Source organism: Erpetoichthys calabaricus, chromosome 4 (genome assembly GCF_900747795.2).
Source record: "Erpetoichthys calabaricus chromosome 4, fErpCal1.3, whole genome shotgun sequence".
Lineage (NCBI taxonomy): Eukaryota > Metazoa > Chordata > Cladistia > Polypteriformes > Polypteridae > Erpetoichthys > Erpetoichthys calabaricus.
The window spans coordinates 190,338,055-190,410,143 of NC_041397.2; the positions used below are offsets into that span (position 1 = coordinate 190,338,055).

Consider the following 72,089-nt stretch of genomic DNA (forward strand, 5'->3'; position numbering starts at 1 on the left):
ATCTGGCGTAAAAGGAACACAGCATTTCAGAAAAAGAACATCATACCAACAGTAAAATATGGTGGTGGTAGTGTGATGGTCTGGGGTTGTTTTGCTGCTTCAGGACCTGGAAGGCTTGCTGTGATAGATGGAACCATGAATTCTACTGTCTACCAAAAAATCCTGAAGGAGAATGTCCGGCCATCTGTTCGTCAACTCAAGCTGAAGCGATCTTGGGTGCTGCAACAGGACAATGACCCAAAACACACCAGCAAATCCACCTCTGAATGGCTGAAGAAAAACAAAATGAAGACTTTGGAGTGGCCTAGTCAAAGTCCTGACCTGAATCTAATTGAGATGCTATGGCATGACCTTAAAAAGGCGGTTCATGCTAGAAAACCCTCAAATAAAGCTGAATTACAACAATTTTGCAAAGATGAGTGGGCCAAAATTCCTCCAAAGCGCTGTAAAAGACTCATTGCAAGTTATCGCAAACGCTTGATTGCAGTTATTGCTGCTAAGGGTGGCCCAACCAGTTATTAGGTTCAGGGGGCAATTACTTTTTCACACAGGGCCATGTAGGTTTGGATTTTTTTTTCTCCCTAAATAATAAAAACCACCATTTACAAACTGCATTTTGTGTTTACTTGTGTTATATTTGACTAATGGTTAAATGTGTTTGATGATCAGAAACATTTTGTGTGACAAACATGCAAAAGAATAAGAAATCAGGAAGGGGGCAAATAGTTTTTCACACCACTGTAGATAGATAGATAGATAGATAGATAGATAGATAGATAGATAGATAGATAGATAGATAATTAATCCCAAGGGGAAATTCACATACTTCAGCAGCAGCATACTGATACAAAAAAAAAAAAATTAAAGAGTAATAAAAATGTAGGTAAAAACAGACAATAATTTTGAATAATGTTAACGTTTACCCCCCTGAAGAGAATTGAAGAGTTGAATAGTTTGTCACATTGTCACACTTGCACTTGAACTAATTATTTCGGTTAACTGACATGTTCTCTCGATAAAGGTGTCTTCAATTTTGGTAATAATGTCTAATGCATACTATTAATGGTAATTATCTTAGTGTGAGGCCTGTCCATTTTGTCTATAAAATATGTGTGCTGTATGTCGTACGACAAAACTGGCAATGGCAGTGTTAGCTCTTTTGGAGGATATCACTAATGGCAGGCTGAGGTCATCATGATTTTTTGGCTCACGATGATGACCAGATTATAAGATGATTTACACTTACTCGAGCTGACAACTTAGGAGTTGTGTACTATATTGAAGTCTACATTACAAAGACCATAACACTGAAAACACCCGCTCACTGTTATTACAGGTTTAAACAACCATAGGGTTTATGGTGATGGGCACCTTTCAGCGTGAACTTGCACTCATCTCTGAGCCATGTAATGCCATATGTATAGTATGGTATAAATAAGAAGCCACTCAGATACATCTACTTTCCATATGGTCAGTAAAAGCAAGGTGAGATCAAAAGGCACATTTTGTCACACATGTTGTGATACAGTCACCATCACTGAACAAATTTGCTTTTGTAAACTGAAAACACTTTCATCCAAGTAATATACAACTAATATGTGATGCTCAAATGCATCTGACTAACATTGTTGTGTGGTGGCCCAGCTCAACCTGCGATTTCTTCATTTTATCAAACAGCAGTGTGGGAAGCAGACTTCAGGGTCTGTGTTGGCTTGGCCTCATGGTAAGTAAGCCTAATTGACAGGACTGCGATTAAGTTTTGAAAATTACAGACAGCTTGTATATACTAGGTGATTGTGAGTACACCACAAGAGAGGGGCAATTTGGGCGATAAATTGCTTATGATCATCTGCGAGGGTAAGAAAATGTTACACATGAAGCGCCAGATCTAGACGTAGTAAACCGTAACAGAAACATTCTCACATCCGAGGTACCAATGCCTATAAATAGATTATTTGATTTTTAAAACATCTTACTGTATGTAAACTATATGTATAATTTCCTTTAACTGCTCCAAATGCATTGACTATTTTACGCGCTTTATCATTATTACTAAATACAGACATAAAATATGCATCCTCAAGAACATGTGATCGAAACAATACCGATGTTACTACTTCTTCTTGTTTTACTGGCGATTGGCAAACAACAGTTTGGTACATCTGGTGTGGAGTGTGCATCAGCATGTTCTATTTATTATATCCTCTCACTGAACTTGGTATCCTTCAAAACTTGTAATACACACCGACAGCCTAAATCCCCTGACTACTTCTGCAAAATTTCTTGCAAAAAAGGATTCATTTCCAGTTCCCTGACGTTTTCTTCTAAAATTTTCCTGTCCTTGTTATAATTCTGACATTGTAATATCACACGTTCTGTTGTTCCTATCTTTCCACAATATTCACATAAGTCGGTGTTTCCGTATCCTATTAAAGTGTTTAGAGCAGTGTGTCCAAATCTGAGTCTTGTTATCAATCGTTCATCATTTCTGTTTCTCCGTGTACATTTTATTTCTCCCACTCGGTAATACCATCGTCCCTTCCTTTCTTCCTCCAATTCTTTTTGCCATCTTTCCTTCCTCATTTGCTTAACAATACCTCTCACTTTAGATTTACTCGGACCAACATCAAACTGTATTGGTTCTCATTTTGCAGATTCTTTTAGAGAAAAGCCAAGCAAAATGACACCGTTTATTGGCTAACTTTTGCTGTCATTTTGCTTAGCCAATAAAAGGTGTCATTTTGCTTGGCTTTTCTCTACATTCATAATGGCTAACACGGTACAACATCCTAGTACTGCAGATTCTTTTGCAATTTGATCTATTATTTCATTACCTTTAATACAAATTTGAGCTGCTATCCATAAAAATGTTACAGTGAGACCCATCATTTGAATTCTGTACAATGTTAGGTGTTGCTATTACAGCCACTGACGTACTCTTGTCATTTTTAATCAGGCAACACCGAGGGCGACTCAGCGATACAAAATAATGACGTCATGAGAGGCAACTACGGAAACTTTTAAGTGCCAAACCGCGTTTTTTTAAATGTTCCTTGTTCACTACAATTGTGTTCTTTTATCAATTAACGACACTCCTACAAAGCCGAAATTGGAGACAATAAACGAGCGTCGTTCAGTAATATACATCTGTCAGGTTTGTTATTCTAAAATCGTATGAACTCTGTTTCCTGGCATATTTTTGTTGGGCAGTTCTTTATTGGGGTCTGGAAGACAGCGGAATAATTTCAGAATCAGGTGAACAAAACCAAAATAAAACTAAACAATAAACAATCTGCTTATTTGGTTTTCCAGACAGACGATTGATTGCAAATTGCCTGGCATAAAAGTTGTTAAGTATTTTCTTTTGTTTTCTTCTCTGATAAAGAGTAATGAATGGAGTAAAGAGCACGTCAAAGAAAGCGAGAAGCAGGTAGCAGCAGTTCAGGCACACGTAAACTAACGTGCTTATAACTGAAAAGAATTATCATAATGAATTATCAGGAGTATTAATAATAATAAGCTGCTTTTTGAGGTAACAGAGCGTATGTTTTGCTCTTACGATAAATAACCATCTTGTCACTTTACATTTGAAAAATGGATGTTTGTATAACAGGAAAGCATTGTTGATTTGTTGAAATTAGACACGATGTTTAGTGGTACAGAAGTTAATTTTTTGTATTATATAGTGGCTTTTGCAGTTATATCAGTGATTACTTTATAATAGAATTTAAAAACCTGTAGAAATCACTCCAGTCTTTTTACCTTGAAATATCTTGATTTTTCGCTTTTATCTTGCATGTACTGAAGCTGTCGCTGCTTTGTTATAAACCTCGTTCCTCTCAAAGTGTTGCTCACTTTAAAGAGTATACGCAGTACACAGAGAGGGTAAGGTCCTAGGTATGAGTTAGGGCAGCACAGTTGTGCAGTGGTTCGGAGTTTCCAATTTCTCCTCATGTCTGCGTGGGGTTTCCTCCCACATCCCTGAAGATCTGCTTGAAGGATAACTAGCAATTCTAAATTGGATCAGTGAGAGTCTGAGGGATTGCACAAGGAGGTCCTGTGAGGGACGGGCACTCAAGTCATTTTGGCCTTGTGCTTGGTGGGTGATCGTAAATTGGATTAAGCCGATTTAAGAAGGCTGTTACTTTATGCTATAATTTAAAACAAGTTCAGAAATGACAAGAAATTACATAAATTGTGCCATGCGACCAAAATTTTGCACAAGTGATTTTTGAATGATAAAAATGTAAGAAGTGAACATTGTACATGTTGCCTATTGGTTCCCTTGCATATTGGTATGTTTTCTAGTCCTGCTTTTATTTTTGACATTGTTATGAGGAATTTGAGCAGTCCTCACCTAATGTAGTAAAGGAAGTAATTTTAAGCAGATAATTTGATTGGGGCATGCTTTGTATATACATGCTTTATGACAGAAATGTTAAACAAGCAAGATACTGAAGCATGCTACAGCTTTTTCCAGCTCTATAGTACTGAGGGGGAGGTTTGAGTCCACATACTGTAGGATGATTTTAGTCTTTGTATGTTATGCAGTCTCAGTGTTAAGGATATCTGAGTAACATCATGACATACTTTGACCTACAAATATATAACAATTCGCTGTCTAACATTTTGACAGTGAATATTACTTAACTTTGTGAAACAAATGTTCAAGTACTAAAATTGGCCATCCTAGAATGCTTTTATGATATTCAGCCATCTGAAGGAAAAAATGTCCAGAAATTGACTAATCAAAGTCATTGTAGAAGACAATATGCAGATGCTTTAATGTATTGCAAAGGCTCCTGAATAGGTTGGTGAAGTGGTAATGCTGCTGCCTTGCAGTAAGGAGATCATGGTTTAGTGTCCTGGGTCCTCCCTGCATGGAGAGTGCTTTCAGTATAATGAGAGAAGTGCTATATAAATGTAAGGAGTTATTATTATTATTATTACAATATTACAGATGTGATTTTAGCCATGTGTTATGTATTATTAAGAAATAATTTCCCCATTGACTTTTAAAAGTCTCTTTTCTGAAGCTAACTTTTACCATGATAAGGCCACAGGAAGCCAGAGGAGCCAATCTTGGTAGCCCTGGACACAATACAGAAACCAACTTGGACCGAGACATCAGCCTTTTAGTGATCCACACTCGCCCACACCATCTCATACAGGGCCTTAAACCCTGTATGACTTTGGAACATGGTAGGAAACATACCTCCAGGAAATTTCCCCATGACACTAAGAAGGCAGATTTCATATAGATGTAAATTAGACTGGGAATATAATCCATTTCCCTACAGCTGTGAAGCAGGAGTGCTAAACTTTGTTTTACTGTGTTGCCCTACAACAGTGTTACTAGTAATGATAATTATTAATAGTTCTAATGGTGGTAGCATACAATGTTTAGCTTTAAACCACCTTGCACTGGATTATATCAACAACCTCCTTCATCACTAAACATTAACATTATACAAAGTTAGTGTCTGTTATACTTGCATTTTTATCACTCTTTTAATTTAATATTGTTTCTTTATCAGTATGCTGCTGCTGGAGTATGTGAATTTCCCCTTGGGATTAATAAAGTATCTCTCTCTCTCTCTCTCTCTCTCTCTCTCTCTCTCTCTCTCTCTCAGGTCCATTGATTATAGCAATCTCGTTGTACCCCAAACTGACCTACGCTGTATGGGTGACAGAGCCTGCAGCTCTACAGTGCCCAGACTTTTGAATGACCTCCCTAAATTAATTAGATCACCTGACTCAATTCATTCATTCAAAAAACAGCTTAAAACCCATTTATTCAGAAAGCCATTTAAATTACCCTGACTTTTCTAACTCTCCTTTCAGTTTATCCTCTTTGTCTAGTTGTTTGGGATGATTTGCGTTTGTACCACAAAGTATTTTATTTGTTCATGGTTTTCTTATTGCATTCTAAATATTTTTTGGGGGGGTCTTGCTCTGTTTCAAAGCATTGTATGTCCTGCATTTATCTTTATTTAGTGTTTTATGCAGATATTATTTGTATTTTGTAATGTCTATGCTTTGTTGTTCATACTGAATTTCAGTGACACACTTTGAGCTTAGGAAAGGTGCTGTATAAATGTGTTATTATTTATTTGTGCAATCATTAGGATGCAAAATAAGTTGAAGTGGAGACAGACAGCAGCATTTTAGTGATCAATAAATAGTAATCTTGAATGGAGTTTTGCTCATACTGTGGGTTCAGCAGATAGACCTGTGTTTTATTTAACACATCTGTCTCTCAACTTCTTAAAAGATTTCATCATATGAGAGTCATTTAACACTTTTGGACATGCATGTTTAGCAAGAGATTGGGTACTTGTTTTAAATTGAGAAATCTCTGCAATGTGAAGTTGAATATTAGGCAGTGTTGCTCCAGCACAGTACTGATGAAGGCAACCACTTATTCTCTTTAGTCAAGAGCATTTTCTGATTTTAGTTCTTTGAAGGACTCTTTTTGATGTTATATTGATCCAAGGCAGGCTGACACTCTGGTCTTATCCATAATCTGGTCTGAGTACATGAAAAGCCCACAAAGATAATGAATGGGGCAGGAATCAAAACCAGGCCTTAATTCATGCTTCTTTTTGTGATCACTATTAGTAAATAATATTCAGTGAATGCTGTAATTAGTCAGATGCATTGAGGTACAATAAAGAGTGGTTATAGAGCAGGGGTAGGCAACGTCGGTCCTGGAGTGCCACAGTATGTGCAGGTTTTTGTTCCAGCCCAGTTCCTTAACAAGAACTCAATTTTTGCTGATGAAGCACATATTGCTTAAGTGACATTTTAATGCTTCATTTTAGTGGTCTCGCTTGTTAAGGTTCTCCAACCTTAATTGCTTATTTCAATCTTAAACTGCTGCATTCAGTGTTTTAATTGCTCCTTATTAGCAATAAGATGTAAAACAGGGGTAGGCAATGTCGGTCCTGGTGAGCCGCAGTGGCTACAGATTTTCATTCCAACCCAATTGCTTAATTAGAAACCAATCATTGCCAATCTCAGAACTTATTTAATTTTATGGCTTGTTAGTCTGTGCAATGTAAGGCTTTTATATCGTAGATTTTTTTTCCTTTCCAAGGATATCATCCAAATGATTTGAAGCCTAAAACAGATCATTTTCAGTCTGTCACATTTTTCTATTAAGTGTTTTATTAAATCAAACCGTGCATGATGAACACACACAGATGTAATTGGAAAAAAAGCTAGCTGGAGAACTGCTGGCTGCTTTGTCTTTTACATCTTATTGCTAATAAGGAGCAATTAAAACACTGAATGCAGCAGTTTAAGATTGAAATAAGCAATTAAGGTTGGAGAACCTCAACAAGCGAGACCACTAAAATGAAGCATTAAAATGTCACTTAAGCAATATGTGCTTCATCAGCAATAATTGAGTTCTCATTAAGGAACTGGGCTGGAACAAAAACTTGCACATACTGTGGCACTCCAGGACCGACGTTGCCTACCCCTGGTATAGAGCAACTCCGATCCTGGAGAGCAGCAGTGGCTACAGGTTTTTGGTCTAACCCAATTGCTTAATTAGAAGCCAATCCTCACCATAACAGATCTTATTTAATTTCATAGTTTGTTAATGTTTTAACTCTACCATGTCCCTTCATTCTTATATCATAGTTTTTTTACTTTCTTGTATACGAAGTATAGGGAAAATATTGTAATCATCCAAAGATTTGATGTTGAGATTTTGATGAATCTCGACGTTTTAGACCTCCCTGACTTTCTTGTATACAAAGTATAGGGAAAGTATTGGAATCCTCCAAAAACTCCATTTCGAGATTTTGATGAATCTCAAAGTTTTAAACCTCCCTCAGTCTGAAAATACCATTTTTGGAATTATGTCTGTGTATATGTGTGTGTGTGTATGTAAACACGATAACTTGAGTACGCTTTCACTAAGGTCAGCCAAATTCTGCATACAAGTATTAGGTACAAAACAGATTTCTGTCAACTTTTGGGCTTTTTCCGTTAGCTGGAAGTGGTAATTTACCTTTTTCTTCATGCAGCTGCAGAGTCAGATTTATTTAACTTTTATAATAATTGTTCAATATGTAACTGATTTGATTTGTTGTTGATGGTTCTTTAATGTACATAATATTAAAATATAATCATTGTTGTGCAGTTTACTCCTCAAATATTCATCCCCATATCTAAATATACGAGAAAGTCTAGGGTAAACTACTCCCATATCATCCAAGTGATTTGAAGTCTATAACAGATGAGTAACTGTCAGTTCTTCATTTTCTCTTCAGTTTCCTTATGAGTACGTAATTAAACCAAATAGTGAATGATGAATACACATGGGTGAAAATGGAGACAAGCTAGATGCTAGAAGCAATTAAAGGTTAAAAATCTTAACAAGCAAGACAACAAAAATGAACCAGAATAATGTCACTTGAGCAATAAGTGCTTCATCACTAATGAATGATTTCTCATGAAGCACTTTGGTTAGAACAAAAACCTGAAGCCACTGCAGCCCTCCAGGATCGACGTTGCTCAGCCCTGATTTAAAGAGTCTGAATCTTAAACAGAAAGTAAATGAAGTTAATTAGTATCAAAAACTAGTGACTAATTAAGACAATGGTTAGAATGAAAACCTGCAGCCACTGTGGTTGTCCAGGATTGGAGCTGGCCACCCCTGGTATAGAGATTTGCTTAATTCAAGGCCCAGCTTGCTTAAATTGGACACTTAAAAAACAAGCCTGCAATCTATTAATTATGAATTTACTGTTGAAATATGTTTTTTATCATCTGTTCTTGTGAATCTTTTCTTTTTATCCATAGCTTATTCCACATCTTGAATGATAATAAATGATTTAGTGATTTATAACAAATAAATCATATACAAATAGTTTTGTGGCTTTTGTTGTTGCAAAACTGCTTGGAGCATAATGTGAATGATTTTGTGCAATATTCTTTGTGAATATAAAACGGAAGTGTTACTGTACTTGTTTATGTCAGTAGGGCTAAATGATATGTTCTAAACATAACAGTTGAGTAATTTGGAATAGGAAGTATTAAACTGAATACAAATAGGCAGTGGCTTAAGTTTCAGTCAAGTTCTTTTTTGTTTAGCTTCACTTTAACGTTCTGCAAGCTAGTTAACAGTTTATGAGAAAAGAAAGCGGAATGAAAATATGATTGGATTTTTCAGTTTAGAAATTGTGTAATTTATATTTAGTTGCATATTGAAATTATTCACAGCAAATTGGACAAAAAAAAATAATCAGGCATGTTTGCTAAGTGGTTGCTAACATTTGTACAAATGTAGTACAGTACTTCCACCCTCAGTTAGGGGTGCTGAGTGATTTGTGTTGACTCAGACTGAATTGTACATGATTTTCTAAACATGCCAGCAGTCTGTAGATTTGAGAGCTGGCATGTATGTAGGGAAGTGCATATAGATAGACAGAACTTTACTTGTCCCCAGGGAAAAATTTGGCTCTGTACAGAAGCTCATTAAATAAACAAATAAGTAAATAAATAAATATACACAGACACTTTGGCCTGAACACACCCTGAAGTTACTATAGAGAAAGAAAAAGTTCTCAGTTGGCTGTCACAGTCCCAGTGAGGCATTATGCAGATGTATTGATGTTGGTATAAAGGAGCCCCAGTAGTATGTCTTAATATACTTCTTACTTCACACTTTGTGTGAACTCCATGACTGCGTTTTTAAACCTTTTTAAATGCAAGAAATTTTGTTTTCTAAATCAATTAAATTATTGAAAGTGTTTTTGGTATTTGCATTCGTACATAAAAAGTATTCAATATAATTGTATTTCAGAAGCAATTTAAGACTAGCTCTTCTGTATAGTATGAAATTGTAAACCTAGTGGTCATTATATTTATTGTTACTGTTTCTCTGTTTAAAATACTTTATTTAGTTTGACCATGTTTCTTATTTTTAGTTTCTTGATGATGTCTGTTAAGCAGAGATCACCCAGAAAAACCAATGACTGGAAAGCTTTAGGAAATGACTCCTACCTCCCAAATCTGCTCAGCATATCACCTCATGATACAGTAAGGCACAATTTGTTGTAACTATTAACATTTGTTTGTAATGTGCTCCTGTAGGGTCACATAAATGTTTAAAAATGTGATGAACCATGTTTGCTCATTGTTTCAGTAATTGTAAATTCAAAATGCAAATAAAAAGACTAAATGATTTTTATTTTTGTTATGCTCGTCATTTCAAATAATCATTAGGCTTTACATTTTTAGAGTTTTATGGATATAAATGTGGTCTTAGAAAGTATCTGTAACTAAAAATGGCCTAAATGAATGTGAATTTAAAAACACTTAGAAAACTACCAACTGCAGTCATTAGATTTTTCTTCTCTTATTACATTTTTTTCATAAGTAAAATAAAAAAAAAAAAACTACTTTTGTGGTATTTTTGTCAGAGGAGGAGGGTTTCTTTGATTGCAACCACTAAGGAAGAAGAATTGCGTGAAGAGATTCAAATTCAAATTGGTAAGTTTTACATTCTGTTCATTACATATATGGATATCCATGGTAACAAAAACAATTTCCAAACATACATTAAGGTCAATGTGTAAAACAGCATACATTGAAAAGACTTACTAAAACAGCTACGCAGTCAATTATGTTAACTTGGATATTTGTGTTGCCGAGTCCAAGCATCAGCGTATTGATGGGGAAGAAGAAGATATAACTCAAAAGGCAGTTAATTGTAACATAAGGCAGCATTGAAAATTCATCATCTTGGAGGTCTGGAGTTTTTGTACCCCAGAATGTTTTTAATCTAATTTATAGCCAGTGTTATGCTGTAACACAAATTCTTGCTTGAAGGAAGAATGTTGATTCATTGCAATTTACTGTAAAACTGTATTAGTCTATGAAGTAGGTACTGTATTTGTTGGATTTGATAGTGCAGTATTGGTATATATCCCTATCAGGGTTAGCATTATTCAGCAAAGTGTGGGCAACAAACTAATCCCAGAGTATCCTACATGTATCCTCACGCCTGGACAAACTGGTGAGTAAGGCAGGCTCTATTGCAGGCACGGAGTTGGACAGTTTCACATCCGTGGCAGAGCGATGGGCAATCTTGTTTAGCTGTCATAATTATATGGCAAGCTCTGTGCATGGCTGTCTAGTGTTATTTGTTAGTGTAGTAAATATGTAAACCAAGTCATGTAATGTAGGTTGAATTACTGCTTCTAGGTGTAACATTTTTAGCATAAAAGTTTATTTTAAATTTGTTCTCCGTGGTTTGTTTCTGTGTATAAACCAAGCTGACTTTGTAGATTAGAAAGAAGTATAACTTAATATTTTATCTTTTTAAAAATTGTTTTAGGTGAAGCAAAACATTTTTGGAAAATTCTTAAAAAAGATAATAAAGTTGAGTTAGCCTTTGGTAAGGTTGACCACATCTTGCAAGAGCTGGAGAAAAAAATAAAAGGTGATTCAGCTACAGATATTGGTGAGTAACCTACCCTATACTTTTTGTTAGTTTTTGCTTTTGGCTTCTATACAGAATTATAAACTGTTTCCATATTTTTTTTTTTCAGAATATCTGCAAGCTATGAATATTATGCTTGGAGCTGGAATTACAGCTAGTCATCTTAATGAAGGTAAGAATATACAACACAGTGTTTGGGGGGCGGGGGGATTCCCTTCATACCAAAGTTTTCCATAGCAAATTGTAACATAAAATTGGAGAAATAAATATGTTCTTTGATTATTTCAGGAATGTCAGTAGGTTTATTTTTTAATTTGAGAGTAAAGCCTGGTAAAAATTGTTATAAAATTTATAAAGTAAAAATTATTTTTGTTTAGAAAGAACAATTTCACAGTAAAATATATTTGTGTACTTTGTGTTTAGTAATGAGCCAAAGCCCGTGCCTTAGTCTCAGTGTTGAGTGATGTTGTATGTTATCTTTAACTAATTTCTAGTTGGTCCTGTTGTGTGTTAATATTTACTGTCTTTTAAGTATTCCTTTTTAATATAGTGTATTTGTTTATTAACATGTTAACATACGGTATTTTATTCATATTGTATCTTTCAGGTTTACAGGGACATATGGCAGTAAAAATTAAAGCAAGCCTATTTTTACTAATAATTTTCTTGCTAAAATGTACCAAACAACTACAGGCAGTTCCTGGGTTAAGAGCGGGATCTGTTTTTTTGCTGTCCTTAAATCAAATTTGTATGTAACTCGGAACACATACATACAGTTCTCATTAAATGTCAAGTCAAGTCAAATGTTTGCCTCAGTCTAGTATTTATTTTACCTCATTGTACATAGAAACACTTAAGAAACGCTTCCCCAAAAAAAAAAAAAAAAAAAAAACTTAAAACATAACATACAGAACTGTATGTAGTCAGGTCAAGTCATATTGGGAAGAATTCACTGGTACAATGTGTTGCCGCACCCACCGCTCAACAAAACTGCTCGGGATCTGTTTTAAACGGCTGCTCAAAGTAGCCAGCCCAGCGGGTCACAACTGCAGCATCATCCTTAGGATGATCACCTGCCCTGACTGCGAGCATTCACGAATCAGATTCGGATGTGTGTAATGCTTTGATTCCTTTTGTAAGCCTTGAATCTCCCCTTAGAACCCTCACGGCCATCTTGTTCAGTACCCAGTACAAACTGGAGTTGCCTTCAAGCTGTACGCTTCGACTCTTCTTAATAGTATTCAGGGTGCCCTGTGAGATGAAACACCTTGTATCTGGGAACACCGGCAACACCAACACAACACTCAGCAACCTTCAGGGTCTTGTGTCAGAAGGTCTCCCACATCACATTAGAATTGGCAGTCATACCCAGGTCTGCAAGTTCCTCACACAAATTGCATGCAAACTCATTAGAAACAGCCAGATCTTGGAGTCTGGCCAGATCCAGCCTCATTCTCTTAGTAGGTGGTAGCCTACTGGACCTAGGCTGGGTCTTCAGATTAGCAACAACAAGTCAGTGGTCAGAATTCACAAACTGGTCACTTCTGTAGACCCTGTAGTTCTGCAGGAGCCTCCAGTGTCTGCCCACAATGATGTGATTGATCTATTTCACTGCAGCACCAGTATTGGAGTACCAAGTCCAACGATGCAGCTGAGGGCATTGGAACCAGGATCCAGTGATCTGCAGCCCCCGACCTTTTGCAAAGTGAAAGAACATGGAGCAACTTTCACCACCATCATCGTTAGACCCATGGGTAGTGACACAATCCTCATAGCCAGCCCTGTCAGTGCCTTAGGTCGCATTGAAGTCACCCATGACCAGAGGAGTGTCACCTCACAGACACACATCAACCATTGAGTGAAGTTGCAAATAGAATGTCAACTTCACCGAGACATCACTCACTGCGGTCGGAGCATACACTGAAACAGCAAATGAGACAACCAGAGAGTGCCTTAATCTGAGCCTCATAATACGTTCATTGAAAGGAGTGTCATCGGACACCATTGCAAGGAGCTGATCTGGCACAGCAATAGCTACTCCCTGAGTATGACAGCCATCAGAGTGAACAGGTCAATAAAAGGTGTACCCACCTACAAAGATCTTACCAGCCCCAGGTCTGCGCACCTCAGAAAGTGCTACCACTGAAATGCAGAATTTACGAAGCTCCTCTGACAGCAGAGGAAGATAATCATCATGCCGGTGAGACAAGATGTTCAACACACCTGCCCGCTTCAATTTGAGTCCAAAGTGCTGCCATTTAGTGGGCGACGCCTCGGCACCACACCAGTTCTGATCCCAAACAATGACCTCATTGGCTCCCTAGCAGTTTTGACTCTTTCGGGGATGAAGCTCCCAAGGGCTTTCCCCAGCCCCTTAATAATGTGAGCAGCCTTCCTTAGAGTGGCTGCAGCAGAAGTACTCTCACACCGAACAGAAAGGAGCCCTGTCTGCCATTCTGGAATTGTGTGATGTTTTTTACGGTGGCTGGAGTGCCAGCCCTGCCACCAACCCCCAAGTTTTCCCTGCAAGTTGAAGGACCACTTGCAGGATCAGATGCAGTTTAACATCATACCTAGGACATACTGTACATAATACTATAGTAATAATAAAAGTAACTATGTTCATATAGTACTGTACTGTAAAAACATTAAAGAAACAGTTCTTAAAACAGTTTAGATAGGAAAAAAAAGGATAACAATTAAACATGAACACTCATTTTTGAGTTAACATTATAATTGTATTAATTAGATGATGCAGAAAATGATGGAGTTGTTGTTAGAGAGAATGGGCCTGGTGCTGCAGAGTCAGGGTTTGATTCTGTTGCTGGAGAGAGTGGGTTTACTACGCGAGTCAATTTCTTGAAGCAGGCATCAAGGGAGGTTTGCAGAGAGCTTTTCTTTCTTGTCATAAATGACCTCGTAGCTGAAGCCCTCAGTAACTATATGGTAACTTTGGGTGAACCTCTTCGTAGATCTTGCACCTCTAACTTTGCCATGTCTGTTTCAATGAGACAAACGGCTTCAGCTAACACTTTTGTTGAAAGAGTTTGGTTCTGGAGTTTCTAGCGCCTTGGTAATTGTTTTCCTTTTTGTTTTTTGTTTTTTTTTTTGATGCATTGCCTACACTTGTATTGGATTTACACTTTGCTGCCATTGTTCAAGAGTGTTGTAATAGAAAAACGTAACTGTGATCAGACTTAATGTCACAATGTTAGCAGCTCAATCCAAATTGATCGTTCTAAACTGCTTGAATAACTGTGATAGTTCGTGCTAGAAATGAAAGAGCAGAAAATAAGCTTTCAGATGATTTCAATGAAGGCTAAAAATAAATAAGCTTAACATATTATAATTTTTATAAAACATTCTGTTGTAATCGATTGCATTTTTATCCAGTACCTTGTGATTCATTGCTTTTTGTTTGTTTTTATGACAAGTAAAGTATTGTTCTGAATCAACTGAACTCAAATTTTAACTAGCTTTACTTATAAGTATTTACATATTTTAACCAATCAGACCACATAATCTACTCCCTCAAAGCTGCTGTCCAAGACATGACCCGCTTCATTCACGCAGAAAAGGGGAGCATTCATGTGTAAGGCAGGACTTATTACAGGTTGTTCGCATGTCGGATGCCCTCAACCCGGGGACTGCCTGTATTATTAACCAGCCTTTACACTGTATTATGAATTGCACCTATTTATACTTAGTTAGTTTTTAAATTAGATGTCAATACAGAATGACAGTTACTCGCCAATTTACAAAACCAATTACCCATAAATTTGTACCACATTATACAGAGCATAAAATGTGTATAAATTCTTTAGCAATTTTACATTTCACATGATAATTAATTTTCATTAATAACACTATACTAGCAAAAGTACCTGGTGTTGGCCCAGGTGTATTTTTATAATTGATTAAGGTAAGAAAGCAGATATTTATGTGCATTTTAAATGGTGACCCTTTTGTTTTTGCTCGCTGAAATGCAAGTGTACACATTATTTATTTCCTTATTTCCAAAAAGGTAGAGGTTCTGCCATTTATGTAAAGCAGAATTTGAATGCAAGCCTTGTTCAGTTAGATGGTGAAGAGGTTTGGTTACTACCTGACAACACTAGGGATTAAGGCCTCCTATTAAGAGTGTGTTATGGACCCCCTACTCCAGATAATAGTTTCAATTCAATAATATAATAATGAAATTGTAATAAGTTCAGGAATAGTATTAAAAGCGCAAGTTTAGAGTGGGATATGATAGTTATGGGGTCTTTAATTACCAAAAAAATAACTGGGTCATGCTTCTAAACAGCAGAGCACAAAAGCAGGTGATTTATGAGGTAACAAGTGACTGGTTGTAACACCGTATGTTAAAGTACCAACGTGGGGGGAAGGCTTTCTAGATTTAGTTTCTGTAATAATCAGGATGGGATTGAGGGGATAGATATGATTGAAACACTAAGATCTGGTGACTATAATATAATACATTTTACAGTGTTTTGAGAGAGTGCATATCCATTTTACTAACCCACACATCCAGGGCAGATTCACAGAGCAGCTGGAGCCTATCCCAGCATTCACTGAGCAGAAGGTAGGGACAACACCAGAACAGGACACTGGTCACCTAGAAGGCAAGCGTGCACACACAAAATGGTTAAATTTAACTACAGTGGTGCAAAATTTGAGTAGATGCGTGAAAGCTTAGTTAAGAAAAATTGGGCAAAGAGTAAATTTTAGGATGCTAAAAGTTAGTTGTTGAGAACTATTGTTGAAAAGGTGAAATATGTCCCAAAGAGATTCTTTTAACACATATTCTAGTAATAAAAGTACAAATAAGGAAGAAGTGAAGAGTAAAAGCAAGCTAGAATACACGGACTGTGAAATAGCAAATAGTCAGAACTTGCATTTTACTGAAGTTTATAGGTATGAATAAGTAACAAAGTAACAGGGAGTACTAAAGAGGTACTTAGTGATTTGGGAATTGTAAAGGGAGAAGTACTGCTTAGATTAAATGGCTGAAATCTAATAAATCACCATGGGCCTCATTTATCAAACTTTGCGTGGATTCAAGCATGAAAATAGGTGCACACTAAAAAAAAAACAGCAAAATAGATATACCAAAAAAAATCTGATTTGTAAAACCTGGCATGTACACACTTTTACACAACTTACCCTTTATAAATCACAGTCACCTTGTATACGTGTATATGCCTCCGACGCCACCCTGAAACATCCATATATGGAGCAGGCTTATCAACCTTATGAATATGCAGTCACAATGCTGCAAAACTTCACTGGCTGGTAGAGTAGCCTCCCACCTGATGCACTGAGACACCACCACCTGCATTTAAGAGCATCTGGCAGCACAACATTCTGGGGGGTCAGGGAAAGGTATAAAGCAGCAGCATCATGTAACTACATGATTGCAGTTACAATGAAAAATACAAGCCATATCAAACACTGAGGGATTACCTCACCCCCTACTCTTGGGTCCCAATCCAGGTGGTTTGTTGTGTGCTCATGCTCCCAACCTTACCAACAAGCAAGCTAGTTTTCTTTGTGACAACTGACATAGACACATGGAATAAATAACTAAGTAATGTGGTGGAGTGTAGGACTTTAGGGACCTTCAAATCTCAACTTGGTGTTGTTTTAGACAATGTAGGATGGACAGGCTTGTGAAGGTATTATGGCGTGTTGTTGACCTAATTTTTTTAATGTTCTAGCTCTGGAGAGTATGTGGAATTTCTAATGAGAGGGATGCTAATAGATGCAACTCCAGCAGGCCTTGATGCTTACTGACTTCTATGTGTCTGAATTCATATAGAAGTGAATCACAATGGGCTCACAGCAGAACTGTTAACTGATAAATTGTTATGCACTTTGAGAGATCAACAGTGTTGCAACATGAAGCCACTAGGTGTTTAGGTGCTTTCAGCGTAAGGTGCTTTCTCCCTGGTGACCCAGCAAGGGCATATCAAACTCCATCTTGTTCAAGTACCATGAATGCCCCATGGTTTATACCTTTTGATCCACAGACATCCCATGGCTATCTCTGCTGCCTCAGCAGTTGCCTTAATGGTCTTTTGTTGGATGCCTCTGTCTTTCGTCTCTTTGATTGTAAAAGTTCACTCTTTCACTTATTTTGTATCATGCATCAGTTGAACCTTGTGCTTGGCAACCTTAATACACTGAAGCAGAACCGGCAATCTCAGTGACCTAGTGAGGGATGTTTTTTATATGATGCAAGAAACACTTCTGCAAAACATGCAGAGACTCCTCTCCCAAAGCAACCAGCTACACATATTAAAATTCTTAAGCATGCATGCAATATATGGCATGAGATTTGTTGCTTAAATTTTACTGTCTCTTGTAGATTAGCTTATTTTTTAGGTTGAGCGCAAGAAAAAAAGTATACTTCTTGTACAATTATCCCAAATTGAGCACTAGATAGATAGATACTTTATTAATCCCAAGGGGAAATTCACATACTCCAGCAGCAGCATACTGATACAAAAACAATATTAAATTAAAGAGTAATAAAAATGCAGGTAAAAATATTCAATAACTTTGAATAATGTTAACTGTTTCCCAGACTCACCTATACAATCAATCCTCAATTTTCATGGGGGTACCTTTGATAGAAAACAGTATGAAAGTCAAAGACAAAAATGTCAGTACACTGAAACTTTGGGAAAGAGATCAGAGGTCTCATACACTGCAAAAGCAATGTGAAATTCTTATCCCACAGCTGTGGGGATATATAAATGAATAAGAGTAGCATTTTTTTATAAAAGCAACTTGCAGTACAATTACATATAAACCAGCAGATGGCTGTGGGGTGAGTTCAGTGACCTTATTGCCTTGGGGAGAGTGAGGGGGGGGGGGGGGGGGGAGCTGAAGTTGGTGGAGCATTTGGTGAGGGTACAGTAGCGCTTCTCCAGCCAGCAGAAGTGAAAACAGGGGATGAGCTGGATGGCTGTCATCAGAGATGATGGATTCAGCTCTCCTCAGACATCTGGTAGAGCAGATGGTGTGAAGCTATTGAATGTCAGCCCCGATAATTTTTGAAGCTGTACAAACAGTCCTTTGGAGGAGTTTGCGATACTGGCAATTCAGGTTACCAAACCACTCTATGATGCATCCAGTCAGGATACTTTCAATAGTGCAGCGGTAAAAGTTCACTAATATTTTGGTTCCCAAAACCACCAAAAACTGTAATCATTCACTAGAGATTGCTCAAAATACACTTTTCTACACAGAATTCTTTTTAACACATTATTTCTGATAACATGCTATTTTCATAACACAATAATGAAATATTTAATAAACCATAAAATGTAGTACACAAATTAAAATTAATAACATGCAAAACATTTTTCTTGCTAGTCATATACTAAAATTCTATGACCTTTTGTGTTAACATTTCAGAAAAAAAAAAAAAAAAAAAAAAACTTGCTACTGATGGAAGATGCCGAAACTGTCAAGGTCTCAAAGTCACTCCTGACACACTATCATTCACAGCTGGCATTTAAGATCTTGAAGGACCTACTGTCTTAAAATAATCTGTCAGCAATGACTTTTTAGAGTGTTGCTTGAAACCCTTAAGAGTCTTGGAGTATGGGAGCATACCAGATGCGAGTTGACATTTAACTTTGAGGCTGTAGTCAATGATGGGATCAGCAGCCTTGATGTCTCTGGCCAGCTGGTTGTGGCCAACAGTGGCTGACGACATTCCAGCACAAAGTTTATCTAACATCTTTATTTTCTGCCTGTGCCACATCATTCACTTTGCACACTTGGGCTTAGAGCCTTGCTCTAAATAATATGCTTTTGGGCATAATTGCAACATAAAACAATGAAAATATGCAACAAATGCTTGGTGAAATGCCTAGTAGGTTACTAGCGGCCCCCCAAACTGGGACGCATTACACCTCATTTTTTTTCTGTACTTCGCATAACCTTGAAGTCCGCAAATCTGCACGGCTGCCAACACGAAAGTAACAATGAGGTTACTAATAAAATGCGTGACTGCTTGAAGGCGCAAAAGTTAAACATATGAACACTGAGGATTGATTGTGTGTGTGTGTGTGTGTGTGTGTGTGTGTATAAATTATATAGTCAACTCCAGAAATATTTGCACCCCCTCAAAAAAGTGAATAAAAATATTAATATACATAATACATACAATGATTCTAAATCCCTCAGATGTTTGGGGAAATTGCTGACTATTTATTTAATAAAAACAATTCCTGCAAAAATTTTATTTCTTCAGAATAGTTTATCTTGTCAAAAATGTATGTGGCAAAATTATTGGCACCCTTGGAGAGTACCATAAATAAGACCAAATAAATTTGATTTGTTTCTTGATGTTGCTTTTAGTGTCTATGAACGTTTGGTGTCTAGAACTGTTGTCTGTGACCATTTCCTGTTTCACTGGGATATAAATATGAGGTAACACAAAGGTAAAATCATTTTGTCATCCATTATCATGGGTTAAACCAAAGATCTCTCAAGTCAAATGAGTTATTGAGCTGCATATCAGTATACACAATCAGGGCCATAATACAAAAGTTTGAAAAGCATGGATCTGTTGAAACTTTGCCCGGAAGGAGACACATCTGCATATTGAGGAGGATGCTAAGAGAGGCAAAGAGTAACCCAAAGATCACAATTACACAACTGCAAAGTTTAGTTGAATCTTGGGGATTCACTGCTTCAAAGTCAACTGTGAGACTATTTGGGGATGTTTTGCTGCCAGTGATCCAGGGTTTCTTTTTAAGGTCACTGGCATAATGAATTCCATGAAATACCAGAACATTTTAGCCAAAAATCTGGTTTCCTCTGCGTGAAAGCTGAAACTGAGCCATGGTTGGGAGTTCCAACAAGGCAATGATCCGAACCACACATCAAAGTCAACAAAGATTTGGTTGCAATGGCTCACTCAGTCTCTAGATTTGAACCCAACTGAAAATCTGTGGTCTCAATTGAAGAGTGCAGATCACAAGAGAAAACCCAAGAATCTACATGAGTTGGAAATGTTCTGGAATGAAGAGTGTTCCAAGATCCCTCCATACGTGTTCTCCAGCCTTTTAAAATTCTACAGAAAGAGACTGAATGTGTAGTTATACTAGCCAGGGGAGGCTCCATAACCTACCCAACTGCTTAAGCACAAAATTGCATGTGTGGTCCCTTTTGTATATTAATTTTTGCAATTTTTTAATAAAGGGTACCAGTATTCCTGGAGTTGACTGTATATAATATTTATGTAAACTTGCTACACTCCTTTGCTATTCTAGCCCCTTATTTGTTTTATTTCATTACTGTAAAATGTCATTGATGTGTTTCAAATAATGCATTAACAAACAGTGTAATTTGTTATATCTTTATAAATTCTTCAGGTTGTTAAACCATTTATTTAAATAAGGGATTAGATAAATATGTAAGAGTACTATCTAAAAACAGACTTTAACAAATGTTGTACACATTAAACTTAATGAAATATTGTAAAATAATTTATTCTAGAAGAATATATTCCAGATGAAAAGGCTTCCAAAGAGGACATGTCTGAAGAGTACAATGAGGAGGCTGAAGAAGATTCATTTATGTATGTACAAGTCCAAAAACATTTTTGTTATACTGTTGGTCATTGTCAGATTACTTCATAGTTATTTTGCTTATTTTATAGAAATGAAGAAAGATTGACTGGGCCAGATTTCAACTTTCAGAAGTGTGATGCTATACCACATTTTACAGCTGTACCTTATAAAGAACACACTTGCAGTAAAATATGCTTAATTCAAGTGATAGAATCTGATAATCACTTATTAGGGTTGAACCCTCTACAGATACCTCTAGTTTGCCACTTTCAACGAAGACATGCAAAAGCTGATTGGAGAAGAGGGGACTCGACTTCTTTGGATGTGCTCTACAGGACACCTTGTGGCAGAAACCTGCGTACCTTCAATGAGATTCACCAATACTTAATGGAAACAGAGTGTGATTATTTACCTTTGGATTATTTTTCTTTCAACACTTATGTCCAGATCTATCGACGGTTCCCTTTAAACAAACCTCTGGCTTTTGATGAAGATATTAGTAATGGAGAAGAACTTGTTTCGGTTCAACTGTTCAATGATTTAGACAATAAAATGCCACAAAGCTTTAAGTACATAAAAAATCGATGGCCACATGGTTGTTTCATAAATAGCCCAGAAGATATGTTTTTGGATTTCTGTGACTGTACAGATGATTGCAGTGACAAGTAAGCAAACCATTAATTTACTAAATTTATATCTTGTGATCAGTGATTTTGGTGCAAAGTAAATAAGCTGAATGTATAACTCTAGTGTATTTAACCATTTTTCTTAATTAGTGATCAGGTTGTTCCATTTTTGTGAAGTTTAGGAAGAAGTTTTAATAAGTTTTAAACATAAATTATTATTGCAAAAATAATTTTGAGTCAAATAATTAATAGAAGACTTTAAAGGCTACATTCACATATACAGTATTAGAAAATTACTTTAATGCTTAAAAAGCCCCCATAATAAAGTTGCATTGAAGATGCAGTTTGATATTGTGAATTTTTACTTCTTTTTAATGCTCACCACACTTAAGTTGACACATATTGAATTTTCTTCTACTTTACACAGTATTGTTAGGGGTTATAACCATGCTCGCTCCTTGGTTGCTTTAAAATGTGTATCAGTTCTAAAATTTAGACCTTATCAGTATACTTGATTTGGATAGGACTGGCGAGCGTTGTTAGGGTGAATGGCCTGTTCTTGTCTAGACTGTTCTAATGTACTGAAAATTCCATAGTTAAGGATTTTCATAAATAATTGTAAGGCCTTTTCTGAAATAATCTTAAGAGAGGCTACAGATGATATTAGCACTCATTGTTTATGCACTTGGACAGTTTATAGATCTTTTAAAAATGATTGATCCTTTTATGTAACCTCCACATTTTATTGCTATATTTAGAACAATAGTTCTCTATACCAAATACACAACCAACTCCACATAGACAAAGGCAAGTAAGTTAAGTCACTCTCTGTGTAGAGCATGAGTTAAACTTCACCTTTTTTGGTTGGACCTTATATCATTTGTACAGTGTGGAGTACCAAAGAATTCCTCACGGCGGTGATGTTTTGTCATCATTTTAACATTGTTAAAATGTAATGCTTTCTGACAGTTTGAAATCAAGACCTTGTTGTCATATTTTAAGTGTCATTTACTGGGCCTTGTACATTATGTGCCCATTTCAGTCTTATTTCTCTATTGTTTTGCACCGACACAGTTTGGTGTAATTCCAGATCATTATTGAAGTATTACATCTTTCACACTTAATTGTCCAGTTTTAGTTAAACCTGTAAAGACTGTTAAACTTTATTAAGTACCTGATCACATAAATAGTGTTTTAACCTGAGATCACTAGGCGTGGAGGTGCTTTAAACAGAATTTACTTACTTTCTCCCACGTGACCCAGCAAGAGAATTTCAAACTCCAGCTTGTGTACAAGTTGCACGCATGATCCATGGTTTAATCCTTACATCTTGGGGCCTTTTCTATGCTGCCTCAACAATTGACTTTATGGCTTTAGTGTGGGGTTCTGCTGTAATACCATGAAAACAATAGACTTTGCAGAGAGAATAACCATCCATGCATGTGGCACTTACTCACCAAGTCCTTGTATTTTGCCTTTTTCCTCTTTTTGATCTCCTACAGCCATTGTTCCCAGGGAATGTCAGCTCCAGAATGATCACCTGCTTTGATGTCTTAGATACACAATTAGATATCAGCACAATGTCAGGCCTGAAGGTGGTCCTTACACTGGTATAATGTGGGAACGTCAGCTACATTCCCAAAGTTGATCTTCAACTAACAGTTTTGTGCTGTCCCAAGAAGTTCTTACGGCTGTGGCTTCACCCCAAACACAGACGAAAAGCAATTGCCTGTTTTCCTAGGTGGTGGCGGTTCACGTGATTCATGGCAAAGACTGAAGCCAGTTTTTATAAACTATAACATTTTCTTCGGAAATCTGAATTGGCTTTGGCATTCACACATGCAAAAAAGACAATCTAAACTGTATGCATGCTAGAAGTGTAAATATCTTAGAACATGAATTGTTGAAACATTTCAAAATTTATCCTTAGTAATGTAAAAACCTACAACGATGAGCCTTGCACAATATAATTTACAGTTCATTCAGCATTTCAACATCACATTTTAATTGCACTTTAGCCTTTTTTATGTTTTGAAATATTCTGTGTACAGTCTAATATTCAGTGTCATTAATAACAAATATAGAGTTGAAACTGTGTGTCATTTATCTATTCTTGATTTACATCTGTAGAGGAAAGCCAAGCAACCTGAAGAAGGGCCCTGAGTTGCCTCGAAAGCTTGCATATTGTAATCTTTCTAGTTAGCCAATAAAAGGTGTCATTTTGCTTGTCTTTCCTCTACATTCATAATGGCTAACACGGTACAACACCCTAGTACTATTGATTTACATCTGAAACTGTGGGTCAGATTACACTCATAAAGGAGAGAATGATTGATTCAGAGTTTTAGGCCAGAGCATGTAATTAGATGTTATTCTTGTAGGGTGCGCAGGATCTATTGGACCTTCTTAACTAATAAATTGATAGATCTAATTTTGCTTTGCTTTATTGTAACTTTGACTAACTTGTTGTTACATATATAGGAATGAGTGTGCCTGCTTGCAATTGACCCTGAAAGCCAATGGAAAACGCAGATTACCACTGCCATTGTATAAATACAAGAGGCTACAAAAACCTGTTCCTTTAGGGTAAGTGTGCTGAATGGCATCACAAAAAGGCATAAATAATATTTTGTATTAGGAAAAAAATAATATGCTTCATAAAATAAAATAACAGACTGGGTAATATTTGATACTTGTACAGTGATTGCAAACAACATGTTATACAAAATTTATTCAGTATGCAGTCACTGGCAGGAATGTATCTAAAATATTCAAGCTCTTAAATATGAGATGAGCTGAAGCAGTGCTTATTAATGTGTTCTGCATTTTAAAGCACAGTATGTAATGTTGTCTCCAACTCATAATAGTTTGTCACATATCCACTTGTTGATTTATGCACATAAGCAATTTTTTTTTTAGGATCTACGAATGCAGCATCTATTGCAAATGCAACAAGAGAATGTGCCAGAACCGGGTTGCACAGCATGGTCTTCGAGTTCGACTCCAAGTTTTTAAAACCAAAGAGAGTACCTGGGGAGTGCGCTGCCTGGATGACATAGATGAAGGGACATTTGTATGCATATATGCAGGTGCTGTGAGTTTAATCTTGGATTAATTTCTGATAAACACCAGTAAAATGAAAATTGGTTCATAAACTAGGCCGGATTAGTAAATAATCTGAATTGCTGTCAAGAAAAGCAATGGATAGAATAAAAAACAAAATATGAATCCCAAGATGAAAATATACTATTATAACTTTAATTCAAGATCTGTATTTCCAAACCTTCTGAAGGCTTGCATCAGTATTTCTCTTGGGCATATCCTTCAACTTGCATGATGGCAACTAGATAATTGCTTGTTTGTATCTGTTGGCTTGTGTGTAGCCTCAGTGTTATAATCAGTGAAATTGTACCACTATTTAGTGTTCTTTTTTTATACATATTTTCCTATATATAGTGCAAGGGATGCAGGGTGGGTGTTTAAGATAATTAAGTGTCAATTGGAAGTGATGAAATTTGCAGCAATAATGATAATAATAAAAATTCTTTGCATTTATATAGCACTTTTCTCACTACTCAAAGTGCTCAGCAATTGCAGGTTAAGGGCCTTGCTCAAGGACCCAACAGAGCATCTTTGGGCACTTACAGGATACGAACCCGCAACCTTCCGATTGCCAGTGCAGATCCCTAGCCTCAGAGCCACCAGGATGGATGGTCAATAAGTAAATGCCAAACTGCACTGGAGTGCAATTGTGCCCTGAAAGACAGAATTGTGATAGGAAACACACCTATTAAGCCAGACAACTTTCCCAAAAACTGACAGCAGCATTGACAGTGTTTCAGTGCTACGTTCCACTGTGGTGCACATAACTTACTGCCTTCTTAGTAGGGGACGGGCCTCTACATAAAATATTGTGTATGCAATTATCTGTTGTGTAGTTTTAATTGTTGAAGCAAATGTTTGTGCTTCCTTGATTGTAGACTCAGGTTACAGGGAAAGCTTTCCACAAAACTTGCACTGGATAACTAATCTCTGTTTTGAAATCTAAATACAGACATGATAAGATGATTATTGAATTAGTTTTTGAAGAATAGTTTCCACTTAAGTATCTATCTATCTATCTATCTATCTTAGGTCCATTTCTTCTTTTCTGTCTCATTTTATGTTTTTCATAACCACCATCCTTAGTTTCTATTATAAAACAGCCAATATTTACTTTTTTCCAGGAAAAATTCTCCATGAGAGTACAGACAGTGAATCTGCAGCTGAGAACGATTTTGACAGTTCTATGGAAAAATTAGAAAATAAGACATGCTTGAAAAGAACAATAGAAGAAACAGTTTCAGATGATGACATTGAAGTGGTGGAAGAAAGGAAAAAGATCTGCAATATCGGTGAACCTGAGGATCTGACTGATTCTGCTGAACGTGAAAAAGAGTAAGTAGCAAAATGGATTGAATTTTTTTTTTTTTTTTTTTTGGATCATCACATTGTTGTACCATGATGCCTTGTAATTTTATTACAATTAAGTATTGTCAGATCCTGCTAAAATTTCCAAAAGGTAATCATTTAACATTTGGAAGATTTATTCCACTGTATTCTTTGTGCTTCCTGTTTGATTTTAACTACAGGTATAATAGAAATACCTGACATTTTTAAAAAGGCAGGATGATATATGAACTGCTGCTAATGATAATAATTTTCTAATAATGTTTTACAAAGTAGTGAGCATTGAAAATACTCACTGAAATTATTTAGAAAGAATGATATGCATATATGCACATAAGCTTTTGTTACCGTATGAAGCCAAAGTGTATACCTGTTAGGCTTAGCTGTGCCATGATTTTACTACTTCTCCTTTAGAAGAGGACCAGTAACATCCTTGTTCCTTTACCTCAACAGGATTAGTCACTTGTCTTTGCATTAAATTATTTACGTATGGTTGTGTGCTACAAATAGTTGTTTGTTTTTTCCTCTACATTCCCTTTATTGAGTGGGTAATCTTATTTAATTCCTTTCTTGGTGGCAGCTCTGTGCTTCGTGCATTAATATTCTGCAATAGCCAATAAATATATGATTACTTTAATACAAAATGCACCAATAAAATGAAGGATTGTACTCCCAAATGGTGTAATCCCTGTTTTTTGCTGAAATGGCTTGAGTTTGTTTAGCACATAGCTCCTTCTTCTGTCAGGTCACAAAATGATAAATAATGAAAAAGAGGACTTTTGGTAGGATTGGCTGAAAGTAGAGAAGTAGGTGGTGTCTTGGTGATAGTAAATATTCAACCTATGTGACAGTAAATTCTCAACCATGGAGGAAATCAATGCAAATCTGAATCTCCTGCTTACACTTATAACCTCCTTCTGTTTTTCCTTAACTTTAGCCCCCACAGGCATAGTCAAATGCCACCCGCTGCATGGATGGCCATTATGAATAATGTTGCACATATTCTCTGTGGCACACTGTTAATGAATACTTAGGTATATAAGACCCCAATAGCATTCTCTTAAGTAAATATTCCTTTATAATGCTTCACTGTGACAGATTTCTTGTCATTTGCCAACTCAGAAATTTTTCTTCTTTTTTTGTAGTTCTTGTGTGTGTTTGAGGGGGTTGTTGTTTCTTATCTATATATAAAATGCAAAGTTGACTCAATCCATCTAGGTCAGTAGGTATCTGATAAGAAATTACTTTTGGATATACAGGGTGTCCATAAAGTCCATGTGCAATTTAAAATAGTTGTAACTTTGTAAGTATAAGTGATGGAAAGAATCTGTAAAAAGGATTAGAAAGAAGAAACACTTTTTTTTATTATTGTTCTTGTTAATTTTCAACATGTCCACCATCATTACTAATACAAAAGGTAATACGATTCTGTAGTTCTCAGAAAACATTTTCAAGCTGATTTTCAGTAATACCAGCAATCACATCAGTTATCCTAGCTTGCAAGTCTTCTAAAGATCGAGGTTTGGTTGAGTAAACATTAGTTTTCGCATGTCCCCATAAAAAGAAATCCAATGGAGTCAAATCTGGCGAATGTGGAGGCCAAGAAAATGGTCCACCTCTTCCAATCCATCTGTTAGGGAATTTGTCATGTAGAAACTGTCTAACATGCAAAGCAAAGTGACAAGGAGCACCATCTTGTTGAACCACTGTATTCTCTATCAGTCCTAATTGTTCAAGTTGAGGAATAAAGTAATTTTGCAGCATTTCTAAATGGCTCTCACTATTAACAACACACCCTTCAAAAAAGAATGGCCCTATGACTTGATTTTTTCCCAAAGCACACCACATCTTAACTTTGGGTGAATCTCTTTCATGTTCAACAGACTCATGTGGATTTTCAGTTCTCCAAATATGGCAAAAATAAAACTCCTAAAGACAAAAAAAACAAGATACATCAAGCTTTCTAATCTTTTTTACAAATTCTTTCTATCACATATGCTTACAAAGTTACAACTATTTTAAATTCCTCACAGACTTTATGGACACCCTGTATATCAATATTTAGAGGTAGACTGGAAATTGAAGGTTGCATGTTTAAGTTACATAAACAGCACCCTTCGGTGTCCATAGTGGGAACTTGGGGGTCGAGGGTGGTCCCTCTTTGTTTCCAAACCTTGTGCCCCTTAACTTTAATATGTTGCCTGTCAGATTGACTGGCTCTGCCCCTAAAAGAAAAAAAAAAAACTAAATACCCCAAGCTCTCAAAAATGCCTTGATTGATTTAATTGAAATTTGGAAACGTTATGGAGACGAGATAATTAGCCAACATCTTTTTTTTTTTTTTTTTTATTTCCATCCATCCATTATTCACCCCGGTATATCCTAACTACAGGGTCACAGGGGTCTGCTGGAGCCAATCCCAGCCAACACAGGGCGCAAGGCAGGAAACAAACCCCGGGCAGAGCGCCAGCCCACCACAGGGCACACACACACACACACACACACCAAGCACACACTAGGGACAATTTAGGATCGCCAATCCACCTAACCTGCATGTCTTTGGACTATAGGGGGAAACTGGAGCACCTGGAGGAAACCCACGCAGACACGGGGAGAACATGCAAACTCCACGCAGGGAGGACCCGGGAAGCGAACCCGGGTCTCCTAATTGCGAGGCAGCAGCGCTACCACTGCGCCACCATGCCGCCCTTTTTTTTGTATTTGTCAATATTTAGTAATGTTATGCTAACTTACATAGTGCTGTGCTGAGAGTGTGTTTTATGCAAAAGGACACAGCAGACGTGATGGGCGATGCAAATAGCACCACTAACCAACAGGACGGATGGATGACTGAAGACAGGGCAGAGATCTGGACAGGAAAAAAGACGTGATCACACTGTAAAATGGAAAATGAAAGTTTGGAAAAGCTCAAGGAAGAAGCAAAGTTCCATGGTTAGCAGAGCTCTGTTTTAGGCTGTTGACTACCATCGTTCTTACATACTGTATGTACCGGCTCTCCTCTTTGTTATCCATTCCACTCCATTGACCCCCAGCCATAAGTTGTGGCGCCACACCACCAACCACTCAGCAGACTCTGTGCTGAAAATACAAAGCGAGAGACGTTGGTGTTAGATATTGGTGCATTTTTAGGAGTCTGATTCCAGACATCTTTTAAAAAGTGTGAATAAATCTTTTTTTTCTGTTTGCACCACCAAAATTAGGGAGTATAAGTAATGTTGATCCTAGCATCATCTAACACTTTCTTTGATGTTCAAGTACAAAAATGAAGAGAATCGTCCTAATTTGGAAATATTTTGTTTTCAGAAGTGTTCTTTTCTGACTATTAAACCACCGCAGGCAAATATTTATACATACATTTAAAATTCAATCACATAGCTCTGTATCAAGAGTGCACTAAATCGCCTGGGACACCTATTAAATTCTGATGACACCTTACCGCAGTATCTCTGAAAAGGATGTTTAATGATTAAATCCATCAATCCAGGGATGTGTCCATTCCAGCAAGCATTGGGCAGGAGGCAGAAACAATCCCTGGACAGGGCCTCAGCTCATCGCTAGGTGAATACAAGCACACACATACACTGGAGTCAATTTAGCGGGACCAATCCCCAAATCTGCATATCTTTGGAATGAAACCGGAGCACAGTGTGGAATATTCAAGCAGGGAATACCAGCGACGTGACTCCCTGCGAGACAGCAGTGCTACTGCTCCGCCAGCCATGATGTGGGCGTGTACGTCTTCTGAGCGTGAAGTATAAACGAGCCCTAACATTACGTCTTTGTCACACATGTCTATATACAGCAGGCTCTCGAAAATAAAACAAAACATGATGACTTCTGTGATCTGATTTAGCAAAAGACAAGGCTTTGATTAAAACTGTGTGCAGTGAAGATTTTAAAAAATGATCAACATTTAATGTACAAGAAGTCATCTCCTCCTGCAGCTATTCTGCTGATGTCACATTGCATTCACTTTAGTCCAAATGTCAAATAAAAATCAAAATGGATCAGACACAAGCAGCCATTTTAAGAAAACACAACTGATTTTGTGGTTGAGTAGAACTATGGCAACATGCTTGAATGTATATACATTCATTATATTGAATATATGCTGAAAACCAATGCTGCTTCTTTAAGTTAGTCTGCTTTTCATTACAATACTTTCCTCAAGAATGGGGTTGCCGCTGTTCAAGGACTGAATCTGGTCATTGTTGCATATAGCATTGTCACAATTGAAATACTGCTCATGCTTGTTATATATTGTTACATTTAATGATTTTATATGGCAGAACACTTGAACTAACAGGTTGTATTTACATTAGCTTCTTAATCTTACATTACTATCATATAAGATTTTTTCATGTACTTAAATTTTTACATACACGTGCAAAATTTGTTTTCTTAATACAGCAGAACCCCAATTTAACATTCTCCTATTAAAATTTTTCCCACATTTTACATTTTTGAATGGTAAGTGGTAGTGATGGCTTGTTTTTCAGAAGGAACATTAATTTTGGGAAAAAAAGAGGGACAATTGTGTTATAATTTAATTTATTATATAAATATTTGTACGTCGGTAATTTTTTGTATTTAATGTATTAAAAACAGTGACACACATATTTTAAGTGTGGTGTATCATTATTGTGACATGTAAAAAAGAAACATTATTAAGCACTAAATTCTTAATTGTTCAGCTCATTCAGCATTTAACAATTTCATATTAATTTTAGGTGGTTGCCTGCACAATGATGGTTGCACTATACTGTGTTTAAAGAGAACACAGGATATGTAGTTGGCAAGATAAGGTGCATTTTTCATTGTACGGTTAGTTGAAATTAATAATAGGCAATAATCATCAATTATTAATTCTGTCATTATTATACACAGCTATTAAAACGTTCAGTCCATTGCTTGCACCATGTAAATGTACAGTCTGTAAACCTCAATGCTGTACGTAATAAGTTAAAAGTTAACCACGATTCAGCATATATTGCTTTTGATCTAAACTCTTTCTAACAGTACAAGATGTGATTAAAACTACCATTTTTAAAAGATGTGCTTCAGGGTGAAATTATATTTATACCCCAAATTCCCATTATTTCTATAAACTACCTATTTCAGTTTAAAAGAATAGACTTTCCTGTAAAATCGTGCTGACCATCAATGAAAGCCAAGGTCAGCCACTAGGAAAAGCAGGAATCGATCTATGGCAGGAATATTTTAGTCATGGCAAATTGTATCTAGCATATTCTAGAGTAAGGAGCTTCTGTGAACTAATATTAGCCACTGGTAAAAAAAAAAAAAAAAAAAGTACTTAAGTTAGTTACATAGTACTTCTGATACATCCAATTAACCGATGGCGCTTTAATGGAGACCCATTGTCTTAGATAAATTTCTCAGGCGAAGCTTGGTATAACACAGCTAGGGATACTGAATATATTTTTTCTATGTTTCTTTAATTTAGATCAAGGGGAACTAAGCCTGTCCCAGCAGAATTGGGCCCTGTGCAAGAACCAGTCTGTCACAGAGGCCATACACCTATAAACAAAAATCATATTCTATTTTGGAGTTGCTAATTACAGTAATTTTGGTTCTTTGTGTAATGAAATACAGGATAAGCTAAAAGTTCTCTAAGATTTTTTTGATTTATTTACCACAAAACACGTTTGTCTGGAGAATATGTAGATGATATAGACATTTGATGTTTGGTGGCAGAAAGTGACTAGAAGGCGATCAGTCCTTCAAGAAAAATATATTTTTTGGCTTTATACTATTCCTTTTCTACTACTTTTACAAAAATATTGAAGGACCAACTTGGAAGATCATTACCTGTTCATTTATATGTTGTCTTATAAGCAGTGGAATTACTTGTCTTCTATCTTAAGTATTTTCTTTTCTAAAAGTTTAAACTATGCTGTGTGGGGAGTGACAACAGCCACCATACTTGTATTTTAATAGTGAAGCTTTGGTTCTCTCTGTGCAAGGGCGGTTGAGTTAGGTCTGATAGATATTGTTGCATGGCAAGTATTGATATGCAATGAACAAACAAAACTAGTTCTTTTGTACTTGTCTTGAGCTGTGAATGAAGTTGCTGGTATAATGACATTAAAGAACAAATATTTTCGATGCATGAGCAGTTTGTCCTATGTTTTATGTTGCATTCTGCGACAGTCCAGAGCTATCATTTTAACTTCATTTAGGCTACTTTCAGAAGACAGCATTTATCAGTAAACTGTTTCAGCAAAATGGTCATGACGACAACAACTAGCCAATAAATGACTTGGTAGATGACACAAAGCACCTCCCATTGATCACTTCACTCTGAATGAGTGACCGTTGCCATCTGACTGACTGAATGAATGAATGAATGAATGAACCAGTATACCCCTGCTGATCTGGAGTGCCATTGAAAGTTCGTTCAGGAACTATAGACAAGAGCTTCATGTTCACTCCAGTACAGTACACTGAACTAGTTCACCGAAAGAATCAGTTTGTTTACTGAATGGAGGAACAAACTGCAGACACACGTCATGCAATACATTGAATCTCAGTTCATTGACTGACTGAAGAACACATCTACCGGAAATTGCTAATATTTTTACAGAGCTACATTTATAAATGTACAATTTATAATATGAACAGTACATCTTTGTTAGTCTACGTTGTAACTGCAGCATACACAAACAGCATATTACAGGCACATAGAACTTTGTCATAAACAACCTATCCTGTTGTATTTACATAGGATATAGGCTAGCTTAATCCAAAACTGAAATTAACTTTGTTTAGTAATAAAAGATGTAAGCACTCACATGTTGTATTTCTTTCGAAATCTAGGCTTTAAAAATGTTTGCTTATTTCATTATTATGTGTGAATTATTTATCATGTTGCTTGCTTTTTATATTGTTTATATTGTTTGGTGGTTAAATTTGTTACACTGTTATGATACCATTCAAGATTATAACTAGAATATAGATTGTTGTTGTTTTTAAAGTGAACGAATCAGTGATTCAAAGATTTGATTCATTTAGGTGAACGGAACAAAATTAGTTGAATCACTAAAAAGAATCATTTTGCACATCACTAGTGGCAAGCTATGTCCTCTTGTTCATCATGTTTTGTGGTGCATCTGAAAATGGGGAGCAGTCAGTTGACAGTGAAAGCTTATTGCGAACAATACAAAGGCAGCTTATATTTTAAAAATAGTGCTTATTGGTTGTAATTTGCCACAAAGTCTATTTTTCTCACTCATTTCTTCAATCCCTCATCTTCACACTTGCATATCAAGAACAGTGAACAGTCAGGATAAAGACCCAGCAAAGCCACTACTTACAAAGCTTTAAATAGGTGCTAAGATTTAAATCTATTTAGGAATCAAATAGAAAAATGATGGGATTTCTTTCATATTTAAAGAGTCATAACATTCTGAATCATTTTCATTACATAAAAAAACTATTCTACTACAGTGCAGTGATCATGAAAGGTAAATGTGGTTCTAACCAGGCTGTCTAATTTTGCCTTTATTAAATGCATTTGGGCCTGAGTGTTTTCAGCAAAAATGCTGTGCTGTACTTGTACTGTGTACAAATACACAGATTGTGTACCAATTCTGTGTGCCTAACCCTTTTTGTTTCTTTGCAGAAAAAGTGAATTTTTGGAAAGGACCGAGTCTACCTTACCCCATGTCTCTGTAATTATGAGACCTATAAGCAAAACCTCCAGTCTACAGGCCAGGTTAAAAAAGCTGATGCAAAAGGTAGGTTGTTAGATAGTTTTGTTCATTGTTGCTATGGTTAATAAATCAATGCTGTACATATTCATATTGCTTTTTAAATGTTCTGTACCTGCTATTTTAGGCGTTTTTATTTTTCTTAAAATTATCAAAGATACCCCATGTTTGTTAAGATTTAGCCATGTTTTTCCTACATAAATACATTTTTCTTTTAGAAAATATTTATTTAGGGTTAACATTACATAAATGCAAAGTAATAGTCTTAGAAGGATATACATAATAACAGCTCAATTACTGTACATACCTGGTTCTGATTTTAAATAATAATTCGGAATTATAACACAGTTACATCCAAAGTTTCAGAAAATGTAGTTATAGCAAGATGTGCATAGATATTGTCTGACAACTACTACATGGTTGAAGTTTACACTGAAATGTCTATAAAGTATTAAGTAGTAGTCAGACACACAGTATATCAGGGAATGCCAGCAGAGGTGTTGAGCTGAATGCTGAGATAAAACCCACATACCAAATGATCACAGCACAAAGGGTGACATTTCCACTCCTTTGGTCTTGAACCTCCATCATTGCTCTCTTGTCTTTTCCAATGTTACCTTTTACCCAGAATAAATCCTACCTCACCAACACATTACTTAATTTGGAACAGCATTTGCTTCATGCTCCAAGATTCTGAACAAAGACATAACCATGGAGGAACCCATGATGAGGTTCTTGTGCATTTCTGACAGTATTGTGACACTGCTCCTTACATCTTTGTGTAAGCCAAGCACACACTATTGCAGTACTATGTGGAGATTCATAGCTTATATAAGCTGCACATATTTTTCACATATTCACTGTTTCTCTCAAATGGCACATAATATATTTCCTTCAAACATCCTACACTTTCTCAGTAAGTAATTGGTGGTGAATATGTTCTGAAACATTCTGTTATCCTCTGTCGTATTGCACTGGATTTATTTCGGGCTATAGGGCATAATTTGCCAAAACCATGTTCATTACCTCAGCCTGCTATTCTTGGGTGAACAATCAGTTTCACCCACCAGCTTCTGGTCTAAACTCTGCATACAAATAATGCAAAGTCATGCTAGTCTATGTGGTCTTTGCTATTCTATTGTTTTCTGTACTGATCACTTCTGTGACCTTTTATATCGGAGAACTGGGTCAAGGTATTTGACTAACTGTGTTTGTTTAGGTGAAGATGATTGTAGTTTATTAGCACTTTAATTGTTTTCAGGTGATTAATGTTTTAATAGTAATAAAACAAGTGCTGTTAAACTAACTGTTGTACTTACACATTGAGGAATGCGATAAGTGATTTGCAAGATGTGTTCACTTGAATTGTGAATTGAGTGGAAGCGAGTAAAATGTGTGCATTTCTGCAGAGCCTGATATGTATCTATATCTAATATATATATATATATATATAATATATATGAATAGTTACTAGATTAAACGTTACTCTTAATGCCTTCCAGTAGTCTACATTTCATATACATTTTGCTAAAAGGAAAAGTTTGGTATTTTTCAAGTTGAAGTTATTTCTTCACAAACATGGTATATATGCATTTACCACATTTAAATTGTATTCTAAAGTTAAGCATTTTTGATAAATTAATACAAATATCTTGTCCGCATTGTTCCTTTACATTGGAGGCTATGGGCATGGAAGAAATACATTGATCTTTCAAGCCAAGACAGTTTCCCAGTATTGATCTGCATTTTGTAATTACACACGCATTGTAAAATAGTTTAAACATGTCATTTTTGAACAAAAAAAACACAACATTCTAAGATTAGGCTGTTTTTAAATTAAGCCAGCTGTGCGCGATAGCTCAGCACATCGTCTTCTTGCGTAACAACCTTTCACTTCTCCAGGGAGTGGTTGCCTATCAAAAGACCAAATTACAGTAAACCTTTCTTGCCACATGGTTGGTTTTGTTTTGATTTACATCCTTATTTGTGTGAGAAATCACACATATAAACTTTACCACAAGAATATGTGATAAAATGATTATTTCCAGATCCTTTTTGTTGTCACAAATATGTGTCAGAAATACAGAAGTATCAGTACTTTAGAACAAAATTTTGCATAGCAAATACATACAGTGCATCCGGAAAGTATTCACAGCGGCTCATCACTTTTTCCACATTTTGTTATGTTACAGCCTTATTCCAAAATGGATTAAATTCATTTTTTTCTTCAGAATTCTACACACAACACCCCATAATGACAACGTGAAAAAAGTTTACTTGAGGTTTTTGCAAATTTATTAAAAATAAAAAAAATTAGAAAGCACATGTACATAAGTATTCATAGCCTTTGCCTTGAAGCTCGAAATTGAGCTCAGGTGCATCCTGTTTCCCCTGATCATCCTTGAGATGTTTCTGCAGCTTAATTGGAATCCACCTGTGGTAAATTCAGTTGACTGGACATGATTTGGAAAGGCACACACCTGTCTATATAAGGTCCCACAGTCAAAGGAATTGTCTGTAGACCTCCGAGACAGGATTGTCTCGAGGCACATATCTGGGGAAGGTTACAGAAAAATTTCTGCTGCTTTGAAGGTCCCAATGAGCACAGTGGCCTCCATCATCCGTAAGTGGAAGAAGTTCGAAACCACCAGGACTCTTCCTAGAGCTGGCCGGCCATCTAAACTGAGCGATCGGGGGAGAAGGGCCTTAGTCAAGGAGGTGACCAAGAACCCGATGGTCACTCTGTCAGAGCTCCAGAGGTCCTCTGTGGAGAGAGGAGAACCTTCCAGAAGGACAACCATCTCTGCAGCAATCCACCAATCAGGCCTGTATGGTAGAGTGGCCAGACAGAAGCCACTCCTTAGTAAAAGGCACATGGCAGCCCGCCTGGAGTTTGCCAAAAGGCACCTGAAGGACTCTTAGACCATGAGAAAGAAAATTCTCTGGTCTGATGAGACAAAGATTGAACTCTTTGGTGTGAATGCCAGGTGTCAACGTTTGGAGGAAACCAGGCACCATCCCTACAGTGAAGCATGGTGGTGGCAGCATCATGCTGTGGGGATGTTTTTCAGCGGCAGGAACTGGGAGACTAGTCAGGATAAAGGGAAAGATGACTGCAGCAATGTACAGAGACATCTTGGATGAAAACCTGCTCAAGAGCGCTCTTGACCTCAGACTGGGGCGACGGTTCATCTTTCAGCAGGGCAACGACCCTAAGCACACAGCCAAGATATCAAAGGAGTGGCTTCAGGACAACTCTGTGAATCCGATTGAACATCTCTGGAGAGATCTTAAAATGGCTGTGCACCGACGCTTCCCATCCAACCTGATGGAGCTTGAGAGGTGCTGCAAAGAGGTATGGGCGAAACTGGCCAAGGATAGGTGTGCCAAGCTTGTGGCATCGTATTCAGCAAAACTTGAGGCTGTAATTGCTGCCAAAGGTGCATCAACAAAGTATTGAGCAAAGGCTGTGAATACTTATGTACATGTGATTTCTCAGTTTTTTTATTTTTAATAAATTTGCAAAAACCTCAAGTAAACTTTTTTTCACGTTGTCATTATGGGGTGTTGTGTGCAGAATTCTGAGGAAAAAAATGAATTTAATCCATTTTGGAATAAGGCTGTAACATAACAAAATGTGGAAAAAGTGATGCGCTGTGAATACTTTCTGGATGCACTGTACATATGATGATTGTGAATAAATAAAAAAACTTAACTTGGAAAAATACTAAACTCATTCATTATATGTTTTAGAGTGAATTATCTTATGTTCACACCAGTTCTGAGGAGGAGAATGAAGATGTTGAGACTTCTTTGAAGAAATCTTTACCACAATCAGTGATTCAGAGAAACAGAAGAAGTGCTGGTATTTTTATTTTCTATTCATACATCATAATGAAGCCACTGGAATGCAGACAGAATAATAATTGAAATTGGCAGTTATCCTACCCTGCATGTTTTTCGGCATGTGGTGGGAAAACCTCTCATTGTGTCACTGTGCTGCCCTACAGTAACATTCTGTGATACATAATGTTTATCTATTTATAGAGTTTTAATAGTAAACTTTAAATTTATTCTAAATTACTATTGTCACTGAGCTTTCATCCCTTCAATACATCTGACAATGTAATTACTCTTACAAGGATTCTGTGCCAGTGCATCATAATGTAAAATTGGATAAACATTTTTATATCCTGCCAAATATCTTAAATCCAGAGTTGTCATGGAAAACCATCTGCAGCTTCTGGACTATTTATAATAAGATCAAACAAGCATATAAGAATTACATTTTTAATGAGAAGACACAATTTAGCTCAGTATAGTCACCAGTTTCTATTAAAGGATAAGTTCAGTGTTTTTCAAGTTAAAGTTATTTCTTCACAATCACTGTATATATTAGATTGTCACATAAAATGAAACATCTTTTACATATTTTAAAAAATAATTAGCCCGCACTTATGCTTTATAATAGAGCTAAATGTACAGGAGTCCCTATGTGATGAAAAGCCGTAAACCTTTCCAAATACGTCCATGTGATATAGTGGGTTCGCTGCTTTGAAAAAATGGACACTCGCGGCTTAAGGAAGGGGCGTGGTACTGTGGCGGGAGTGGTACCCGGGCGCGTTGTGGGCATGGACATTTCTACACTGAAGTGCACAGGTGCGAGATCATCCGTGTCTGTAATTGATGGCGGGAGCTGCTAATCACCACACCTGTGCCTCATCCCCATTATAAACAGGAGAAGTGCAAGTGTGGAGGGGGAGAAAAAAGAACTGAGGATAGAGAAGAAAACAGGAAGGCTGGAAGCCGTAAAAGCTGGTGTCTCGCTCGCTTACTGGAATGCAGGCAGCTAGGAGGAGAGCCCCTCAGGAGGAGTGTTTGGCCGACACTTGATGGGGCAGTAGGAAGCAGTCGCTCCAGCTGAGCAATCGCAAGGAGCTGGAGTGTTCCAGAAGGAGGTTGGCTCTCCTTGGAAGGTAGCAGGAGTCAGGGAGGCTTGTGAGAGTTGAGCCCCAGAGTGATCGGCCTGGCCGTTGGGGAACCCGATTCTCAGTCCAGCAGAAGTTGAATGTAGCGGAAGGCTATCGGACCAGGAAGAGAGGCAGGTGCAGCTGCAGGTAGGGCGACTCCCCTGTTGCACGGCCCGTATGGGTGAAGCAGGGGAGCTTCCAGCTAAAAGAAGGCACTGGGCTTTTGAAAAAGGGCATCTTCCTGCCATGGTTTTAACCTCGTTTTAAAGGATTATTTATTGATTTTTAACCTCCACTTTTATCACATCATTTTTATGGATTATTTATTTATTGAAACATTTTGAAGCAGTGCACTTTGGACACTGTTTTGATTTTGTTTTGTTTTAATAAAAGCACTTGTTCACTTTTTACACCATCCCTTTGCTCCCAGTGTGATTTGTCCTCATTGCACAGCTCATCCGGTTACATTACCGACGTTGTTGGGTTCGAGAGGCTCCCAGAGGAGAGGTGGGAACATGGAGCAGGACGCGCATCGTCGCAGTCCATTTCTCAAGCCAAAAGTGTTAGTGTACTGATTTGCATCTTAAGACTACACATATATTGCAAAACAGTATATCCATGTCATTTTTAAAAAGGAAAAAAAAAAGCAAACAATTGTAGTGAGATTCAGCCATTTTAAAAGGAGACCAAGTATGCGCCTCACTTTGCCAAATTTGACTTCCTCCGCAGTGACCTTTCAGCTACAGGGGCGGTGTCAAGTGGCGTTACTGACATTATTGAATGTTGATGCCCAGATGTCAATTGCTGTCTTAGTCCTGTACAAAACTAGAGAATTATAACTAAAAAAAAAAATTCTTTCACTATACAGAAGCTTTTTTTTTTTACTTCGCAGATTCTGCCTGCTGCCGCTGGATTGATAATGCACGCATGTGCTTCAGTGGGAGTGAATATTGAGCAGGCACATAGCCAGGGCTTGAAGAGGGGTGGTATGCACCGGTATGCCGTACCAGCACTTTTCTGTTTCAGCGATGGAATGATTTTTATGAATTTACAGTTGTGTGTAAAAGGAAATGTCTATGACTTGTGAAAAATGTACTCATAATTTTCTTCCAAGTATGCTTAGGGATTTATTTTGTAATAACAGCTGGCATCAACCTTAAATATTCTTCACGTATTTAAATTTCTTTGCTTTAGCTAGTATTAGGTTTGCCTGCCATACTGAGATGAGTGATGTTCATAATAAAAATCAATTAAAACCTGAAGCAGGATACAAAATCCCACTGTAATGAATTTGAGACTAGAAAAGTTTGATTTTAGCATAGCAGAGGTACTGTGCAGTATATTTTACTGTTGCTAGAGCCCTAATAACTCCTGCACACTAACATCTGTGAATTATAAAAAATTAATTAAAAGAGTAAAATGTTCAGACATAGATTCAAATTTCGATTATGTTCTAGTATTTTTGTATATTTAAATTAGAATTGTACACTTTAGTTAGAATTATATTGGATGGCTGTAACAGTAACCATAGACTAAAAAAAATCTCTATCAATATGAAACCAAAAAAAAAATTCATCACACATTATACACCAATACTTGCTAGAGATACAGTCCCCATTAAGGAAATCTCACACACACCACCCCTCATTTATTCAGTACTTGGCATAATCGTTTTTGGGATGTTTGAATAAAAGTGTAATGTGTAAAGAAGAATAAAATAAGCTGATATGGAGAGAATATACAGTACAAACTTTATGCAAGCTCTGTCCAGCCTAGAAATCAAACGCAGGAATGTGATATAGTAGAAGTAACCTGTGAGCCACCAAGACATCCAGATCTGTTATCAGTACACCCCTAATTTAAAAAAAAAAAAAAAAAAGAAAAAGAGAGCGCTCTTCTTCCAACAAAAATTAAAATAAATACAAGTGTGCTCAAATATTTAACTTTCCTGTTACTGTATTTGTTTCAAAGATACTTATTAATTACTAATCTAAGAAATGGGATCAGCTTTGGAAAATGAAATAACTACACTGTGATCACTTTAAACTGCTTTCTGTTTGCTATTTAAAGGTCTCAGGCAAGAAGCTGTTACTAAAACAAAGGATGGCAAGGACGAGAATGAAGACACTAGTAATGAAACAAAGAGTCTGAAAGAGTCTAGGGTGTGGTCCCCAATCAAGGGCAAGAGTAAAGAAAAACTAAGAGGAGCGACTGACTTGTCTGATAAAGAGCTAAGTGGCTGTGAGCATCATTATTACCTGGATGCAACAGAAGAAGGGAATGTAGCAAGATTTTTTAATGTAAGTACAAAATCTTTTGTAAATTTGTTATAAGGGAATTAATATGTTCATTATTATTTAATAATTAGCCTTATACTTTTATAGACAGACAGACTTTCCCTAGTAATCTTGTAGAGAGTTGGTTTCAGTTTCGCCACGACTGCTGAAGGTCTGTGCATCGGAGCTGGGGGGTCCTCTACAGCGCATCTTCAACCTGAGCCTGGAACAGGGGAGAGTCCCGAAGGCTTTGGAAAACATCTTGTATCACCCCGGTCCCAAAGGTATCACATCCTAGTGAGCTGAATGACTTTCGGCCTGTTGCTCTGACATCACGTGTGGTGAAGACCATGGATAGGCTGCTGCTTCACCACCTTAAGCCACAGGTTCAACACGCCCTTGACCCTCTGCAGTCTGCATATCAGGAGAAGGTGGGAGCAGAGGATGCCATCATCTATATGCTACATCGATCCCTCTCTCACTTGGACAGAGGCAGTGGTGCTGTAAGAATTATGTTTCTAGACTTCTCTAGCGCCTTCAACACAATCCAACCTCTGCTCCTTAGGGACAAGCTGACAGAGATGGGATTAGATTCATACCTAGTGGCATGGATCGTGGACTATCTTAAAGACAGACCTCAGTATGTGCGTCTTGGGAACTGCACGTCTGACATTGTGGTCAGCAACACAGGAGCGCCACAAGGGACTTTACTTTCTCTGGTCCTGTTCAGCCTATATACATCGGACTTCCAATACAGCTCGGAGTCCTGCAACGTGCAAAAGTTTGCTGATGACACTGCTATCGTGGGCTGCATCAGGAATGGGCTGGAGGATGAGTATAGGGACCTAATCAATGACTTTGTTAAATGGTGCGACTCAAACCACCTACAACTGAACACCAGCAAAACCAAGGAGCTGGTGGTGGATTTTAGGAGGCCCAGACCCCTCATAGACCCCGTGATCATCAAAGGTGACTGTGTGCAGATGGCGCAGACCTATAAATATCTGGGAGTGCAGCTGGATGATAAATTAGACTGGACTGCCAATACTGATGCGCTGTGCAAGAAAGGACAGAGCCGACTATCCTTCAACATCTGCAATAAGATGCTGCAGATGTTCTATCAGACGGTTGTGGCGAGTGCCCTCTTCTACGCGGTGGTGTGCTGGGGAGGCAGCATTAAGAGGAAAGATGCCTCACGCCTGGACAAACTGGTGAGGAAGGCAGGCTGTATTGTTGGCATGGAGCTGGACAGTTTGACATCTGTGGCAGAGCGAAGGGCACTCAACAGGCTCCTATCAATTATGGAGAATCCACTGCATCCACTAAATAGTATCATCTCCAGACAGAGGAGCAGCTTCAGCGACAGACTGCAGTCACTGTCCTGCTCCACTGACAGACTGAGGAGATCGTTCCTCCCCCAAACTATGCGACTCTTCAATTCCACCCGGGGGGGTAAACGTTAACATTAACATTATACAAAGTTATTGTCTGTTTTTCACCTGCATTATTATCATTCTTTAATTTTAATATTATTTATTGTATCAGTATGCTGCTGCTGGAGAATGTGAATTTCCCATTGGGATTAATAAAGTATCTATCTATCTATCTATCTATCTATCTATCTATCTATCTATCTATCTATCTATCTATCTATCGTCATATGGTTTTTCTGTTATTAATTAATCTCTCCATTTTTTAACAGCAAAGTTCTTCTCCAAACCTCTTTGTACAAAATGTTTTCATAGACTCGCATAACAAAAATTTTCCTCTAGTTGCCTTCTTCACCAGCAGGTAAGAAAATCCATCAGTGTTCACATTATCTTTTGTTTACAGATTTGAATGCCACAACATAAGGTGCATGTGTTTAAGAAACATAAAATGCACCATAGGTGTAGTCAAGAGCAGACTTTGAATGCTACACTTGGCACTCCGTGCTTTGGTGATAGTATCTGCTTTAGACAGGTCACTTTTCAGTCTGAATTATGTAGTTTAAATATTGAGCCCAGCATTTAGTGATAGAAGTGCACTACCTAGATTTCTCCTTATATAGTACGATCAGTTGCCTGTCTAGCCTATGACTTCGGCTTTTGATATCTCATAGTTGATTTCAAAAAGGTAGGATCAATTCAAGAGCAGCAATCCAGTTTTGATTGACCAAACAGTTTACTAATGTTAAGTTTCTGATGGGATATATTAAAAACAAAAATGTATATTAACATCATTCACCACCATAAAGTGTATAACAAACAAGATAAATGAAGCAAAGTTGTACATAATCAATTTAAAAGCGACAAGATACATTTAAAATAAATACAGCAAAGCAAAGGTGTCTTTTTCAGAGATTTTATGTGGTTTTAAATTTTACAAGTCTTTGAGATTCATGAACAATGTTTCCTACATCAGAGTACAGTCTTTGACAAAAAAAATTTGATTTTTTTTTTTTTTTAGGCATGTCAAAGCAGGAACAGAACTAACGTGGAATTGTGATAGAATGGAAGATATGTAACACGGAAGAATATGAAACTGAGAATTCTTGAGAAACCGGACTGTTTGGGGGGGAAAAAAAGTTAAATGAAAATTTTGACTTTGGTAGTTAGCTTGTTGGTATAGTGGGAGAAGCAAATATTTGAGAACGTAGCACAAACTCTGTAAAATAATGTGGTTCCACAAAAAGATTTTTCTAGAGCAGTCTTTTCAAAAGTGTGGGATAACCATGACTATATGGATGTAAATAGCAGGGTTCCTTTTATTTATTTTTATATTTTGAATGTTATTTTATGCTCTTTTTGCTAAACATTTTATACTATTTCTGCAGAAAGTAAGTTGTTTAGTTCTAGAACCAAAGAACAAATAATTCTAAACAAGATAAGGTGCTATAAGGTACTGGAATCTAACCTCATAAACTAAGCTTTTCTTATAGTGTACTAAACTACTACTGTGTGTAGTTACATTCCTCTTAAAAACTCAGATCAGTGTGAACTGTAATATAAAACCAGTTATTTATACATTTGTAAAAACATTGATATGCAATATAGATGAATATGTGCATCCTCATCTCCATGGTTTCAAACTCCCTTTCCATTTGGGTGACATGCTTATTCATTCAAGGACTGAATCTAGGCTCAATCATCGTTTTCGCGGCATTTGTATTTTCTTCCTGTGCTGTGCATTTTCTTTCTAAATTACATAGATTTGTGTATTCGGTAATTGATCACTTTAAAAAAATGACACCAAATGCCTAAATATGGTTGTGTGAATGAGTGTGCCCTGCCAAGTACTGGTGCAGCAACAACGGTTTCAGAACATATCAGAGATCATTATCAGATTATGCCAATGAGAACGTCACTCACAAATCAGAAGCAAACTCTGGGATTCCAGATGGGATACTGCCAACTTTGGCTAGCCTTTGATTCTGTCCATAAACATTACAAATATGAGAAGGCAAGGTGCACCCTGGACAGAATCCTGCATTCTCATTTAAATAAATTAATGTCAAGAATCTATACTAATAAAAGGCAAAGCCCTCACTGACTCACTCACTCACTCACTCACTAACTGACTCACTCATCACTAATTGTCCAACTTCCCGTGTAGGTGGAAGGCTGAAATTTGGCAGGCTCATTCCTTACAGCTTACTTACAAAAGTTAGGCAGGTTCCATTTTGAAATTCTACGCGTAACGGTCATAACTGGAACCTACTTTTGTATACTGTATACGGCCATGGCGGGCAGCTCGGTCGCTGTGTGAGGCGGTTGCGTCTTGCATCTTGCATCATCACGCCTCCCACGTGATTGAGTGCCTGCCCATATAAGGTAAATATTCGCGGGTGAAGGACTGTGCTTAGCATATTCATAAGTGCGGCTGCTGCGGAAATCAGCATGCCTCCCACGTAATTGACTGCCTGCCCATATAAGGCTGTTCTTCGCTGCGGTGTGTTCATTCCTTTTCTTGCTTCGCCAAGGAAGCAGCCTTTTCACAGCTTAAACACTGTTTTATAAACGAACAACATATAAGGCCGTCCTTTTTCCTTGCTTCGCCAAGGAAGCAGCCTTTTTATTTAATCCACGGGTTCTCCGCTGTTTTATTGTTCATTTATTACGATTGTTATAGTTATTGTGTAGGTTTTATTTAATCCACAGGTTCTCCGCTGTTTTATTGTTCATTTGTTAAGATTGTTATAGTTATTGTGTAGGTATTTTACACTTAGTTTACTGTTCAGGTACCCATTTCCTTTATTTAATCTGCGGCTTCTCTGCTGTTGTTTTAAGGAACTTCGTGCAGGTGCCGCCAAATACGCCATATAAGGCCATCCTTTCTCCTTGCTTTGCGGTTCTCTACTGTTTTATTGTTCGTTTATTACGATTGTTATGGTTATTGTGTAGCTATTTTAGACTTAGTTTTCTGTTCAGATACCCATTTCCTTTATTTAATCCGCTGCCTGCCCATATAAGGCGCTCTGCTGTTTTTTTGTGAAGCAGCCTTTACGCAGCTTCTCTGCTATTTTATAAACGAACGCCATATAAGGCCGTCGTTTTTGCTTGCTTCGAAAAGGAAGCAGCCTTTTTATTTAATCCACGGGTTATTATTTCATTTATTACGATTGTTATAATTATTGTGTAGGTATTTTATACTTTCTTTACTGATCAAGTACCCATTCCTTTTATTCTTCCAACTGTACCCCTATTAACATGTCTATGGAGGTGATCACCATCAATCAAAGAACTATCACTTACCGAGTGCTGTCCATGCCCAGAGATGGCGCCTGCCTTTTCCATTCTCTGTGTTACATATTGCATGGACGTATCACGCTCACTTTTGATATCCGCAGGGACATTGTGTCTTATGTATTAAATGACTGGGACAGGTTCAAAGTGTGGACTGATGATGGTACAGGAAAATAATTACAGTACACAGGAGCACTATAAGACTGAAATGCTTAAGCCCTTCACCTATGGTTCTGCATGTGAGTTGATGGCTGCCGCTGAATTGTTTGGTTGTCGCTTTCAAGTGTACCAAAATGGCCAAATATTTTACACCTTTGGGGAACCGTCAATGCCTCTTAAACATCTTAGATTCACAGGTAACGATTTGAGTAGTGGACACTTTGATGTTTATGAATATTTCAACTCTCAAAAGATGGATGCGAAGTTATTGATGAAGCCAGTTGTATGCTTATATCGATTGACACATACCGAATGTCAGTTCAACACAAATCCAGCTCGAGCAGATTATGACAGCAGCAATCCAAGCTCCAATCCAAGAGAACAAAGTAAAAAGGAGGCATATCAGACGTCGTGGTAGATTTTCTGATGCAGCTAGACGGAAGCAACTTCGTGCAGCTGCCACCAAATACTCGCAGAAAAATCCACAAGTTAATAAACAAGCTGCCACCAAATACTCGCAGAAAAATCCACAAGTTAATAAACAAGCTGCCACCAAATACTCGCAGAAAAATCCACAAGTTAATAAACACGCTGTGGCTAAATACTCAGAAGCAAATCCACAAGTTCATAGGGACACTGTGGCTAAATACTCGCAAGCACATCCACAAGTTCATAGGGACGCTGTCGCTAAATACTCGCAAGCACATCCACAAGTTAATAGGGACGCTGTCTCTAAATACTCGCAAGCACATCCACAAGTTAATAGGGATGCTGTCGCTAAATACACAGAGGCAAATCCACAAGTTAATAGAGCTTCTGTTTCTAGATACGATCCCAATAATGAAAAGCGGCTCATATGAAAACAACAGGTTTGGCTCAAAAAAAGCCAATTGTGGATTTGCGTACGACCCAATCATACATTATGAGTCTGACAAAACAGTACACATTGGATCCATGGATGTTCACTGTGACTATTGTCAAGCTCAGAAGTGGAAATGCGAGTCTCCTGGTTTGTGCTGTAACGATGGTAAAGTCTCTCTCACTCCTTTACGTAAGCTTCCTGACCTTCTTGAGGGCCTGTTAAATGGTGAACATCCTCAAAGTGAGCATTTCTTGAACAATATTCGAAAGTACAACAGCGCATTTCTCATTCCATAATTGAGAAGGCAGCGAAACAATAAGAAGCGAGCGAGTGATGCATACAAGCATATTCATAAGTGCAGCTACTGCGGAAACAAAGCATGGTGTAAACCGTAAGTTTAAATTAAGTTTATAGAAACGCTCCCGCTGCCGTTTGCAATACCATATTCGCGACATACAAGTTTAATGAGAAGACACGAGGTATAAACGAGACTTTGGCTCACTTTGTAACAGAGTTAAAATTGCTGTAGCGAGAAACTTTTAAGTGCCGGATCTTAGCTAACATTAAATAAAGCCGTGGACATCGCAACATCACACAAGAGAGCGGCTCACGTGAGCTGACTGAACGCAGCACGAGTGATCACTTCGATGAATCAAACCTGTTCAAAAAACACATTACACAAATGATTATGTAGGAAAAGAATATGAAGCGACTGACGCATACAGACATATTCATGAGTGCAGGTACTTTGGAAACAAAGCACCGTGTAAACCTAAAGTTTAAATTAAGTTCATAGACCTACAAAAGGTTGCCATTGATTTGAGGCAAGATTGCTTTTCTCCTGTACAACTATACGTTGCATTCTCAACAGTAAGCTTGCACGGCTTGGTCATATTACAACCGGAGTGCTGAACTGACAACGTGGTATACAAAGAGAACTATAACAATTGTAATAAACGAACAATAAAACAGCGGAGAACCCGTGGATTAAATAAAAAGGCTGCTTCCTTTGCGAAGCAAGGAAAAACGATGGCCTTATATGGCGTTCGTTTATAAAACAGCGGAGAAGCTGTGTAAAGGCTGCTTCACAAAAAAACAGCAGAGCGCCTTATATGAGCAGGCAGTCAGCTAAAGAAGGGAATCAATAAATAACTATAATCGTAATAAACGAACAAAAAATAGCGGAGAATCCGCGGATTACATAAAGGAAATGGGTACCTGAACAGAAAAGTGAGTCTCAAATACCTACACAATAACTATAACAATCGTAATAAACGAACAATAAAACAATACAGAACCGCTAAGCAAGGAGAAAGGACGGCCTTATATGGTGTTCGTTTATAAAACAGCGGACAGGCTGTGTAAAGGCAGCTTCACAAAAAAACAGATCCTTAACAAATTGTTATTGGTATATTTTCCCTCAATTTAAAAAGGTTTTCTTCTTAATAAAAATTTAAAAGCAGTACTTCGCCGCTGCGAAGCGTGGGAATTTGGCTATATATATATGTGTGTGTGTGTAGATATGTATATATATGTGTATATATATGTAGATATGTAAATATGTATATGTATATATATGTATATGTGGATGTATATATGTATATATATGTTTACATAACCTCTTTAACACACTACTTCTCCGCTGCGAAGCGCGGGTATTTTGCTAGTCTATATATGTAATTCACTAAGCAGCCAACAGGGCACCCAAGACAACCATGGGATATGCACGACATAGCCACGCCTGCCAACTCACAGAGACCCGCCCACTAACTCTAACACCATGGGATACGATGACAACTCACAGGGCCATGCCCACCAACTCTAAGAGCATGGGACGAGAACGTCTGCCTGCACGCCTGCCTGACTGTTACCAGCACCCCGCCCACCAACTCTAAGACCATGGGATACGACAACTCACATAGCCACGGCCACCAACTCTTAGAAGTCACTAAGTCCATGGCAAGGAAGACGCACGCAAGACAGAGCCACGCCCGCCAACAATTCACTAAGCAGCCGACTATGGCACACGCACGACAGAGCCCCGCCCACCAACAATTCAAGCAAGAGCCAAAGCATATGCCAAGAATGTTTTCATTAATCAAGAACGAAAGTCGGAGGTTCGAAGACAGTCACATACCGTCGTAGTTCTGACCATAAACGATGCCGACTGGCAGCCAACCGGGTAATCAAAGTCTTTGGGTTCCGGGGGGAGTATGGTTGCAAAGCTGAAACTTAAAGGAATTGACGAAAGGGCACCACCAGGTGTGGAGCCTTTCGCTTAATTTGACTCAGCACGGGAAACCTCACCCGGCCCGGACACGGAGAGGATTGACAGATTGATAGCTCTTTCTCGATTCTGTGGGTGGTGGTGCATGGCCATTCTTAGTTGGTGGAGTGATTTGTCTGGTTAATTCCGATAACGAACGAGACTCCCTCCTGCTAAATAGTTACGTGACAAAAGAGCGGTCAGCGTCCAACTTCTTAGAGGGGCAAGTGGCTTTCAGCCATGTGAGATTGAGCAATAACAGGTCTGTGATGCCCTTAGATGTCCGGTGCTGCACGCGTGCTACACTGAATGGATCAACGTTTGTCTACCCGGCGCTGAGAGGCATGGCTAAGCTGTTGAACCCCATACGTGATGGAGACGGGGGCTTGCAATTGTTCCCCATGAACAAGGAATTCCCAGTAAGTGCGGGTCATACGCTCGCACTGATTAAGTCCCTGGCATTTGTGCACACCCCCCGTCGCTACTACCGTGGTCGGGTGACTTGGTGGATTATATATAGAAAAGCAGCCGGAACCGCAAAGAACAATGATAAGTCAACGGGGCTCAAAGGTGCATGTGGACTGTAGCAGAGACGAAAGCGACTGAGGCGGTGTTTGGAAAATGAACAGTCAACGTGACTCACAGGTGCATGTGGAGGCAGTGTGTACTGAACGATGACTAAGAAATCAGCAGACTAGAATGGCGGGGGGGGGGCGGAATGGGCATCCTTCCCCTCTCCCCCTGTTCCGCCCTCCACGCCAGAGCGCCGTCCAGCCCTGCCCCTCACTCTGGGAGGTGGAGGCACAACGGCGGTCCACCAGTTTTGAGTCACGGACAATTGTATGTTGCCCTCTCCAGAGTTCCATCTTTTCATTCACCTACAGTCGTATCCTCAAACCCACCCCATTTGGACAGCTGTGTCTTTCAGGAAGTGTTCACCCATTAATACATAAGTATGCGGTGTATGCTACGCCGTGGATTGGCTAGTGTAAAAATAATACTTGTTCTATAAACATAAGGACCAGTTGGTTGGCCCACAGCAGTAGCCTCCTCATCTCCTCACAGCACTTCTTACAGATACCTTGTGGAATGTTTTTATTTTCCTTGTTCAGAAAGGTGACACAAGACATGTCACTATTGGCAAACAAGGCAAATATTTCAAATATCCATGCAAGAGTAAATGATTGGCCCACCCTTACACCGCCATTAAAGATTCTGCATTGATGTTTCTGCATCTGACTGATCAGAATCTTTTCAGACATTCCTAAGAAGGCTGAGAGCAGATACTCTTAAAACCTTCTACACGATGTGAGAGAGACACATCAACCTAGACACCTTAAATATTCAGTACTTTAAGTATTTCGACACACTCTTACCATAAACTTCAGGCACTGTTAACTCAGAGGACCCACAGGGCATTTTTGGTGTGGCAGGGTCAGTGATAGATGATCCTCAAGTGAGCTTTGTTGTAGAGCTGATAGTATGGTAAGGCTAACTGTATCTAGCAAGTCCTTCCTATACATAACAGCTCCTTAACAACTAGCCAAGTAGTGTTTCATGCCCCAACATCCAACTTTAATCCTTATCTGAATGTATAGTATCTTACTCATGCTTGTCTTCTTAGCTGCTGCACCTGACCTTTACCCTTGGATCTTCACATAGTGGGCTTAAATTAATTTTACATACATCTTTTTAAGAGGAGCCTAATCTTGCTGTATTATCATCCTATCAACCAGTGCTTGCTGGTAGATGCCACTCCAGGCCTATAGTATTCCTGATCTGGTAAAGGTTCTCTTTGTACTTGTTTAAGCTATTTTAGGAGTCTGTTTAAGAAGTGCTGGATCATCCTCTTAGATTATATTGGATAGGGCCAAACTATCGAGGGTGCCAGGACTTTCAAAATCCTAACCCTACAGATCACAGAACCCTACACAAGGCAAGATCACAATGGTAGGAGGAGTAGAGATTTAATGTTTTGTAATGTTTTATATTTATGTTAGGCATATGGTATGGAAGTTGTTTGCAATAGATTGTTTTGTCTTATTTTTGAGCGTTGACAGAGATATTTGAATTGTCATTCCACATCACTATAATTGGAAATATGGTTCCTTTGCTGAATTATATAGGATTTCTCATCACCATAGTTGAAGAAAAGTGTTCCCAGAAGCGTGCGCAGCATCATCAGATATAATCTCAAAAGCCAGAGATAATAAATCACTCATAGGTCAGCCTCCCAACTGTCATTTAAATATGGCATTCCTTAGCTTTTCAAGATTACTGCTTAACACTTAAAACAACCTTATCATTCAGATGGATGCTTCTCTAGGCTTTGCAGGAATTCCAGCATGTCAATCCTAGACTTATTCTTAATTTCCAATATTTAAATAGCAATTTTTATAAGATGTCACACAAATCAGGATGCAGGGTTGAGTTTTATTGGTATGTTTGTAAAACAGACGTTTTGGTTGATTAAAACAGAATTAAGCTTTGTCTTTCGTATCCTGCACTTGGCTGATCTCTATTCCATTTACATCATCCTTCAACCAGTCCTTAGAGATACTTTTTAACATTGTTTAGCATCTTGGGATTGGGAATGTTACACCAAAGCCCAATATCTGAAATGAACTCCAAATGTACTCTAATATCTTGCAAATGTACCATTCTTGGCAGACTTATGAAATTTTCTTTGGACCCTAGCGCCTGAGTCCTGCCATGTGCAAAAGTTCGCTGATGACACTGCTATCGTGGGCTGCATCAGGAGTGGGCTGGAGGAGGAGTATAGGGACCTAATCAATGACTTTGTTAAATGGTGCGACTCAAACCACCTACAACTGAACACCAGCAAAACCAAGGATTTGGTGGTGGATTTTAGGAGGCCCAGACCCCTCATAGACCCCGTGATCATCAAAGGTGACTGTGTGCAGATGGTGCAGACCTATAACTATCTGGGAGTGCATCTGGATGATAAATTAGACTGGACTGCCAATACTGATGCGCTGTGCAAGAAAGGACAGAGCCGACTATACTTCCTTAGAAGGCTGGCATCCTTCAACATCTGCAATAAGATGCTGCAGATGTTCTATCAGACAGTTGTGGTGAGCGCCCTCTTCTACGCGGTGGTGTGCTGGGGAGGCAGCGTAAAGAAGAAAGACGCCTCACGCCTGGACAAACTGGTGAGGAAGGCAGGCTCTATTGTTTGCATGGAGCTGGACAGTTTAACATCTGTGGCAGAGCGAAGGGCGTTCAGCAGGCTCCTATCCATTATGGAGAATCCACTGCATCCACTAAACAGTATCATCTCCAGACAGAAGAGCAGCTTCAGCGACAGACTGCTGTCACTGTCCTGCTCCACTGACAGATTGAGGAGATCGTTCCTCCCCCAAACTATGCGACTCTTCAATTCCACCCGGGGGTGTAAACGTTAACATTTAACATTATACATAGTTATTGTCTGTTTTTCACCTGCATTATTATCATTCTTTAATTTAATATTATTTATTGTATCATTATGCTGCTGCTGGAGAATGTGAATTTCCCATTGGGATTAATAAAGTATCTATCTATCTATCTATCTATCTATCTATCTATCTATCTATCTATCTATCTATCTATCTATCTGAGCAGCAGTGGACATGTTTGTGTCAGAGTTGTCTACTCAGCTGTATTGGATGCAGTACAAAGCCATTACTTGCACAGTTTCATTAGAATACTGGTATTTCTCAGCACTCCTGATATGGTAGATGATTCACATATTCCACCTCTGCCACTTATGGAGTGGCTTTCAGTGAGCAGCTTGAGCAATAATTGCAATAGTGCCTATAAGCATTTCAATCCCACCCAACCAAAAAAAAAAAGATTTGGAATTGCTAACCTTTTCATACCAAACCTGGCGCCCGGCCATTTTCAGTATTTCCATAATTCTTCTTTGGATAGGTTTGTGAACTTTTCTTCCATTTCCTTGAGTACCATGACCTTGACTTACTCATTCTTCTCCTCATGAGGAGTTCCTGCTGGTTTATCTATTGGTTGTTTCTCCTGATCCAGCTCATTCAAGTTCCACTTTAATCATATCAACTTCACTGTCTTTACTTGTGACACAAGAACTGTAAAGAACTGATTTTTGTTCTCAACAGAGATGAAGAAATATCAAACACTTAATGTAGCAATGCAAATTTCACTTTGAAGCTCACAAATATAGCTTTGAAATAATAATGGCAGAAGCCTGAAAGATCATGTGACTGATTTATATCATACACTTTCTGGTATATAACTATACTAACAATGAAAATAAGATGGAAAAAGCCATAAGCAGGGTGCTAATCAGTTTCAGGCCCTATGCTGTGTATGTGTATTAACGGAACTCTTCATGTCAATTCAGAAGTGCCAGCTGACCTGCCTCATTTTATGTGGGAGTAAAACTGGAGTACCGTGATGAACCCTTAGGGACATGGAAAAAACAAACATGCCCACAACTGAAATGAGAGTCAAACACTGTGTGCCTTTATATATCAGATAAAAAAAACCCTAAGGAAACCTGATGCTGTATTATAATGAAAGAAAAATGTCAGGTAGATATTATGTCAACCTAATGCACAGTGACTGTAGGAAGGATTATAATACTATGGCAAGAACTGTCAACCTACTCATTTTTATCACCCAATTTCATCAGCTTTAGCTTCCTATTGTGAAATATGATGGTTGTCAGTTGGAGGAAGAAGATCATAGCTTTGGATGGAGAGGCTTGTTGAAGGTGCTGGGTCTGAAAACAGAGGATGCTGCAGACATAGATAAAAGGTTATAGGGGATCCCGAAAGCAGACTCCTGGATTATGTGCTAGTGAAGAAGTTGACAAATGAGTGAAAATGAATATGAGTAGTTACAAAAGTGTCACAAGCTCAAATATTTGTTCTTTTCTACTAAATAAATCAGCTGTGTGTGCATCAACCACAGTGTGCATACATCATGCACTGCTACAAATCTCATTCCAATACTTCATTATGCAGGGAAACAGCAACTCCATTTCCTTGTAATCTTACTTTGAAACCTGAGGTCAGGCTATAACTGATGTCTCAGAAGATTCAGTTGAATCTGTCAATGCTCTGACTGTTGGGTCTGGGTAAGTGCTGACTATTTAGAGCAACCATAATGTGTTTTTTGCCTGCTCATACTGTGTACTTTGTATAATACCTGTCCTGTATTATTTATAAACATGGCTGCATATACTCCCTGCACACTGACCTGCAGCGACAGCTTGCACTCTGATGTCTACAATTCTAGTTAACATTACTTGCAATTTGTCATGTACAATACCTCCTGAAAAGGAAGCACAGGATCAAACCGTCACATTTAAAAAAAATGGAAATGTAAGGAAATGGTATACAAACTGAAAAGCCATCATGACACAATTATTGGCACCATTTTTAACAATTAAGATCAATTTGATTGGAAGAACTACATGCTCATTACTGTGAAATTTGACTCAACAGCAATAAATTACCAGTACTTACATGGTATGAAGTAACCAACGAATGATAACTTTATTACTCAATAAAAAGGACTCTTTCATTTCTTGTTCCTTATAGACAAGATAGCTGAAGTCTAAAACTTACCACCAAACATAAAAATGCAAAAGGGTAACCTCCAGAGACTTTGTGGTCTTCCAGCTTCCACAGTTCACCATGTTATTAGGAAGTACACTGCTTACAGAACTGTAAATAACCTCCACGAACATAGCATTGTACAAACTTTTAAAAAAATTTAAAAATTGACACTTCTTCCAATGGACAAAGCAGTTCTTTTTTTGTCTTTTACCTATTTTGGAATTTATTGGTTAGTTCACTAGTGGGAACAAAAAAGAAAATTCACCTGCACCCAGTGCAGCCACTTCAAGCAGTGGAGTGAGCCAGTCTCGTGCTTCCTTATCGTCGCATGGCTAATATGTGACCAAAGATCAAAACTCTGTGAGCAAAATCATATATATATATATCTCATTTTTGCTTATTGCTAGTTTGTGGCCATTTGTTGTATTTTGTTTGTGGTTGTTGTTCCATCTTTGCTCTTTGTGGTGCAGTGGTTAGCACTACTGTCTTACAGCTCAGATCACATTTTTGTCCACAATAATCAGTACAGCATAGTTAGCAGATGCCTCTCTAGCCCTTGGCGATAACTGAAGCACCATTACACTATTATAAGACTCTGAAAATTAGTTCAGTTACTTCTTCCCCATTGACTTCAATGCATTTTGTGGAGTTTGGTGAAGTTTCCAAACATTTGATTTCGTCAAACTCAGGGCAAAATGCACAATTTGCTTGTCACTACTGTTCAGGTCATATTTCATTTTCACTTTAGAAATGACTAAATGCAAATTCAACTGACATCTTTCTAGTTTACTTTGGACATCCAATTAAAAATATAGTGATGGTTAGCACATTTCCAGTTATTTCTTAAGTTATTGTACATGAAATATCAAATCCAGGGGTGCCAATTATGTTGAAAACAAAGGTATATTTGATGCGATGCCACTGCATGATACACCTTAAAAAGATACAGTACGTACTACCTATAGTGTTTACCTATTTACCCACAAAGCTAATAGCTGGACAGCAGTTTCCACATTAAATGTTATGTGACATAAAGTTTCCCAGTCAATTATTCAGCATTCATCAAGAACAAGTTGAAACTGCAACTAGAAGCTTAAGTGACGTCAGGGTAATTTAAGTATTATATCAATGTCAGTTCTGAATCAGACTTAAAACTACTGATGTCACGTTGAGCCAGGGTAAACAAGTGGAAAAACACATCCAACTATGTAATTCCATGTTGTGCTCACTACACTTTGTAATGCCACAATCATCACTCTGCTGACAGGCCTCTTTATCAATAACAATACTTTCTCTTACTTACGTATTTTACAGCAAAGTCGGTCATCTTTTTAGCCCCGAGGAAAATCACTTGACGCTCAAGGGTTTTGAGTTCACCTTTTGCCTCCATGCTACAAAAACCACTAGAACTCTTATCACACCTCTTCAAAATTAGATTAAAATAATAACACCTTGGCACTTACTTGGACTCGGACGCTCCTGCTATTGCTGCATTGAGAAAATTCCACTCTGGTCTTCAAAGTCCGAAAGAAATCTCCCTACGCAGAAGATGCTGCTATTGATGGTACTTACCAATACCGCCATAGTATAACTTCTTAAAGAACATTAAATCTTTCATTTTAGAGCAAATCTGCATGATACATGCGAGCATGCAACATAACTTTTCTGAAACGTCCACAATACAGCAAGAGCAAAAAGACCTTTGCAAGAAATTTTGCCCATGACTAAAACAGCAGGTCAGGTTAGATCAGGTTGGAGACTATACACTGGTACAGCACGTTGCTGCACCCACTACATGACGAAACAGCTAGGTATCCTAGTTGGCAACCCCCAAGGCAGACATGTGGTAAAGTCCCATCCTCTGGAAATGACCCATGTCTGTTGCAGCCAGGTGTTACGTGGGTGTCCCCTTGGTCTGGTCCAGCCACTCTGGTCCTCAACAATGAGGATCCTGTGAGCTGGATCTCCCTTGGTAAAATGGTGCCACGTGGCCATAGTGCCGAAACTGACGCTCTGTTACAATGCAGGTAATGTGCTTCATTCAGGACTCCGAGAGCAACCTCTCATTTGACACAAAGTCAAACTAGCGGTACCCAAGGATTCTCTGAAGAGATACAGTACTGAAGGAGTCCAGTCTTCATCTCAGGTAACTGGATAGCGTCCATGTCTCGCAACCATACAGATATCAAGACAGGAAGCACCAGGACTGTAAAGACTTGAACATTTGTCGTTTTGCATAGATATCGGGAGCACTACCCACCCCTTTCCAGCAATCTCATGACCCTTCATGCTCTCCCAATCATGCATGCTCAAGCGCGTGCAAAAGGAACTCCGAGTCCAGCTCAGGGTGGCGAAGGAGCAGTACAGGAGAAAGCTGGAGCAGAAGTTGCAGAATAACAGCATGAAGGAAGTGTGGGGCGACAGACTGCTGTCACTGTCCTGCTTCACTGACAGATTGAGGAGATCGTTCCTCCCCCAAACTATGCGACTCTTCAATTCCACCTGGGGGGGGGGGTAAATGTTAACATTTAACATTATACAAAGTTATTGTTTTTTTTTTTTACCTGCATTATTATCAATCTTTAATTTAATATTGTTTATTGTATCAGTATGCTGCTGCTGGAGAATGTGAATTTCCCATTGGGATTAATAAAGTATCTATCTATCTATCTATCTATCTATCTATCTATCTATCTATCTATCTATCTATCTATCTATCTATCTATCTATCTATCTATCTATCTATCTATCTATCTCCCAATCCGTCTACTGACTTCATAGGCAGAGTCACCATGAGCAGGAACTTAAAGAATCCTCCAAGTTGAGGTCATTACTCTCATGGCTGAATATAGGGCTTACTGTTATATCCATCGTATTTTGGATCTGATGGAGAGTGATGACATACTGTTCTTCTTAACAAACATATTGGTGACTATCTTTCCAGGGGTAAACAACTTCAATCCAGAGATACCACAGGCATGACACCAGGCATGACACCTCAGTACTTAACAGCCTCTAAGGGATTGTGCCAGCTTAATTTAAGAAGGGTATCGTGTACCTTTTGTTCAAGACTGACGTGCAGGCATAGTTAACACCAGATGAGCAATGGATGTGCCACTTCAGAAAGCAAAGGAATTAGGCCTTCGGATTTTTCTAATTTACCCTGCCCATTTGAACATATTTCATGGGAGTGGCCGTGTCATTTGCCACCCTCTTTTGGGTGCTTTAGTGTAAGTAGATGATTTCCAAACATCATAATTTCCTTTGTAAATCTGTCATGTCAGCATCTTTTCTTTAGCCATATATTCAACGGATGTCTTCAGCAGTCAATATGTTTACATGTGCCTCAAAAACCCAGTTATTCACAGAAATCTGATTTCTAAAATACCATGTAAACCATTTTTCTGGATAGAGAAACTGGAACAGAGGTTAATAAACCTGGTTATTTGGCCATGTGAATTCTTTACCAGGTTACTGTTAAGAATTTTGTACTCCGTGCATATCCGTTGCTCTCATCAACATGCTAATAGCTGAGCACAAACTTTTAGCAGCCACAACTTCCACAAGATAAATTTCTTGTGGCAATGTTTGGGTGATCGCAGTATTAACATCTCTGGGTTAAAATAATAGGTCTCAATATTTCAGAGATCACTAAATTTATTCTGATGAGTTGAACATACAGTACTAAATCAGGCAGCACAATCTCTGGAGCAGCAGGGTAATGCATACAGAGTAACATGTGATAACTAGTCCATTTACTTTTTAGATTAATGATCACAAAATGCAATACTTTACTGAAGTAAAAATCTCTGCATTATTATTATCACAGCAGCACTTGGGTGCAAGGTGAGAAGCTAATGTACCAGTGGACTGCTCCTTTAGACATCTCAATTGCACAGCCAAGCAGAACAGTATGTTCTGTGCCCTGTGCCATTTCATAGTTCATTCTATCCTGATGTGACAAATCAAATTCTTCCTTCTCAGGGCTATGACTTGATTATTGGTGCTGATACTCATGCTGTATTAGACTACCTGTTGGATAGATATCCTCCATTGTTGGGGCATCATGTCACTCCTTCCATCTGGCAACTCTTCAAATTCACTACTGATTTTAGTTTAACTGATTAATTTACAGTAAAGTAATTATTCCAATGGCCTGGAGATGCAGGCTTAACCAACCAGAAAATAAACCCCATAAATAAAATTCTACAATAAGTTTGCTTCCTTGGAAAATCAACATAATACAGTCTGTTCAATTGAGCATTTTTATGTGTAAGTTGGTTTTACAACATATTTTATCACTTTCTGAGATTGTGTGTGACATGACTAGCCTCTTAGGTTCACTTCCTAGTGAGGAATAGGAAGAAATGTCAAATCTAGCTATACACATGTTACCTAAAACCTCTTACCTGTATCACTGTCCATACTGTACCCTGCAAATTCATCCCTAGGGACCTCTAATGGCATATTTACAAATATATAATGATACAAAAAATCATACAACCTGGGAGCTTAAGCTTTCATTCAGTCCAGATTGCAACTACTGAGATGCTGATGATCATTCCGCTCCATGGTGTCTTCTTTTCTTGCAGGTTATTTGTCCTTAAGCAAAATGAAAATAGTGAGAGAGAGAGACAGGGAACTATTTGGCATTTATAAAAACAGTTGAGAGACGAATAGGGGGGGGGGGGGGGGGGGCTGGACGTTGTCCTCCAGCATCAGTTCCCCCATTTTCACTCAAACAGAAGAAGGTACACAATGGTACCAGAGCATGATGACATTATCTTTCTAAGTTTCGTAGACACTGTTATCAGAAAGCTCTTAGTTACTTTCTAAAAAAAAATGTTAATAACAGTTGGTAAATATAATAATCACATCTTCAGTGATGCACTATACATAATAAAACAAAGTACAGTATTAAAAAAATATGGAAAAAACAGCAATATGTTTTCAACTTCATTTTAATTGTTGAGACTGACGAGGCAACTGGGCAGCCCTCATATTATCAGGTAGGTACAGAAGTGACAGATTTCAGGGGCCTGGAGATGTAGGCTTAACCAACAGCAGTAATTCTGTATATTATGTGAATTACAAGATCACCATCTGCCTCCAGTGATGGCACAATACATCTCAGTGTATGAGCAATCAGCCAAGAAAACCCTTCACAGAGCTAACAAATGGATTTTAAGATTTATTTACACTTAACTTTTCATTTTGAGATTTGTGTACACTACATTTTTTTAACTTTACATTTTTTATCAAAAAACAAGCATTAAAGTAACATAATATTCTCAGGTCTGTGTAATCCCAGGTTACAGAGGGCCAGAGCCTCTTCTGGAAGCATTGGGTGAAAACAAATTGGGATGGGTCATCAGTCCACTTCAGGACCCACTCAGATGCACATAGGGCCAGTTAAGAGTCACCAGTTAGCCCAATATACAACATTTGTGGAATGAGGGAGGAAACCCCACACCAACAGAAGAACTCCACAAACAGAAATGCAATGATTTTCAAATCCAGCGTTCTGTGGGTGTGAGACAGCGGTGCTGTACTCTGCTACACACAACTAAAGTAAAGTCATCATATGCTTTTGTTATTTGTTGCTGCTGAGCTATTGATTACATGGTGGTTTAGCAAAAGCATCATTAAAAGTGCTCTAAATGAAAACATTACAGATATTAATTATAGGGGTTGTGTTTGTGATAATAAATTTGCACATGGTTTATTATTCCATATTTAGTTTTGATCCAACAGTCACAATGTACAGGCATATCAAAAATTAGATTTTGCTGTAATTTCAAAACCAGTTACAAATAAACTGTATCCAATATCTCAAGACAGTAATTTAAACTGTTTAAACAGAAGGCTCTCCTGTTTCATTTTTTTACACATTAAACCCTCATATTATAACACTCTAAAATGTTGCCTATTAAATATGTTCATTGGTGTATGTTGCACTACCTTTACAACAAGAATGCTGCTTCCCTTTGGATAAAGAACACTTCTTTACTCACCATGAGTAATCACAATTATTACAACTTGCCCTGCAGTCAGGTACATCTAGTGTCAGATTTTAAGGTACTGCTGTTTAATACTGTGACAGTTTAAGGGTCCCTGTGACCCCTTGAACCCTCAGACCATACATCAGACACCAGATAAAAGTCCAAAATGAATTTATTATAATAATAAATGTGCACAAAGCACCCTCTTCTCCACAATACTCAAACACAATCAATAAACAATAATCCTCCTCACTCCCAGACACGTTGCCACCCTTCCACCCAGCTCAGCTCAGCGTCTGGGATTTCCCATTGTCCTTTTATAGTCCTTGACCCGGAAGTGCTTCGCCTTCTCTGTCCATGTGACATGGAACACTTCCGAGTCAGATAAAAATCCTTTTTCTTCACCCGGAAGCACGTCATTCCTTGTGTCGCTGTGATTAAGACGCACTTCCGGGTTATGGTGCAAATAACAATCCCTGGGCCTCCCTGCAACGACTCCTGGCAGCCCCCGTGGTATCCAGCAGGGCTCTGCATTAAAAGTCCACTGTCCATAATTCCCTGCTGGCATTCGGGGCATCTCCATGCTGCAAGAAGGGCTCCATCTAGCAGCCTGGGGGTATTGGCCAGGATAAATAGCTGGCCATATCTCACAATACATTCTACAATTAGGAAATAAAGCAGTCCTAGTTAATAACATTTATGAGCACAAACATAGGCTTGGCTTGTACATCCAAATACCACTTTTATAATGATTTTACTTCCCTCCATAAATACAAATAACCTGAGCCTAATGCTCAGTGGTGCTTTATGACCAGTTTTGAATGAATGACAAAATAAATATGAACATTTTTCAATATTACTGATAATTAATGTACTTATGGAGAACGAAAACTGTATGCACTAAAACAAAGTGACGAATTTAAAACAGGTCAGTAAGATCCATACTTTTTAAATGGCCTTCAACAAAAATCTGTGGATTCCTGTTCTCAGAGGTCTAAGGAATGAAAGAGATGCACCTTGACCCTAGAATTAAAACGGCTGAATAGTAACAGTAAACCCAAGTGAATAAAATGAGCTTAAAAATGCATGTATGGTGAAATTACACACATTTATTTTTGAATGCTTTATTTTAATAATAGATGCTCACATAGGGCGGCACAGTGGCGCAGTGGTAGCGCTGCTGCCTCGCAGTTAGGAGACCCGGGTTCGCTTCCCGGGTCCACCCTGCGTGGAGTTTGCATGTTCTCCCCGTGTCTGCATGGGTTTCCTCCGAGCGCTCCGGTTTCCTCCCACAGTCCAAAGACATGCAGGTTAGGTGGATTGGTGATCCTAAATTGGCCCTAGTGTGTGCTTGGTGTGTGGGTGTGTTTGTGTGTGTCCTGCGGTGGGTTGGCACCCTGCCCGGGATTGGTTCCTGCCTTGTGCCCTGTGTTGGCTGGGATTGGCTCCAGCAGACCCCCGTGACCCTGTGTTCGGATTCAGCGGGTTGGAAAATGGATGGATGGATGCTCACATAAAATAGTATAGCACATGCTATGTAATGATCTATCTATTCAATGATATCGGTACCTAGCAAATCAGTACTATATAGTTGCGATTGAAGGATAATAAAATTCAAGGAAAGAGACCGAAGGGAAAAGGTAAGAGTCAAGAGGTGTGAAGGGTAGGTTTAGATTTAACTAAATATGATGAACACACTAGCATTGTTTTTAACCACTTTTTTATTTAAAGGTGGATTTTGTCAAAGTCATATTTTATTTATGTTACAAAAATTGTAAAATAAGGTTTTCCATGGGCGGCACGGTGGCGCAGTGGGTAGCGCTGCTGCCTCGCAGTTGAGAGATCTGGGGACCTGGGTTCGCTTCCCGGGTCCTCCCTGCGTGGAGTTTGCATGTTCTCCCCGTGTCTGCGTGGGTTTCCTCCGGGCGCTCCGGTTTCCTCCCACAGTCCAAAGACATGCAGGTTAGGTGGATTGGCGATTCTAAATTGGCCCTAGTGTGTGCTTGGTGTGTGGGTGTGTTTGTGTGTGTCCTGCGGTGGGTTGGCACCCTGCCCTGGATTGGTTCCTGCCTTGTGCCCTGTGTTGGCTGGGATTGGCTCCAGCAGACCCCCGTGACCCTGTGTTTGGATTCAGCGGGTTGGAAAATGGATGGATGGATGGTTTTCCATCATGAAATTGCATTAATGAATGTGAAATTTTCTTAAAAGTAAAAGTACATTTATGAGGAGAATGTTGTTTTCTTTACTATCATCATCATCCTCATAGAAACAAAAATAATATATCTCTCTATTAAAAAACAAATCTTGGAAGGTTGGAAGGAGACGAGACGTGATTTTCGACGAGTCTTTGTGCCAAGAGATTTAACCATAACCCTAGTCCGGAAATAAAACAAAGAGTAGATGACAAAATAGGGCGGCACGGTGGCACAGTGGGTAGCGTTGCTGCCTCGCAGTTAGGAGACCTGGGTTCGCTCCCCGGGTCCTCCCTGCGTGGAGTTTGCATGTTCTCCCTGTGTCTGCGTGGGTTTCCTCCGGGCACTCCGGTTTCCTCCCACAGTCCAAAGACATGCAGGTTAGGTGGATTGGCAATTCTAAATTAGCCCTAGTGTGTGCTTGGTGTGTGGGTGTGTTTGTGTGTGTCCTGCGGTGGGTTGGCACCCTGCCCGGGATTGGTTCCTGCCTTGTGCCCTGTGTTGGCTGGGATTGGCTCCAGCAGACCCCCGTGACCCTGTGTTCGGATTCAGCGGGTTGGAAAATGGATGGATGGATAGATGACAAAATAGAATGTTGTAATGAATTCAAAAACGTTGGCGCAGTACACATGCAGAGCAGGTTAGAGATAAGGGAAGTACGAAAATTCGAAAGTCTCAAAAAAAAGGACAGTAAAGATCGCATTAGTACAAACAAACGAAAATTATTACTCGATGAAATAACGGAACAGCGAAAAGAGATCAAATATATTGTTCGGATTTAAACTTTAAGTTGGAGACTTGTAGATCAGATAATTTGTGTTGCCATCAGGGGAAAAAAAAGAAGTGTTTCTTCACAATGAAGAGACGTATCCGCGAGAATTAAAAGGTGTTGTTTGGTGAAGTGAAATCCCGCGAGAGAAATCATATCTCATTTGTGTGAATGCTATTGCCAGACACATTTCTTGTAGAGGGAAAGAAACGATATTCACTCACGGGCAGTTATACGTTGCGCTGCCACGATATAATCCCAAACACGGAATCAAAATTCAATGCAATATTGATGAAAAGGTAAAAGCGAAAAGAGATTGAATATATGGACATAGTTGATATGACAGTGCACTGCGCCGCACGAGATGCAGATCATGCAACACAGCAGCTGATCAAGCAAAGAGGAGGTAAAAAAAAATTATTTTTTTCCCATTGTATCACTGTTTAAGAGGGGGTTTCAGAGGAGCGACCTCATCTCCTTTGGGTGCGTTCAGCCATGCAAGCAGCAGAGATGCAAAGTGGCTGGCGTGGCGCGTAGTGGGGGGGGGGGGGGTGTGGGGGGACGGTTGATGGTTTGGCAAGCGAAGCGAGCAAGGGACGAAGCCCCCTAGTTTTAAATGATTGAAAAAAAACCTAAAAAGTATTATTATTAATGAAGGCGTTGCCACCTTTCTAAAGTTTATGAGTATAACTATGCAAGTCCAAAATAAATGAATAGTTTCTGGATGCAAATTACCAAAGAAACATTTTTGTCTAAGTAACTTATGTTTCTATTGGAAGTCTGTAACGGTAAAATTAGTTATTTTAAATTAGGTTTCTTTTATCTAATTAGTTAGAAACCATTTTTGGTGTACAGACCAAATTCTTTTCTGATTTATAATTTGAATTTAGTTGTTCCAAAAGGTAGATTAGATTAGATTAGATTAGGGTATTAGGGATAGAAACAATTTTGTCAAGAAATAATGGCATTTTTTTAATAACTATTTTTACTAAAAACTGAAACAAATCTTACTGACTGGAAAATTAATTTATTCAAGAAAGGAATTGGACCCATATATCTGAACACCATACATATGCCAGATGGAACAGCCTGGAAGATAACTGTGAACTCTTTAGGAGATCAGGTATAGTAAATATAGGCAAAAGAAATGTAACTGTCCAAGAGGCCTTCTTCATTAAATGACTTGCTCACCAGCATTACACCCAGGTTGAACCAGTGAAAATAAAAATAAACATTTTTTCTGAATAAAATATGATTATCCATCTTCAAACCCTTTTATCCAGAGCAGGGTTGCTGGGAAGCTGGAACCTGCCCCAGGAAGCAATTTTCACAAGACAGGGACAATCCCTTGACTGGGTGCCAGTCCAATTTAGCATTGCCAGTTCACCTATCCTGCATGTCTTTGGACTGCAGGAGGAAACACATGTGGGCACAAGGAGCATCCATGATCTGAACCCTGGGCTCCTTGTTGCAAGGCAGCAGCACTACCACTGCACCACTTAATATTACAATTATTTCAAATAAATATGAGTGTGTAGAATATGTTATGTTTGTATAAAGCCCATGCTAATAAAGTATGTTGTTAGAAAATATAAAATGTGATCGAGAGTCTTGTAATATTATTATAATTACACATCAATATAAAATTCAGTCCTTCAAGGCACGAGAAGACATATTGTGGGATCACATCCTCACATTCTAGTTAGACACTGGGTTATTCATAAATATCTAGGCCAACTGATTTTAAAAGGGTTAAGAGAACTAAAGTCAATAACATTTAAACCACCCTTTTTTGTATGAATTTCTGTCAAATTATTAATAAGTACAATATACAGCGATTAAGCGAGATATGCCCCCTGCCTTGGTGGGCAAAACTATGCCCTTTCTTGGTAACCCTCTTTGTAAACGAAGGTTTTGTATTTTAAAAAGTATAAACATATCATCTTTAACTATTTTAATTACCGAATCAGTTACACAGTTTTTCACAGAAATGTTTCATATTGCAGACACCAAACAATTGTTAACTGGGAGAAGTTCGTATTTGTTAACGCTTAAATAAAGTCCGTTTTGAGAATGGTTGGAGTGCATTGAGTGGCGATGCCTTGGGGTTATCATTTAAGAAGTGAAACGGGATAATCAGCCAGTCAGCAACTTAGTTGCTAAGCAAAATTCATTTTAATGATTTTCCTTTGCAGCTACCACGGGGTGTAAGGTATAACGCGCAAATCGGGTAGTGACAACAGGGAATGACATTTATTTCTGTTCGATTGCCTAAAGACGACTGCTTCCGGTATGAAGCACATGACTCCGAGTGTTCATCACGTGGTGGTCTGTAAACAACGGGTTGCGCGAGCATCCTGGCACATTTAGTCTGTCACGCTGAAAATGGCACGAAGCAGTTTTGTTGGGTTTGTCTTGCTCGTGTTGGCGAGGACATGCTACTGCATCCCCCCACACGACGAAGTGGCCCGTGTGGCAAGATTTATCGTTCATAATAGTGACTGGGCATCCATGGCAACTATTGCTTCCCGCGATCCTATAATAGGGACCCCGTTCGCTAACGTTTTTTCTGTTAGTGACGGACCTCTTGACAACTCAACTGGGGAACTTTATATGTACCTGACAACGCTGGAGATCTCTGTGCAAGACCTGCAGGTAAAGAAAAAATATCTATGTGTGTGAATTTTACCTACAGTAGTATGAGAGATCGAAGGTGGCTCGGTCGTTCCTAAAAAAAAAAAAAAAAGAAAAAAATGAGAGCTTCAAACTGACCTGCACTTGCACCCCAGTCAGTTGTGTACATTCTCCCACCAAAAATTGTAAATTTAATAGTTTCCCATAAACGAGAAGTTGAAACGCGTGTCCTCTGAAATCCACAAGGGTTGTACTGTAGTTTACGAGAGTATTATGTTGACGATGGTTACGCTAGATAATCGTTATTCAACCTCTCTTGTTGGACTCCCAAAGCAGCATAATCCAAATCTCTGAAGTAACCTATCAAGGTTTAAGCATTCGACTGAAGTAGTTACTAAAATATATATTTGAAATTGGTGCATGACTGAATTTAAGGTAATTTCTTTGTATATTATGATATATATTGCATGCAAGGAAATAAAAATGTTAATTTCACTGTGATATATCAAAATTTAAGAAACACTAGACCCAACAGTTGGCTGATGTGTACTGTATGTATTTATAAAGTATAAATACCATATAGATGTGTCCCTGTATATAAATTATTTACGTTTAACTCTTTGATGTGGTGTGTGGCATGTTGGATAATGCTTTTGCATTACAGATTTAAAATCATAGATTCATATCCTAGCCAGGTGACTACATTTGTGGAGTTTGCATTTCAGTTAATCTGTAGATATTTTGGCTTTCTTCCCACATATAATAGCTCTTTGGCAGATCTGTTGGACCTTTGCAGAGTAGTGTATGTGTGTGAGTGAGTCTGTGTGGTGTAGTGGTTAAGGCTTTGAGAGTTCAAATCCAACTCCAGGGGATTTTGGTGACCATGAGCAAGTCACTTTGCTTGCCTGTGCTCTAACTAGAAAAACAAAAGAGATGTAACTAATCGTATTTCACAAATGTTGTAAGTTGCCTTGGGTAAAGGTGTCAACTAAATAAGAAAATGTGAATAATGGTCTGTTGTCCTGATCAGGATTAGTTCCCTTTGTGTGGCTGATGCTACCAAGATCGCCTCAGTCCATGATACTGTAATGCCTGTGCCAAGATAACATACTCGATACCTGCCGAGGAAGAGGTGTCATTTAACCTGTCTTTGGGATTTAATATGAACACAGGAGTACCTGGAGAAAAAAAAATGCAATGTGTGAGCACCACATCAGAAAGTGCCAGATCATTTGATCTGATTCCATTGGGTTTTTGTTATTCCTGAAAATACAGTAAAGTCACCTTTTCCAGAACACTAATTTACCTTCAACCAATCCTGCATTGAAGGTAGCCTCTGACACCAGAAAGCAAGGACGGTATGCACACTAAGACACACCACATTTTATATCCTTTTTTAATTATTTAAAAGATCTGCTTACCTCAGAAATTTTAATGATTTTTTTCCAAGCTTGAATAATTTGCTTCCTTTTTTATAAATAACAAGGGAAGTTTGTGTGTGTGTGTGATTTCAAGTGACTTTGTGTGAAATTACCAGCTATATTGTTGATCCATTGTGCCATGGCAGGGATTCATACACAGCCTTAATGTTTCCTTTTTGTTAACCTTTTTATTTACTATTTTACTTTTCATTGTAACACTGTTTAATGTGTAGCAAAATCAAGGAATCTGGTACAGTTGGCAGGTGGTGAACAAGAGTGAATTATATGTCTTTTAAAATAAGTAACAATAATAGAACTGATGATTCATTCATTCATCCACTTTCTGAATCCTCTTTTCAAGTATAGTATTACTTGCACAGGGGAGAGAGTGGCCCTGGAAGAGATGATACAGTAATCTCTTGCAGGGCACAGTCACACTTTTATACTGGGCCTTATTGGATTTACCATTAAGCATGCAATGATGTCTTTGGACTGTGTTCATAAACTTGGGACAAAATGTGTGCCTCAGGTAGAAGGTGCCTTAGCAAGAGATTTCAGTGGGATGGTAGGCAGCAAGCCTACCAACTGATCACATCGTGTATGTAAATAAAATTATAATTTTTAGAAATATAATTTACATAGAATATTTTAAACACGCATTTCCAATGTACTTTGTCACAACAGGTAAGACATTAGGGTATACCAATGTCAAAAGAATATGAGTGTGGATTGTTTTTTTTTTTTCTTTTTAACAGCATAAATTGATTAGCATAAAGAGGAAATAATACTAGAAATATGAATGATTATAAGAGCTCCTTTCTGAATGATTGCTTCACAAAGTGATCCCTGTTTCAGTACATCTAGCGACAGAGTGCTGCACTGGAAGTAAATAAAGTTGTACTATAGGGAAATGAAGATGACAAGTGTGGTGCTAAAGAAACATTTAATTTCATTGTGAACTTTGTTTGCTTTTAGAAAGTAACAGAACAATATGGGCATTCAATAGGGATTTAAGAATTAGAACTAAAGGTACTTCAGGAAAAGATTAAGCTTTAAATATAACCATGCATTCAAAAAATACATTTTCGTCAAGACTTTGTCTTCAACTTTGGGGTAAATAGACTATCAGGAAATCATGTTTTATTTCAGATGAGGAATGTCCATAATGTTTTAAGTATTATGTTAAAGTACTGATCACACTGAAAGTAAACGCAGTCAAAGGCTTTATCATCGAAAAAGTTTTGCCTGAAGATCATGTTGTGGTAGTGAGAGATAAAAGTGACTCAGCAGAATTCAGCTTCTTGCAATCTGCATTTTTCTTTTTGGAGCGTGTCTTTTTCTGTGTGTGCTTTTCAACAGTTTAGTAATTAATTTTGTTAATTAAAGGTAATATTATATGTGATTTATTAAAAAATGAAGTGTGCTTTCTTGCTTATTCTTTTGACTTTTTATTTTAACAATGCCCGTGTGTGTATTTGGTCCAGTATTTAAAGTTTATTCAGCATGGTCCCACTTGGATAATCTTCAGAATTATAGAATTTGGAGGTCTCCTTGGTAAACTCAGCTTTTAATCTCAGCGTGCTGAACAATATAGTATTTGTTTTTCATTTGAAAATGTATAGATAACAACAACACATATTTAAATTTTGATGACATAAAAAGCTACAGGTGAGAGGAGTCCATTAACTTCTGCAATCAATTGAAACATGTGGTTACTAATCCATTACTTAGTCAGTCCACCTCAAGGAAAGAGGTAAAACAAACAGAAAAAATCTGTTCAAACCTTTGGAAAAATATTCTTTGAGTGTTCAAGAACAGCTCTGCTCATGTGGTGGCACATGGATCACATATATTGCCTCAAGTCCTAGGATTTGTTTCACTTGTTCCATAGTAAGTCAAACCTCTCAGCCAGCTCTCATCATGTACTTTATAATACATAGTGGCCAGATACTGCATGCTAACATTCACAGAAACATTGGAAAACAGCCATTATTATCTTAAAGCATACTGTAATTCATTTGCTTTGCATGCATGCTCATATCAGGATTCTAAAAGTGTCATCAGTTACCACAGAAAGAGCACAATACAGTTACACTGCTCTTCCATGGCTCCAGAGTCCTGCTACTGTCGATGTGGAGTTAGAACATTGTTATTTCTGCACACTTTTTGGTCAGTTTATAACTAAAACAACATTTTTTTTAGGTTCAAAGCATTAGGAAACTGATGTCTATCATAGCATCATTAGATACAAGTTGGGAACCAACGCTGACCAGGGTGATAGTCCAGCTTAGGACACACTCATGTGCACACCCTCAAGCAGCCAATGTGGAGTCTTCAGTTATACTAGCAAACCCATCTTTGGATTGTGAGATGGAAACTGGAGCACCTCGAGAAAACGTACACAGACATAGGGAAAATGTGCCATTTCCACAGGACATTGCATGCTACAGGTGGCAGAGCAAACTATTACACTAATATTCGAAGTTAAAGTAATCAAATATAGTTTGTGGTGAAGTATGAAAAAATTAGAAATAAATTCATTTAACATAGTTGATCAAAACAAAGAGATTATATAAACAAAGTGAAAATACCCTTGCAAGGTGAAAATCGTTTATTATCCATCCATCCATCCATTATCCAACCCGCTGAATCCGAACACAGGGTCACGGGGGTCTGCTGGAGCCAATCCCAACCAACACAGGGCACAAGGCAGGGAACCAATCCTGGGCAGGGTGCCAACCCACCGCAGGACACACACAAACACACCCACACACCAAGCACACACTAGGGCCAATTTAGAATCGCCAATCCACCTAACCTGCATGTCTTTGGACTGTGGGAGGAAACCGGAGCGCCCGGAGGAAACCCACGCAGACACGGGGAGAACATGCAAACTCCACGCAGGGAGGACCCGGGAAGCGAACCCGGGTCCCCAGGTCTCCCAACTGCGAGGCAGCAGCGCTACCCACTGCGCCACCGTGCCGCCCATCGTTTATTATTCAAAGGTTAAATATTGTAAATATTATGAGTATCTGTCTACTTCAGAGATTTGATACATTTAAGAACATTGCTGTTAATGCTATTTAGTGGCTACTTTCTATATATGAAGCAAAAATTCTCTTCAAAGATATTATGCTGACCTTAAGAAAAATTACTTTTACAAGTGCTGATAAAATAGATGGATAGGTAACACTTTGGGGGTGGGGGTTGATTTGTTTTCAATCCTATTTTTTGTAAAAATTGATCTATTTGTATGGAATGATTACAATAAAATCAATAAAATAAAAAAAACATAACCCTTTGATTTATCCATCCATCCATTTTCCAACCCGCTGAATCCAAACACAGGGTCACGGGGGTCTGCTGGAGCCAATCCCAGCCAACACAGGGCACAAGGCAGGAAACAATCCCGGGCAGGGTGCCAACCCACCGCAGGGCACACACAAACACATCCACACACCAAGCACACACTAGGGCCAATTTAGAATCGCCAATCCACCTAACCTGCATGTCTTTGGACTGTGGGAGGAAACCGGAGTGCCCGGAGGAAACCCACGCAGACACGGGGAGAACATGCAAACTCCACGCAGGGAGGACCCGGGAAGCGAACCCGGGTCCCCAGATCACCCAACTGCGAGGCAGCAGCGCTACCCACTGCGCCACCGTGCCGCCCTCCCTTTGATTTATTTATAATTTAATTATTTATTGTTTTATTTTTATCACACCAATTACAATATATATTGTAGTAAAAAATGTACAAAATACTTTAATTCATATAATGCTGTTCAATGTCATTGATATGCAGTCCCATATAAAACTATGCACACCCCTGACCAAATAACATTTTGTTCACATTTGACATACAATTTTTAAATACAGATTCGACAACTAACAAGTCAAAACAATGAAGTTGTGAAAAATGTCAATGAATAATTATGATTTATTAAACTGAAAAAAAAAAAGTAAATGTGGTATCTGCAAATGTTTGGTCACCCTTGTGACGATGCAGGTCCGCTCCAGGCTCCCATCATCCTTACAAGAGCCCTTGAACCCTGCACTGTCGGTAATGTCACCGAGATGAGCTGACATATGAGGACAATTCTCAAATGAAGCCAGGGGATATTTCCAAGTGTGCCAATATGCGTTTATTAAAACAAAAATCACAGTGTCCAAACAAAAAGTGCAGTACATCCCAGTTTCAATAACTATCCATAAAAACAGTGCAAAGTGGGGATAAAAACATCAATAAATAAATCCTTTAAAATCCGAGGTTAAAATCAGAAGTTAAAATGCAGTCTCTCTTATTACGATCACAGTCCACCTCCGAGTCTTTG

At 38.3% G+C, this 72,089-nt stretch overlaps 2 protein-coding genes across 4 annotated transcripts in view; both read left to right on the top strand.

Annotated features, from left to right (window-relative positions):
* Nucleotides 1-3,024: 3,024 nt before the first annotated feature.
* Nucleotides 3,025-44,178, top strand: setdb2 (SET domain bifurcated histone lysine methyltransferase 2). Of its 2 annotated transcripts, none has more exons than XM_028800081.2 (15): nucleotides 3,025-3,154; nucleotides 9,945-10,056; nucleotides 10,440-10,509; nucleotides 11,357-11,482; nucleotides 11,571-11,633; nucleotides 20,981-21,062; nucleotides 21,144-21,719; nucleotides 24,162-24,266; nucleotides 24,600-24,769; nucleotides 25,907-26,117; nucleotides 33,793-33,907; nucleotides 37,634-37,745; nucleotides 40,921-41,150; nucleotides 42,829-42,917; nucleotides 43,575-44,178. In XM_028800081.2, the coding sequence occupies exons 2-15, from the start codon at nucleotides 9,952-9,954 to the stop codon at nucleotides 43,630-43,632; spliced, it is 2,112 nt and encodes a 703-aa protein (XP_028655914.2). In that variant the 5' UTR covers nucleotides 3,025-3,154; nucleotides 9,945-9,951; the 3' UTR covers nucleotides 43,633-44,178. The 2 variants fall into 2 exon arrangements, with proteins under 2 accessions (XP_028655914.2, XP_028655916.2); XM_028800083.2 differs by having other exon boundaries at nucleotides 3,033-3,255.
* A 21,830-nt stretch (nucleotides 44,179-66,008) lies between these two features.
* The window catches only part of LOC114650446 (T-cell surface glycoprotein CD3 zeta chain), a 148,756-nt gene continuing 142,675 nt past the window's right edge, over nucleotides 66,009-72,089 (top strand). The window contains exon 1 of one of the 2 annotated variants that reach the window (XM_028800090.2): nucleotides 66,009-66,355. In XM_028800090.2, the coding sequence (XP_028655923.2) occupies nucleotides 66,086-66,355 (270 nt within the window). In that variant the 5' untranslated portion in view covers nucleotides 66,009-66,085. The remainder of the gene's footprint in view (nucleotides 66,356-72,089) is intronic. The other variant, XM_051926234.1, reaches the window with a different exon arrangement.

Bases quoted from the DNA above. Each gene is read 5' to 3' on its own strand.
- setdb2 (XM_028800081.2), top strand. From the start codon at position 9,952: ATGATGTCTGTTAAGCAGAGATCACCCAGAAAAACCAATGACTGGAAA. The intron at 11,634-20,980 runs GTAAGAATATAC...AATTTATTCTAG, and splicing joins AGCTAGTCATCTTAATGAAG to AAGAATATATTCCAGATGAA. The intron at 21,720-24,161 runs GTAAGCAAACCA...TTACATATATAG, and splicing joins ACAGATGATTGCAGTGACAA to GAATGAGTGTGCCTGCTTGC.